The sequence below is a fragment of the Lissotriton helveticus genome, chromosome 8 (assembly GCF_964261635.1).
Source record: "Lissotriton helveticus chromosome 8, aLisHel1.1, whole genome shotgun sequence".
Classification (NCBI taxonomy): Eukaryota; Metazoa; Chordata; class Amphibia; order Caudata; family Salamandridae; genus Lissotriton; species Lissotriton helveticus.
The window spans coordinates 1,620,486,880-1,620,558,968 of NC_136069.1; the positions used below are offsets into that span (position 1 = coordinate 1,620,486,880).

Here is a 72,089-nt window from a genome sequence, read left to right on the forward strand (position 1 = left end):
ACATTTGCATTTGTTTGAGCTTCTTACTAGAGAGCTTGACATAATTGACTGGCAGTTGCTTACTTTATTCTTTGCCATAGAGAAGGAAAAGTGAGGTGAACGTTTTAGTTAAAATCTTAATATAAAATTGTCACATCTCTATCTGGCAGGGCCTGACTTTCCTAGGAGGTTATCAGTGGTCATTTTGCTGCCATTACTTTTAGCAAAAGAACCGCAATGGCCTCTAGCAGGTTAGAGGCCATTGACCTTGAAGTACATGAGTGGCAGAACTTCAATGGATTCAATATCTACCATGGACATTTTCTCAAGATATATACCTGCCTGTAGAAGTTTTAAGATGTTACCAATATTAAGAAAATAAAAGGCCATATTATCAAGAACGGCGACAACATTATTGCAGCTTTAGCGGCAGGAAACTGCTGCTAAAGTGGCAATAAGGGGCTTGATATTATGCCCCTGAGAATTCCCATGGAAACCCAGGTTTGATGTCCACACCAGTATCGCTGTTGGTGATAATATGGCCCTATGTCTCCCCCTGGACTTGTATTTTGGGTAAAAACTATTTAATTGTCATCAGCTGGAGGTCCAAGTGGTAGAAGAGTACTGTCTAAACCATGCCAGCAGGTCCCTCACCAGCTTGTTCTCAGGCCTAGAGAAGATCAGATGATCTTGTCAGGGTGCTTTTAGCAGCTAAGGTGTGCCACTGGACCAGCAGATTTTCATAGACCTTGGCGTTAGTCGTTCTTTGTGGTGGTGGTAGGAGAGCCTGGGCTGTGTTGATTGTGGAGGCTTTTTGACTTTCCCCGTTGTTAGGCATAGGTTCTGGGTGAAATCGAGCTTCCTCTTTTTGGCTCTTGCCCAGCAGAACTGGTTCCATGAGGGAGTGGGAGTCTGTGGTAACCAGAGTTCGAGCTGGAGTAGGAAAATCACACTCTTCAGGGGAAGTTGTATTTCAAGAGGGTTTTCCCGGCATTTTATCGAATAAGGGATAGGGCTTCCTTCTCTTTAACGGGCCCATACACTCTTGGCTTTGCACTTGTGTAGGCTTGTCATTAAACTCAATTATATTATCGACGGTATACTTGCGCTTGTACAGGGGATGACTGCTAGGCTGTTTTTCAGTTTGCTTCTGGCATTGCATTGTTTTTTACTCTGGAGGGGATGGTTGGGTGATGTAGAGGAAGCTCTCCCTACTTAGCGAGTTCACCTGCCTCCTCCTTTGACGTTGTGTGTTGGCAGTCACCCACTGTTCCTGTAGTTCCTGTGTTCCTGTTACTAGGGTCACAACTCCAACCATGTTTCAGTTAATTGTACTGGTGGAGTTGAGTCCATTTGTAACAGGGGACTCCAGATTTAATTTGAGCTCTTCTCTTAAGGTGTCAGAGCGTCCAGAATTGTTGCAAGTTTATTAATCAGTGATGCTCAGGTGCACTCTACATAGGTTCCTGTCATATGGTTTTGTGCTCGGAGTATCAAGTTGTTTCGTTCGGCCAGCTTCTGGTTGATTCCAGAAACTGATTTTGCCATGACATTAAGCAGGTAGACTTAAACATCGATTTTGTTTGACTGGTATGTCAAGGCATCTAGTGTCCATTGTGACATTCTGAATAGAATGTCCCATACAGCATCTGTTCCTAATGTGACTGGTGAGCCTTGATTTTGAAGTGATTTGGCATTGTTTTTACGGGGGCACTTGCTTACTGTATGTGTCGCTGCTTTGAGCCAAGAGTCTGCTTTGGAGTATATAATGTGAGGCTTAATGGTTAGGTTGGTAGTTAGTCAAGGGGTGTACAGTGGTAATTTTCCGATTCCTTGTATGGGTGTACATAGTTTGTCCTCTGATCTGACCTTGCTGAAGATGGACTATGCGGACATAAGTCATCTGTTGCTTGTCCAGTTTGTGAATTGGAGGTGGTTTGAGATGATCCCACAGCAAGTGTAGAGCTGCTGCTGTTCCAATTGTCCATTTGCTGTGTAGTATGATTGATTTTGAACAAGGGATGCATATGCATTTCCACCCTGTTTGACCCCTTGTTCATTTTTAAACTGACCTCACTTGGGAGTGGGGCACCATTTCTCAATAACGGTATGGGGGACGTTTGCCATGAAAGTTGACTAGGAGACATTTGTGGTAACAATGACCTCAGTGAGGGTAGCTCCAGTTCAGTTGTCAGTCCCCAAGGAGTTTCTTTGTTTTCTTCCATCTCTTGATTTGCTACTACATGCACAGTCTCCTTGCAGGGCCCAGTATTATGACTTAAATTGTGTAAGTTACTGTTGGTTGGTGAGATTGGGGCTGGGAGGATATTCGTGGTCCCTGAGATGGAGAAAATCGTCCCGACTGGGTCCTTTAAAAATTCAAACGTTTGGGGTTTTTGTTGATTTTTCAAAATTTGAGCGTGGAAAGCTTTGGGTTTTGGAGGGGTGAAATGCATTATTCCCACTCCAACTTAAATAACAGTAGTTAAAGTGTTGAATCTTGCAGAGGTCAGGTCTGCTTTTCCCAGTCCCACCAAAGCAGAAATAGTGGAAATATTTGAAAAGTGTATATTAATGTTAAACCACAGCATAAATATTTATATACAAGTATCAATTACAATACATAGAACTTAAAAACAAAGGTAACCAGGGTTGGTTTGTGCAGTAGACTAGATCAGTCAGGACAACAGTTCATGTTGCCTATTATCCTTTGTCACTGCAAGAAATAATAAAGAACAGAGCTCAGATTTATCATAGTATTGCATTTTCCTCACGTCACGCAAGGTGTTGCAAGAGCAACGCAATACTCAAGTCAGATTTACCAAGCAATGCAAGGCCACCTTGTGTGGCCCTGCATTGCTTGGTAAATCTGGAGTATCACAAAGCAGCGCAAATCTCTGCCTTGCATTAATCTGTCCTCAGAAGGCATTTCATGCATGGAGCGTGGGTGTTCCTCCACATCTACCCAGGAATTTCTCCAAATTCCCAGATTTACCAAGACTGATGAACTTGGAAATGCATTAAAATTATTCTCCTTCCCAGGGGAGGTGCAACAATAAGAAATATCTTAATTTCTCGTGTTTTTTTCGTCTTTCTAAGAGTACAGTTCCCAGACCCAGCTCTCCTTTGCGCTGCCAGCCCGTGCCACTGTTTCGCCAATTCTGCTGCCTAAGTCTTGTGATTTTTGTTCGCTATTCTCTTTGCCTAATTCTTGTGCCAATACTGCTGCTTAATTTGTGCTTTCTTTCTCACTGGGCTATTCTTTTTGCTTAATCCTTGTGCTAATTCTGCTACTTGATTATTGTGCCTTTACTTATGTTCTTATGCTTTTCTTGATGCCTGTTTTTCCCACCTCCTGCCAAACCCCTCTCCTGATCGCTGTACCTTTCTACCACCTCCAACATAGCCCTTCCCACCTCCAGCAAAAGCCCGTTCCTCCTCCCAGAACCTAATTATTGGAGACCACAGATCAGAAGCGTCGCTGGCATGTCTCAAAGGCAAGGCTCTCTGCACCAGTCTGCCCATGTACTGCACCCAGAGCCAGGACCTCTGGTTCCCAGCTCACCTGTAGGAATGACGCCACCATTCTCTGTGCCCTAAACACAAGACGACCCAGGTAGGACTCCTGCACCAGATGCACCTTGTCCTGCACCAGCACTACCACTTTCACGCCGCAAAACACTACGCTGACCTCTTGCCACACCACACCAGAAGCAACCCACTGCCTATTACTGAACATGTGCATTATGCACAATCACTCCACCAAGCTATGACACCTCATCGCCAACCTCACGCCCAACATCATCTTCCTCACCGTAACCTGGCCCAATCCCGCATCTGCCCCTGATATTGCCACAGCAATCCCCAATGGATATAAAATCACTCACTAGGACCACACCAACAAGCCTGGAGGGGGCACAGCCATCATCTAAAAGGAGATCATACAATGCACCACCACCAACAGTATCACCACTCCCATGGACACCTCAATTTCAAGCTAGACACTGATGACAAGACCACCATCAGAGGCACACTTGCATACCGACTCCTGGACCCAAGCTCCAGATTCTGCAACACCATTGCAATGCTTCATTGACCCCCTAGCCCTGGACTCCAAGGACTACGTCTTCCTCAGTGACCTCAACATCCACATCGATGACCCACAACAGCAACAATATCACATACCTCCTTGACAGTATGTGCAGCCTCAGACTGACCCAGATTATATGCGACCTCATGCAAACCCCAGGGCACACACTGGATATCTTTTTCTTTTCTTTTAGAAGTCTTTATTCGATTAGTTCATCATAAAAGACATAAAATACATATACATATAAAACAGTTAAAACAAGTATTAAATCATTGACAAGCTAATCAGCTTCTTGTACAAATATACAAAACTTTACATAGGGACTCGTGTAGAACCATACATCAACAGGTTACTGGAAACTAAGCAGTCACAATTTGGTTATTTTTAATGAGCCTACTTCTAAGCACCCAGGCCCACCCGAGAAATTTAGCAACCCCCACAACAATAAGGGGATCCAGGTTGGTTTTTAGCAATCTAGTTGCTTCCACAGCCAATCTGGTTCCTAGCTGCCTACATACTGGTCTTAGCCATTTGGCTCTGGGGGCAGAGTATAAAGGGCACACATACAAGAAATGGTTCAGGCTTTCCCCAATACCTTGGCAATTAGCACAAAAACCCGACCTTTCTGTTCCCCATTTTTTAGTGAACTCCCCTATGGGAAGTGACCCGCATCTAAATTGGAAAAATAGTTTGCGATCCAAGGGTTTAGTTATAGTGTCCCAGTACCCCTCTAACTTGGGTGTATCCTTATGTACAATGAACAGTCCAGTGAGACTGCTCGAATTCGTTTCCAAATACATATTGTTGGTCACCCTATCCCAATAACATTTTTTAAGATCCTTTTTGGAGGGGAAATTGGCTGACTCAGGCGAGGACCACAGATCGCCATAACCCAAAGCTAATAAGGTAGTCTTAAGGTCTCTAAACCATCCAATATTTGAGGCACCAGGGCTGTTCTTAACCTCCAAGCATGCTTCTGCATAATGGTGGAGTTCTGGCGTTGTCCACATACGGCGCCAGAATGTTAAAGGACGGAGTCTTGCTTGGTCCACCACCGAGTGACACCCTAGGTCGTAAAGAAGGGGGATTATTGGAGTCGACTGTGGCAGACCTGTGGACAATCTTAGGAATTTATTTTGGGCATGTTTTAATGGCTCCAAATTACTACCGCCCCATAGTTCCGCACCATACAGGATTGATGAAAGAACCTTACCACCATAGATCTTAATAAGCGGAGACATTGGCCTCGTAAATGACCCTTTATGTTCTTTAATCAGTGCTCCACCCAGCTGTTGATGTTTCATGGTCATGAGCTCGATCTGGTGGGTCCAACTCAAGGTGTCGCTAAAAGTGACGCCCAGGTAGGTGAAGTGCTTTGTTTGTTCCAGGGGGGTATCCCCCATGGAAACCCTGGCATTTATTTGTTTGCGTCCCCTTAAAACCATAAATTTGGTTTTGGAGACGTTCACCTCCAGCTCATGATCGCTGCAGAAACTCTCGAACCTTGACAGTGCGTTCTGCAACCCCTGTCTGGTTCGTGAAATCAGGAGAGTATCATCAGCGAACATGAGCAGGGGGATTCTCATGCCAGCCAAACTTGGGGCATCCGTGGGAAAGTTGTCATAGTACTTGGTAACTCTATTAATATATTGAGAAAACAAGGTGGGTGCCAGAACACAACCTTGCCTGACACCTTTGGCCACTGGAAAATTCGCTGTCACCTCACCCGGTTTACCCCATCGCACAAATGCAAATGTCTGTGCGTGAAGGTTCGCTATAAGACGCACCAAAATGGGAGGCATGCCCATATCTAATAGGCAATTCCATAACCCGGCCCTCGGGACAAGGTCGAACTCAGACCGAAGGTCCACGAAGGCCGCATATAGGTTGCCTTTGCCCAAGGTGACCATCTTCCAATACAGAAGTATGAAACGAAACGCCTGATCCAGGGTACTCACATGGGGTCTGAACCCAGCTTGGAGAGGAGTAAGAATGTTATATTCCTCTATCCAAGCCTGGACCCTTGACAGAACAAGACGGGTTATGATCTTCTGGACTGCGTCAATTAGACTGATCGGCCGGTAGTTCAAAGGAACCGACCGATCACCCTTCTTAAAGATAGGCAGTATTTCGGCGCCTGCCCAGGAGTCAGGAACCCTGGCGCCCATGACCAGCGCATTTACCAATCGCACCAGGTACGGTACCCATAAGTCTTGATCTTGTTGGAATAGGTCCGCTGGAATACAGTCCGGACCGGGCGCTTTACCCCTGGGGATGGCATTCAAGACTGATTCTACTTCTTTGGCCGAGAACACAAGTGTATCAGTAGTTATTGGCCAACTAATGGAATCTTGCGAAATGCCATGGCAACTAAATTGTTCCTCAAAGTAAGACACCCATTTCTGTTGTTCAATGGATGCAGGACTTGGGCGGTCATCCTGAGACTGACCCCACCTAAGGAGGTGCCAGAACTGTTGAAAGTTCCTAGAGCCACAGGCCTCAGCTAATAAGCTCCAGCGCTCGTCGTCCCATGCGGCTTTAGCCCGACGTTTTGCTACATTATACGCCTTCCTACTAGTTTTAATTAGGGCTGGGTTCTTTGATTTTAAGGCCTTAAACAAAGACGAATGGGACTCTCGACAGGCTTCGTTGAACCAGTTTACGGGTTTCTTAACCTTCCCCCTACCCTTGTTAACAACAAATTTAACAAACAGAGTTTTTAGGGATAGAAACAAGCTAGCGTGAATGTCTGTGATTTTTGAGATCGTCATTTCCTGGTTTTCACACTTATCAATTTCCATTAAGGAGTTTGATACCAGGGTTCTGATCTTTACGCGTGCTTCCACGTCTACAGAAACCTTTGGCCAGCGCACCCTCCTCATGTCATTTGTTAGAACCACGGCCTCTTGTACAGGATTAGGCTGACATTCAATCGGCCCTGCAAAACTAAAGTCCTTCAATTCCGCTATGAGTGGTTCGTGGTCGCTTTCTGGTCGTGGCTTCACTATCATGTCCTGAACTAAGTGCCACATTTTGATGTCAGCTAGAATATAATCAATGTACTGCAATGTCTGCCATTGAAAAAAGTGTAATTACCCATCCTGTCAGAGCTTACGCGTCCATTTAGGGCACGCAGCCCCCAGTTTAGGCAGAGACCTTTAATAAATGTGGCTGCTTGGGACCACTTAGTGATCGGGGGTAGCTCGAGTTGAGGAATCCCCCAGGTCAGATCCTCTGCCTCGGTTAACAACCCATCCTCATTACCTAAGGGTTCAAAACATGTATTGAAATCACCCATAACAACCACATGACCAGTTAATTTAGTGGAACCCAGAAAATCATCCAAGCACGTGAGGGTGGTCGACACTCTGCAACCCGCAATACCTCTTGCGTATACATTGATCAGCAGTATGTTCAGCCCACTATTTGTTTTCATACTAATTATCAATATATCGGGGCAGTCAATAGAAATTTCCTTAACAGAAACACCTGGAGCCTGTCGAACCCAAATAGTGAGACCACCCATGGCCCTACCTCTTTGGCCTCTAACTGCTAGTTTGTTAAAGTTCAGGAAGCCTGGAAAATAAACTGATTCGGTCGCCCAGGTCTCCTGAAACGACCAGACATCCACTTGTCGAATAAAATCAGCCCAATCAGGAATACATATACAAGAATCAATTCCTGCAACGTTCCAACATCCCATGGTGGTGCCCTTTTCACATTTTTGATCACACATTTTTGTTACAGCAATTGGGTAGGGTTCATTAGACTGAAGAGAGGATTCTACATGCCCCAATGCATCCGTAACCAGACCTTCCATTAGCAGACACATTGACCCAGCCTGGGTAGTTGACCCAGAGCTTGCGCCTACACTAATAGCTTCACCGGGAGACAGGGGGGTGGGTACCAAAGCTGGTATATCGGCTCTCCTCTATAAACAATACAGCCCTCCTCAAATTGAAGAAATTGGTCATCCGGACTTTCGGCAACATTTGAAAGGATACCCGGGACATCTCCCCCCCTCAAACACTCAGAGTTAGGTTCATCAGCCCTTGTCGAAAGTGCTGGTCAATCATTAGTCGACAACCATGATAGTGGATCATATAGATTTCTCAAAGGAATATTCCAAAGCTCTTTGGGCTGGGTAGACCTATTGGAATAGAGGTGTGCTGGGAAGAGACTTGGGGGCTGTTGTATCTGTGTAAAGGCAGGTGTTGTAGGAACCGGTGGATACATAGACTTATTGGGGAGTGGTAGATCCAGTATGACTGGGGGACCTCTGGGCTTGGTATTAATCTTAGCCCAACCCGGCGTCTGTACAGGACAATTATAGTTAGATTGAATATAGGAGCGATACTGCGCCTCAGGATTAAATTGGAAACCATGAAAATTAGGGGTAAAATTGGTCCATTTAAGGAGGCTGTTGTTGTTTTTATTATTATTAGCAGGAGGTTGATCTGATAGATTTATCAGGGTCTCGGGGTAAAAATAGGTGAGGTTCCTCGTAGAAATCCCTCCCTCATTACTTCCCACATACCAATCAGAGATATGGGATACTACTTTATGGTCCCTAAAGTTAATAATTACTATATCCCCCTCTATATCCTTGGGACGAACCCCTACCCACCGACATCTTCTGACTGTAACAATATCCCCATTAAGATGAGAGGGAAGGGGTCTATTTGTTTTCAGCCAAAAGATGACTTTGTTTTTTAAACTTTCATTATTTTCCCTATCCCCTTCCGCGGCTGGTGGCACACCCGTCATAACAATAACATAATTCGTAGAATCTGGGGGCAGATCTACATTTTTCTTGTGGGGAAGGGGTCTGTTGATTTTGCCAGGGGAGTTAGCGATTTTACCCATCCCATTCCTTGACTGTGGCACTACACCCTTTGCTGTTGATTTATTGGCTACCACCCTAGGATTTGCTTTGGTACTACTGGTCGCTGTAAGGGGTTTAGCAGCCATGGCCAAAGCTTTATTTGTTGTAGTGACAGTGACAGTGTTGGCTGCACTTTTAGTTTGTTTGCTAATAGAACTGGTTATATTGCCAACACCTTGGGATGAACCGGAAGGTTTGTTAGGTGGACCCTTGACTTTGTCCAAGCTAGAGGGGTGTGTTGGCTCAATGATCGCCAGCAGGCGATCCAATTTGTCACCCAATGTCCTAACACGCTCCAACACAGGTAGCATAAATGATTTAATAAGCTTCTCAATATTAGCATAGGACACCTCATTAACCCCTTCGCTAGCCAACTCAGGGGTTACCAAAACCTGTATATCTGGAAACAGTGGCGCTGCATTGGATGGAAACACCAACTCAGTGTTTGATTTGGATAGAGTTGGTGAAGGTGGCTGGCCACTGTGACCTTTCCTTTTTACCCCACCCTTCCTCCTTCTTTTCCTCGGTGGGGAATGCACAACCCTTTTGGCCTCATCAGGCTTAGATCTACTGTTACATATACTCTTTGGCGGTATACACTCGCCTGGATCTATACAAACCAGTGAAAGGTTGGGCAACATAAGACAAGGATCCGAATCAATAATATTGATAGAGGGGATGTTTGCTTCCACAAAACTAGAGTGATCAACCGGCGGGCAGACTAAGTGATCACCGCTGGTAGCACTGACACAGGGCGGGGAAATAACTGGAAACCTAAATATTCTAGGGGTTTGGTTAATGTCAGTAGTATCGACCTCAATAGAGCTCAACCCTTGGGCAGCCATCTCATGGGTAGAATTTAGAACTGTCTGTGATGGCAGTGAGATTTTCTTTAACTGCTCAATTGAACGTCGACGCTCTGCTCTTCTCTCTGCTAGGAGTAGGTCCATATCTACCTCTTTAGTAGATTTTAAAAAAATTTATCTAGTGGACCAAGAACAGAGATGCCTACACCAGGGGGGGCAGAATGACTCATGACTAAATCTGACACGTTAGACTTCCACAACCCAATAATACAAGCTTAAAAATCTACAAGTGAAACAAAAAAGTAAAAGTAAAAGAAAAAAATAAATACAATGAGGTGATCAGAGACACAGAGCGCCAGAACAAGATAAAAATGACCTGGCCCAGCCCGGCCTCCTTCGGCCACAGACGGTCCCGCCCTTGTCCCGGGCTTCTCCCGGTCGCTCCCGCTTAGCGGGTAATGGCCCTCCCTTAAATAGGTTGTCCGTAGGATTGCAGGTGGGGCGTGGTGGCCAGGGAGAGCAGCCAGGTGACGGGAGGCGCGGTCAGCAGAGGCTTCTGGTCAACGAAGTCCTGCCCCGCACGCTCGCAGCCCTGGACCTACCCACGCCGCACAGCAGGCACCCCTGTGGCTCCGGTGCGCAGCGGGACCCGCGGAGCGGGTTCCGCAAGCAGTAGCAGAAAGTAAGGGGTCCAACAGAGTCCTCGACCCTCACAAACGGACGGCAGTAAAAACAAAGGGTTCCAACGACGTGCAGTCCTCACGGTCTTTTTGAAGAAATCAGGCGGGGCGTGGTGGCCAGGGAGAGCAGCCAGGTGACGGGAGGCGCGGTCAGCAGAGGCTTCTGGTCAACGAAGTCTTGCCCCGCACGCTCGCAGCCCTGGACCTACCCACGCCGCACAGCAGGCACCCCTGTGGCTCCGGTGCGCAGCGGGACCCGCGGAGCGGGTTCCGCAAGCAGTAGCAGAAAGTAAGGGGTCCAACAGAGTCCTCGACCCTCACAAACGGACGGCAGTAAAAACAAAGGGTTCCAACGACGTGCAGTCCTCACGGTCTTTTTGAAGAAAGCAGGCGGGGCGTGGTGGCCAGGGAGAGCAGCCAGGTGACAGGAGGCGTGGTCAGCAGAGGCTTCTGGTCAATGAAGTCCTGCCCCGCACGCTCGCAGCCCTGGACCTACCCACGCCGCACAGCAGGCACCCCTGTGGCTCCGGTGCGCAGCGGGACCCGCGGAGCGGGTTCCGCAAGCAGCAGTAGAAAGTAAGGGGTCCAACAGAGTCCTCGACCCTCACAAACGGACGGCAGTAAAAACAAAGGGTTCACACTGGATATCATCTTCACCTCCAGCAACCTCATAAAATACAGCCACGTCACAGAACTCACATTTACTGATCACTCCATCATCCACCTCAGTATCTCCAGCCCCCACACAGCCACCTTAAGTTGGCTAGCACCCCGCATCACTTTCTGGAGCAAAATTTCAGAGGCCAACTGGACGGATTCCCTCAATACCTACAAGCCAGCTGCCACCAGTGACCTGGAACAGGGAATTGATATCTTCAATGCCTGGATCACCAACTGCGCTGAAATCATCACCCCTATCAAGAGCAACAATGAGAAAAGCTCCTTCAAAATGGCTATCTTATATACCCAGGAACTTAGAACAGTGAAACACGACAGCAAACATCTGGAGAGGAGATGGCATGCCAGAAAGGACACATCCAGCGAGGCACCCTTCAAGAACTTGGGGGATTTTTGCCACCAAATGCTGAGAGCAACAAAGAAGACAGCCCTATCTGCATGTATCCAAACCAATGGAAACAGCAGCAAATAACTTTTCAACATTGTTAAGGAATTCTCCAATCCCACTGCCAGCGAAAACATCATCACACCCTTCTAAGAGCTTTGCAACAACCTCACAACTTCCTCCATGATAAGATCATAACCATATAAAGAAACTTCAAATCCCAACCCGTGCCTACGGACCTCCTCAACAGATATGCCTCCAGCGCAACCGACATGAACCATAGACTGACCCCCTGCAACCCAGTACACCACTTCCATCATGAAATACATCCAATCGGGAGCTTCCACATAACCATGCCCACACCGCATCTTCAACTTCAGAAACAAATGGATTGGCCAGGAACTCGCACCTCAAACACCACTGCAACATTTCCCGATGCCTGGAAACACGCGAATTGATACCACTTCTCAGAAACCCTCCTTCGACCCCAGTGATCTCAAAAACGACTGGAAAATCTCCTTACTCCCATTCCTAGCCAAGGTATTGGAAAAGACTATCAACAAGAAACTGACGACACACCTGGAGCAGAAACAACTACTTGATACCACCCAATTTGACTTCTGCAGAAATCACAGCACCAAGACCGCCCTAATCACAGCTACTGACGACATCCAAATCCTTATGAACAAAGGAGAAACAACAGCTCTGATCCTCCTCGAGCCCCCAGCTGCCTTCTACCCAATATCCCACCACACTCTGATTGAATGACTCCACCACATCGGCACTCAGATGGATCCCCCTCCTTCCTCACTGGAAACACAGGGTCCGCCTACAACCTTTCACCTCTAAAATAAAAGATACTGTCTGCGGTGTCCCTCAGGGCTCATCCCTCACCCTACACTCTTGAATGCAAATAGGACCCCACTGGCCAACATCATCCGATATCATGGTGTCGCAGGGATTCCGTTCTCCTAGAGAACTGTGCATAGAGACTTGGAACCTCAATGAGTTAGGGTTTGCCAAAACTCACCTTAGTACCCAAAATCCCCTACCAGACTAGCTACAGTGTCTCATTGGTCATTACAAACTCCCAATGTTTAGACAAACCAGAACATGGACTTAGAATACCTCAGGTAACGTGGAACACATGAACACTCTTTCGTTATACAATCGGTTAAATCCAGAACAAGGAGTAAAAGAGGACGCGTGCACATTTGAAATGTTTATTTACTAATGCAGTGTTCTCAAACGCAGTATCTTAGCTAATACAAGCAAACATATTATAAGCAACAAAGTAATCAGCATAGTTACTAGTCCATAGTGTGCAAAAGGTGAAAGCATGTTAAAATGCTAAATTGAATAGGGCTTAACAACACCTAATTCTCACCCTCCCTAGATAGTATATTATATTATATCCAAGAAGGTCTCTTTGGGTTTTAGCAGGGCGGGCCCATACCTCAGATCCTAGTGGTAAGGGATCACATCATCTTCCACCAGCTCTCTGCATGCGAAGCACCATCAAGTGTGGGTGTATGCTCTGTGCAAAGCAATATAAAACGCTCCTAAAGCCTTAATTTGGCCGCAGCTGCATGTATGTTATGTCTTGGAAGGTGCGAAGATCAGACATCACAACAACTGTGTCGAGATATCCTTGAAGGCTTCAGCACTCCCTGTACAGACACAGCTCACTAAGCAAAGCTGATATCAGAGTAACAACATATTATTCGTGTGTGAATCAAAAACACTCTACTAGGCTCAAAGCTACAATAACAGTTATGTGTCGTGTGCAGAAGCAGCAGAAAGTTAAAATGGCATTTAAACTCCTAATAAGCTCATGCTAACTTAACACAGCATATAGGTACAACATATCTATATGACAATGGTCTCAACATAATATCCTTTGCAGACGACACACAGCTCATCCTCTCGCTCACGTATGACCCTACCATCACCAGGACCAACTTAAACAGATACATGGCAAGCATCGCCGACTAGATGAAGGACAACTGCTGCAGCTGAACACGGATCTTTGGCAACTACAGCAACCCATGGAACGACGCCTGGTGGTCAGCAGACCTAGGACCCATACCAGCTGACCACAGCAGAAACCTTGGAATCATTATTGATAACTAGCGCACCATAAAATCACAGATCAACGCAGTCTCCTCCACCTGCTTCCTTATTCTGCATTTGCTAGGTAAGATCTTCAAGTGGCAATGCCTTCACATGGGGTGCACCATGAGACAGGCTCTTATCATCAGCCAACTGGACTATTACAACCATCTCTACGTAGGAATCACCGTATACTTGGTTGAGAGACTTTAAACCATACAAGATGCTGCAGTGAGACTCATCCTTGACTTTCCCCAATGAACCCACATCACACCCCACCTCAGGCAACTCCATTGGCTCCCCATACATAAGAGATACCAATTCAAGCTGCTAACCCATGCACACAAGGCTCTACCCAGCCAAGGACCAGCTTACATTAACCACCACCTGAACATCCACCAACCTTCTAGAACAATACTCTCAGCCTCCCATTCACTCGTCCACACTCCCGCATCGACCAAAGCAGAAGTGGAGGATGCTCTTCTCCAACATTGCAACAAAGACCTGGATCAGTATCCCCACATAGCTCAGCCATCAGCTTATTTCTAGAATTCCGAAGGGCCCTCAAGATCTGGCTGTTTGAATTAGCCTCTTGGGACCTGCAAGCAAATGGATAGCCTATCGGGTGATTAGCAGTGCTTTGTAAATCTTGATTGATTGATTGCTGCATTGGCCAGAATAAAGAGGAGTGATATACAGCCAGGTTAGGAACCTACCATTACAACAGAAAATTAATGAGCCAACAAGTATGCTGAGTAATAAAGATAAAAGAAGAAGACCCCTTTTCAGAAGAGGAGGACAATATTTTGAAAAAAGAAACCTACATGAGTCCTAGAGGAAACATATCTGCAAAGTTAATAAGGATGATATAAATGTGATCACAGTCATAATGTCAAACTCAAAAGATCTCTTTGTAAAATGTACCACCTGGTGACAGTGCCTTCCCAAGGCAATGAGACTGTCACTTTTGCGCGACATACCTATGTGCTGGACCAAAGTCAACTATTTCTAAATTCAAGCTGTGTGTACTGACACTGGAGCTTGGAGTTTACAGCAGCATGTCTGAGGTTTGAGATTCACTAGAGAGTGGCCAAAATTACTGATTGGTTGCACCTGCATGTTATACCTGTCTGTCAGTCTTAGGATGGTCTTCCAAAGCGATACAAAAGGGGATGATGGACGGAGGGTTCGAGTAAATCAAACACTCACCCCCAGTCAACTGATCAGGGTTTAATCCATCACCATTCTTTAGCTCACTCAGCCACCCCAGTTCAGCCATGGCCATATGCAAATCAGTCTGACCCTGTGCCTCATGGGAACAGTCCAGCCTGAACTGCAAAGCCATGTCTTTCCTGGACCGGAAACTAGCATCCTGGGACCGGTTTCGGATTCATAATCCTCATCAGCCAGGCTATCTTGAATCCAGTGGCTTAGTGAGCAAGGGACTCACGTCTGAACATACCCTGCCAACTTAGGGCGAACAAAGCGATACAAAAGGGGATGATGGACGGAGCGTTTGAGTAAATCAAACACTCACCCCCAGTCAACTGATCTGGGTTTAATCCATCACCATTCTTTAGCTCATTTATCCACCCCAGTTCAGACATGGCCATATGCCATTCAGTCTGACCCTGTGCCTTATGGGAACAGTCCAGCCCGAACTGCCAAGCCATGTCTTTCCTGGACCAGAAACAAGCATCCTGGGACCGGTTTCGGATTCATAATCCTCATCAGAAAGGCTATCTTGAATCCAGTGGCCAAGTGAGCAAGGGACTCACGTCTGAGCATACCCTCCCAACTTAGGGCGAACAAAGCGATACAAAAGGGGATGATGGACGGAGCGTTCGAGTAAATCAAACACTCACCCCCAGTCAACTGATCTGGGTTTAATTCATCACCATTCTTTAGCTCACTCAGCCACCCCAGTTCAGACATGGCCATCACCTTTGGTATTTCTTTGTTCGCTCTAAGTTGGCAGGGTATGCTCAGATGTGAGTCCCTTGCTCACTTTGCCACTGAAGTCAAGCAAGCCCGGCTGAAGACGGCAGTAATGCCAGAAACTGGTAATGGGAAGCTTTATTTAGGTCCAGGGAAGACATGGCTTGGCAGTTCGGGCTGGACTGTTCCCATGAGGCACAGGGTCAGGCTGATTTGCATATGGCCATGTCTGAACTGGGGTGGCGGAGTGAGCTAAAGAACGGTGATGGATTAAACCCAGATCAGTTGACTGGGGGTGAGTGTTTGTATTGTCAACGCTCCATCCATCATCACCTTTGGTTTTTCTTTGTTCGCCCTAAGTTGGAAGGGTATGCTCAGACGTGAGTCCCTTGCTCACTTTGCCACAGGTGTCAAGAAAGCCCGAAGAAGATGGCTGTAATACCAGAAACCGGTCCTGGGAAGCTTGATTCCGGTCCAGGGAAGACATGGCTTGGCAGTTCGGGCTGGACTGTTCCCATGAGGCACAGGGTCAGACTGATTTGCATATGGCCATGTCTGAACTGGGGTGGCGGAGTGAGCTAAAGAACGGTGATGGATTAAACCCAGATCAGTTGAATGGGGGTGAGTGTTTGTATTGTCAACGCTCCATCCATCATCACCTTTGGTTTTTCTTAGGATGGTTTTTCCCCAAACATTTTGCCAGCTCACATCCAATTTTTCTGATCTTGTGTTTGTTGACCTTCGGACTCTGGGCACCTTACCTCTACTAACCAGTAGTGAAGTGCACTCTCCCTAAACATGGTTTGATTGACATCCACAACTGGTATAATTAATTTAATTTACTTACAAGACTCTAGTACACTACCTGTGTCCAGTGCCTGTAAATTAAATGCTACTATTGGGCCTGGAGCTCTGATTGTGCTACCCACTTATGTACCCTTGTAAACATGTGTCAGGCCTGGCGGATCACTGAAAGAATATCGATTGCAAAAATATAGACCTACAAAAATATCGAGTAAACAATATAGAATGCCAAACTATCGACTTCCTATCTTCAAACAGGTAAGTACAAAAATATCAAATCAAAAATATAGACCTACAAAAATATAGATAGTCAAAATATCGAATTTTTTAAATAGTTAAAAGTAATTTTAAATCAATAAAATAATAAATAAAGCTAACTTAAACATACTTAAAATACTTTGATAACATTAAAATAAATAAATAATTATTATAAATAAAAAAAAATGTTTTAAATACACACATATATATATATATCTATATATGTATATATATATAGATATATGTATATATTTAAACATAGTATTAATAAAAAATATACAATATATTTACCATACGATAGCGAGAGTGTTAAATTTACTATTCCCACTCCAGTGAGTGCAACAGTAGGGAAAGCGTTGGATAGCGGGAGGGTAAAAATTACTATTCCCACTCCAGAGAGTGCAACAGTAGGGAAAGCGTTGGATAGTGTAGGGGTAAAAATTACTATTCCCATTCCAATGAGTGCAACAGTAGGGAAAGCGTTGGATAGCGGGAGGGTAAAAATTACTATTCCCACTCCAGAGAGTGCAACAGTAGGGAAAGCGTTGGATAGCATAGGGGTAAAAATGACTATTCCCACTCCAGTGAGTGCAACAGTAAGAAAAGCGTTGGATAGCATAGGGGTAAAGTTACTATTCCCACTCCAGAGAGTGCAACAGTAGGGAAAGCGTTGGATAGCGTAGGGGTAAAAATTACTATTCCCACTCCAATGAGTGCAACAGTAGGGAAAGCGTTGGATAGCGTAGGGGTAAAAATTACTATTCCCACTCCAGAGAGTGCAACAGTAGGGAAAGCGTTGGATAGCGTATGGGTAAAAATTACTATTCCCACTCCAGAAAGTGCAACAGCAGGGAAAGCGTTGGATAGCGGAGGGGTAAAAATTACTATTCCAACTCCAGTGAGTGCAACAGTAGGGAAAACGTTGGATAGCGTAGGCATAACATTTACTATTCCCACTCCAGTGAGTGCAACAGTAGGGAAAGCATTGGATACCGGGAAGGTAAAAATTACTATTCCCACTCCAAAGAGTGCAACAGTATGGAAAGCGTTTTCCCACTCCAGTGAGTGCAACAGTAGGGAAAGCGTTGGATAGCAGGAAGGTAAAAATTACTATTCCCACTCAACAGTAGGGTAAGTAAATACTTCATATATAATTAAAAATAAATTAAATATTAATACCAATTACAAATTATTTAAAATTAATTCCCAATTTAAGATATTATAATAACTATTCAATTAAAAATAATAAAATTAATTTAATTACAAAAAATAATTACCTAATACAAAATATTTACCAAGAACAATAAATTATTTAAAACATTAAAATAATTAACAATTAATTCAAAATTATTTAAAACATTAAAATAATTAACAATTAATTCAAAATAAATACCAATTACAATTAAATGACTTCACACCCAATCCCCCTATAAACCCACAACCCACTACAAAAATTAAATAAATAAAATTCACTGAATTATCAATAAATCAATTAATAAACATTAATTACCAATTATATATTAATTAAATACCAATTAAAAAATTAAATAACAATTAATTGTAAATAAGCAGCAATAAATAATTTAACATATTTAATTAATTATAATTAAATTACTTCCCACCCTATTCTCCTATAAACCCACAACCCGCTTCAGAAAATAAATAAATACAATTAACATAATTATCAATTAAAAAAATGTAATTACCAATTATAATTTAATTAATTACCAATTAAAAATTAATTAACAATTATTTTTAATAAATACCAATAAAAACATTAACATATTTAATTAATTATAATTAAATCACTTCCCACCCTATTCCCCTATAAACCCACAACCCGCTCTAGAAAATAAATACTTAAAATTACCATAATTATCAATTAATCAATAAAAAAAAATACCAATCATAATTTAATTAATTACCAATTAAAAATTAATTAACAATTATGTTTAAATAAATACCAATAAAAAAATTAAATGATATAATTAATTATAATTAAATTACTTCCCACCCTATTCCCCTATAAACCCACAAGGCGCTCCAGAATTATATTACGCAAAAATTAAATAACAAAAATTTACTTACTTACTTACCTAAAATTCTATATTTTTGCTGTCTATATTCTGTCCCTCGATATTTTTGTTGTCTTTATTCTGTCCATTTGATATTCTGTCCATTTTATATTTTTGATTCGATATTATTGTCATTCTATTCGATATTTTTGTAGTCTATATTCTGTCTTATCTATATTCTGTCTACTCGATTTTTTAAACTCGATATTTAGCTACCTCGATTTTTTTGTGGTTGATATTATGTCTGTATACCAGGCCTACCAATGCAGAGCTTGTGTGCAGATTTCACTGTCATGTTGACTTGGCATTTAAAACCCCTTGCCAAGCCATAAACTCCTCTTTTATTACATATAGGTCATCCGAAAGGCAGGCCTTAGGTAGCTCATAGGGCAAGGTCCGTGAAATTAAATTGTATGATGTACTTTTATGTTTTACATGTCCTGGTAGTGAAAAATTCCCAAATTTAGTTTCCAGTACTCTGAGGCCTTCTCCTCCAATAGGTTATAATTGAGGATTATTTGCTTCATCTAATAAACTGTAATTCCCAATTGGAAGGAGGCAGAACTGTCATGTTTAGTACCTCTGGAATTGTAATGATACATTCACTTTAATGGTAAAGTCAAATTTATCATAACAGTTTTTAAAAAAGCCACTTTTAGAAGGAATACAAAAGAAACAATTGATGGACGGAATGCTGGACAATACAAACATTCACCCCCAGTCACAAGGATGTGGGTTTAATCCATCATTCTTTTGCTCACCACACCACCCCAGTTTGGACCCAGCCATATGCAAATCTGTCTTGACCCTGTTCCTTATGGGAACAGTCCAGCCAAAACTGCCAAGCCAGGTCTTCCCTGGACCAGAAGCAAGCATCCTGGGACCGGTTTCAGGACATCACCCTTCATCCGCCAGGATAGCTTGAATCCAGTAGTGTATTGAGCACGGGACCCACGTCTGGGCATACCCTTCCCACTTAGATGGCGAAGTGAGCTAAAGAACGATGATAGATTCAACCCAGATCTGTCACTGCGGGTGAGTGTCTAAAAAGTTCAGCGCTCGGTCCACCATCTCCTTCTGTTTGCTTTGTTTGCCCTATGATGGCAGGGTTTGCCTAGATGTGGTCCCTTGCTCACTTTGCCGCTGGATTCAAGCTATCGGGGCTGATGACAGGTGTTACCCCTAAACCGGTCCCCGGATGCTTGTTTCTGGTCTGGGAAGACCTGGCTTGGCAGTTCAGGCTGGATGCAACTAAAGTGCTTTGCAGCGAGCAAAGGCTGGTCCCTGTGTCCGACTCATGCTCCATTGTGAACTGCCTGAACGTTTGGATTTGATCCGGCGTAGCGCGACCAGATAGCCTCGTTTGGTGCTTTATGCTGTTAAGCACTATATTTCAGTTTATTCTTTAAAAATCATTACTCAAGTTCTATTTACTAGAATTTTATTATTTTGGTCTTGTTTGGTTCACTAAATTAGGCCCTATACTTCTAATCCATTGTGGTATCTTTTTGTGTTGTATTTCTGCTATTTTACTGTTTGAAATGCTGTACTTTATACATTGCCCCTTAAGTTAAGCCTGATTGTTCTGTGGCGAGCTACCAAAGGGTGAGCATAGTTTAATTTAGAATGTGTTTGTGACTTACCCTGACTAGGATTGTGGTTCCTCCTTGGACAGTTTGCATACCTCTGGCACCCAAAAAACTATTTCTAACACTCTGTAATCAAAAATGACCCAAAATCTGCTTTTTGTGAAAGAAAATCTTGGACCAGTGGGAGTGTAATGCTTACCAGCAGGCTGAAAAGTTTCTTCTTCATGAGGCACAGGGTCAATAGCTGGGTCTGAACTGAGGTGGCAAAGTGAGCTAAAGAACGATGATGGATTCAACCCAGATCTGTGACTGGGGGTGAGTGTCTGGAAAGTTTCAGCACTCTGTCCATCATCTCCTTGTGTTCACTTTTTCAAGGAAGGCATTTTCCTTCTCTTCTGGTGACTGCCATTGAGACTGCTGTTACTTTCTGCTCCTGTTTGCTGCGCGTGGAGGCAGAGCCCTCGCTGGACGAAAGGACGTTGCTGGAAAATCATCGCGCTACTTTTCAAAAGCGCTATTGTGCAGCGTTTCATCTCCACTGTGCAGAGTTTGAAGTTTACTGCTCGTGTTTCCCGCTTCGCGGGAAACACTTGTGCTTGCTGGCTGGTCAGCGGATTGGGAGATAAGAAATACTCAAAGAACCACAAGTCATCTGGCCCAGGAGCACCTCCCCGCCACGCCCCTCTCACCTGGCGATAATTGGGCAGTAGGAGCGCTGGAGAGAGGTGACTGCCATTGAGACTGCTGTTACTTTCTGCTCCTGTTTGCTGCGCGTGGAGGCAGAGCCCTCGCTGGACGAAAGGACGTTGCTGGAAAATCATCGCGCTACTTTTCAAAAGCGCTATTGTGCAGCGTTTCATCTCCACTGTGCAGCGTTTGAAGTTTACTGCTCGTGTTTCCCGCTTCGCGGGAAACACTCGTGCTTGCTGGCTGGTCGGCGGTTTGGGAGATAAGAAATACTCAAAGAACCACAAGTCATCTGGCCCAGGAGCACCTCCCCGCCACGCCTCCCTCACCTGGCGAAAATTGGGCAGTAGGAGCGCTGGAGAGAAGTGACTGCCATTGAGACTGCTGTTACTTTCTGCTCCTGTTTGCTGCGCGTGGAGGCAGAGCCCTCGCTGGACGAAAGGACGTTGCTGGAAAATCATCGCGCTACTTTTCAAAAGCGCTATTGTGCAGCGTTTCATCTCCACTGTGCAGCGTTTGAAGTTTACTGCTCGTGTTTCCCGCTTCGCGGGAAACACTCGTGCTTGCTGGCTGGTCGGCAGATTGGGAGATAAGAAATACTCAAAGAACCACAAGTCATCTGGCCCAGGAGCACCTCCCCGCCACGCCCCTCTCACCTGGCGATAATTGGGCAGTAGGAGCGCTGGAGAGAGGTGACTGCCATTGAGACTGCTGTTACTTTCTGCTCCTGTTTGCTGCGCGTGGAGGCAGAGCCCTCGATGGACGAAAGGATGTTGCTGGAAAATCATCGCGCTACTTTTCAAAAGCGCTATTGTGCAGCGTTTCATCTCCACTGTGCAGCGTTTGAAGTTTACTGCTCGTGTTTCCCGCATCGCGGGAAACACTCTTGCTTGCTGGCTGGTCGGCGGATTGGGAGATAAGAAATACTCAAAGAACCACAAGTCATCTGGCCCAGGAGCACCTCCCCGCCACGCCCCCCTCACCTGGCGATAATTGGGCAGTAGGAGCGCGCATCGTGGGACGCGCGCGGGCGACGCCGGGCTAAGCCCGGGCAAAGGGCGGGCCCTCTGTGGCCCTCAGTGGCCGAGGTAGGCCGGGCTGGGCCCTGGTATTTTCATTTTTAGTGTAAATCTCAATCTGGTTTGTGTTTGTTTAGTAGACGCTTGAATGAAAACATGCAGATTGATTTTTCTGCCTGAAATACGCTATCTGCTTGTATTAGCGTAATCCTCTCTCCCCATGGATATACATTTGGTTTTTAATTGTGTGTTTATATTCGGGACTGTGAACCCTGCTGAAGGGCTAGTGTATTCCCAGGCATTATGTCGACAAAGAAACTACGCTCTGGGAAAGTCCTAGGGGAGAAGTCGGGTATTACATCTGGATCCATTCCCCCGAGGAAAAAGCTTGAAAATAGCGCACTATTGAAAGGTCAGATGCAGTTGGTACAAATTTGGGAAAAATCTGTGAATAAATCTATAGAACTCCCAACAATGCTTGATGTTGCTACATTACCACAAGTGCAACTGCAATCTAATGTGGGGAAAGTTTCAAACTCTGATCTGGAAATAAATAAGCCTCCACAGCCTCAGTTAAATGAAGTAACTCTTTCAACACATACATTACATGGAGATGATTCTGACCCCATGTTAATAAATCCGCAAGTATTTCATCATAACACTTCTAATGGAAGAGAAAATGCGGAGGAAGATATGGGTGATGCATCTATTTCGACGAGTATTGATCTTGAACTCTGTGGTCGTTATATGGACAAGAGATCTTTGTCCCAGCTTGCGGACAGTAAAACACCAATTAGAGCAACGCCATCAGGACTGCTGCTATATAGCAGCACTCCTTCAATCAAATCCAATGACAATCTTTCAATACAGAGTGATTTGAAATCTCCACAATTTAATCTATTGGGGATCTGCTCTTTTGCTCCATCTAGCTATCCAAAAAATGAGAAACCAATTTCTGAATCTCTGATAGCTCTTGAACAAATTCTGTCCTCTATTTTACTTTTACTTGGTAAATTTGCTGTGAGTTCGGATTGTATTCTGACTTCTGTTACTGAGATATTGAAGGAATTGTTGGCTAAAAAAGTTGCGAATGTGACTATTTCTCCTAATGAACCTGTTGCTCAAAAGGTCGTAGATAATGTTAACCTTCTGGAGGTTAATACACCGTTGAGAGTGTCCATAAAGGCTGACATACATAAGCCTCTTGAGAGCCCTACCCCATCTTCCTTTATACAGAGAAAAGAGTTAGAGCCTACTGTAAAGGAAGATAGTTTGGTAGAGGTAGTACAAACGGTTGGAAATGAACTCTTTCCCATCTTTGTTCAGGAAAAAAAAGAACCAGAAGGAACTCTGACGGCTAATAAAATTACAAAAGTAAAATCTAAAGGAAAAAACAGGAAGTTGCTACGCAAATATAAAAAGAAAAGACCAAGGCAAATCATTTTCCAGAAATATATAATGCCTGAAGTACATGAGGTTATAGAAAGTGGAGACAATTCACTATCGGATATCTCCGTTAAAGAGGTAGTGGAGTGTATCACTAACAATGTATTGGAGGGCACCTCCGTTGAGGTTACTATGAATGAGGTGATTCCATGTCCTGTGATAAATGTGCTGGAACCCCTAGCATTGACTGTTGACGATACAGGAAACATGCCGATAGTAACAAAGGTACTTAATCCATCTGCACCTACTTTCCGGCCTCAACCTGATATAGCTAGGAGTTCATTTATTCAGCCAGTAAATAGTCCTATGACATACGTGGACACGTTGACATTGGACTTTTTCCCTCTGTTTGATCTAGACTTAAAACTGAACAGGTCTTGGCTGCTTAACTGCTTTAAGGAGATTGAAAGTTTAAAACTAATTTTATCAAATGACATCGATTTAGTCTTACCAATAAGATCAGTAAATGGGCAACGAACAAGGGTAACATTTTATTCTAAAATAATTACTAATCTTGTTCTGCAACAGGCGGAAGCTTTCCAATGTAGAGGAATTGACGTGTTACCTTATGTTAATAATGCTTTATGTACTTCCTCTAGAGAAAGAAATACAAAGCTGGTTCCTAAGCAGGATGATTACTCTACCTGCAATAAAGACCTAAAAATCTGGGTTTCTAGAGGCAAACGAATGGTCTCTCAGGTTCTTCCATTACCTGATAACATAGATATTCCTCTAACAGAAGACAATCAGATGTGGAATTGGTTACCAGGGGTCTTATCAAACAATACTACGAATAACCCACGACTATTCCAACATCTTTAACATTCATTTAAAAATTGTCTCTTGGAATGCTGCTGGCCTGTATAACTGTCCAGAGAAATTTGACTTTTTACTCTCCTTAAATGCAGATGTGTTGTGTCTCCAGGAAACATGGTGTAAAAATCTCCCTTATGGAGGTAAAGATTATTTTGTTCTAGAGGCCCCCGCAACTCCTTCTAAAAAAGGTCATGCAAAAGGTGGAATTGCCTGCCTGCTATCCAACTCTTTACAATGGCAATTCTCCCATTACACGGACACTAGTAATCTTTTCCAATCTATAACTATCACTAATCTAGCCACAGTGGGTAGTCGGTCTTCGTTTGTAATTTTAAATGCATATATTCCTCCTGAAGATATTTTTAACTCAGTTCTAAAGCGAATGTTTTCCTATGTCAAACAACTTCTAGAGGTAGATCAACCCCCCTATATATTATTGGTTGGTGACTTAAATAGTAAAGTGTCCAATTTTACTTTAGACATGTTTAGAAATAAATCTAAGGAAGAAGCATATAATATACCCCAAGCGCTCCTGCCTACTAAAATAAAAACTAACAAAAGAGGTAAGATTCTCATGGAGGATCTCAGTCATTTTGAGGGGCTCATTGTAAATGGCAGGATGCCCTCAGATACGCCTGCTAATTATACACATGGATCATATGGGGTGAGTCCATCTTGGATTACGTAATTAGGAATTATGATACGTTCTCTTTTATTAAAGATATGGTGATCTCGCACTCTCCCTTGAGTGATCATAAAATGATTAACATAACTGTATCATTAATTCCCCCAGAAACTAATTCCTGGTCCTTAAAGAATAGAGGTCTTTCTATTGATTGTAGGTCAGGTAGATGTTTTTGGGGAGCTACTAATATGAAGGATGTACAAATCCTCCTTGCCCAAACTTTACTTGAACTTGATCAGTGGAAAGGTATGGAATTTCTACAACTTGAAAATTTCATTAAAAAAATTACCGGGATAGCTAAGAGAATGGGAAATCCTAAGAGATTACATTTTTCTCCTAGTTCATTATTATTACTGAATAAGGAGATAAATAAACTTATTAGGAAACAGTACCTTAATAGATCTGGGGAAAATGAGCGTCAGTTACTGTTATTAAAACGAAGGAGAGTTAGATTGAGATCAATGCTAAAAAGAGAAAAAGAAGATTCTCTCTGGATTAAGTTAAGAGAGGCTTCGACTCATAATAAATCTAGAGAATTCTGGTCCTTAATAAGGAAAGGATGTGGTTCAACAACAACTCCCACCCCAATTTTTATTGCGGAAGATGTCTGGATATCATTTGTGACTATTTTATATGCTCCTAATGATGCAACGGGAGATACATGGAATCTAGCCCCAAATAGTGAGCATAAAACAGTACTCCCTACCGAGAAATCCATAGCTACCGTGATAAAGAGTATGCGCTCTTCCGGAGCTATGGGTCCAGATGAACTGCCCATGTCAATAATTAAGCAGGATGTTACTACTTGGAGCAGGATTCTTCTTCCAGTATTTCAAGCATGTTTTATATCAAGAATAGTCCCGGAATCTTGGAGGGGAAGTATATTAATCCCGATATTCAAAAATGGTGATCGGGAGAAGCCATCTAATTATCGTCTAATAGCTTTATTAGACTCAATAGGAAAATTTTTCGCTAAATGCCTTTTAATGTTAATAATGGAATGGGCAGAATTAAATAAGATTTTACCCATGAAACAAACAGGATTCCGTAAAGAGCATGGAACTCTAGACAACCTGACATTATTGCAGGTGATTACTGACAAATATGTTCGTGTTCGAGGTGGCGGCATATACGCAGCATTTATAGATTTCTCCACGGCGTTCGATAAGGTGGATCGTCCAACGCTCTGGAGAAAGCTGGCTGCTTTGGGTATGCCAGGATATCTACTTGAATTAGTTAGGTCTCTACACTCGAACACATGGTGTAAGGTGCTACAAGGTGGAGAAAGGGGTCTCACTCAATCTATCCCCTCTCAGAATGGGCTAAAACAAGGGTGCATATTGGCGCCTATATTGTTTTCTTTATATACGGCCGACCTACCATCCTCTATTACAGCTTGTGAGGGACTAGCTCCGACAATTGGAGGGTCAACTATATCGGTCCTAATGTATGCGGATGATATACTCGTTTTAGATTTGACCCCGAAGGGTTTATCTAATCATCTACATGCATTGAACCAATTTGCGGAAGCACATTATATGAAAATTAATACATCGAAAAGTAAAATCATGTGCATTTCGGGCAAGAAAAAATGTAGGTCTGGAAGTTACAATTGGTCTATTGGCGGACAAAAACTCGAGGTGGTTAAAACCTATACCTTTTTAGGTAAAATAATATCAGCTAATCTTAGTGAGAACCCCCATATCGAACATAACTCTCGTAAAGCACTGGCCCATGGTATGGGGTTATGTTCTTTGTAAAATGCTACCGGGAAGAGACACTTCTCTCTCTTTCTGGATGTATTTAGAGCAAAAATTCCCGCAACTCTACTATATGGAATTGAACTAGTGGAGTTGAAACAATGGGGATTTTTGCAAAAAATGGAAGGAAAGGTTCTGAGAAAAATTTCTTCTTTTAACAATGCATGTTCTATATCCTCATGCAGGTTAGAATTCGGACTCCGAAGTTGTTGGGCACAGGGGTTGGTTGCGCTCGTAAGATGGGTAGCCAGTTTGGCCAGAGGTAAATCGGGTACCCTAAGAGAAATCATTAAAAAGGAACTTCTGGGCAACTTTAACGAGTTCTCATCATTAGTAAAAAACTTTAGAAAAGCAGTAGCTCTGCTAGAGCTGGATGAAAGGACTTTATTTTTACTATCACCCTCAGAACTAAAGTCTAAACTAAAATGTACATCGTGGGAACTCTGTTATAAGTTGGATATACTTGCCCAACCTAGACCAAAAGAAAGGGAATCCCTGGTAAAAACATATATCCCACAGTAGACCCAACAATATCTTATTTGGAATATTCCCCATGGAATCCGTAGATTATGGTACCTTTTACGACATGATTTGCTTCCACTCAATATTCTTTTAGCAAAATGGTATGGGGTATCTCCAATATGTAATTTCTGTAATAATGATATACAGGATCAAAACCACGTCTTGTTTATTTGTCCTGCACTGCGCCCATTGCGCCATAAATGGTTAAAACCAATCTGTTTACAATTGGGAATTGTAAATGTAAAAATGTTCTTCCATGCACTTTACTGCCCCCCTAATGAAATGTTCTGTTCCAGAATTTTTAAATTTTTTCAAGGGTTTTTAGATATTTATTAATGATGTACGGGGAGATGTTGATGATTGCTTTACTCGCCGATAAGTAGTGTTTTCCTTTTGTTGTATGTCTTTATTTATTTACTATTTCTTTTGTATAACGGTGTGTATAATTTTATGTGGCCCTCATTTGAGAGCCAAAACATAATAGACTTTGACTTTGACTTTGACTTTGACTCTCTTAGCCTTGCATGACTGCTGCCAGTCACAAATACACGCCTGGGTTGGGTGACAGTGAACTTTGTACATTCCTTCTAGAAAGCCACACACAGTGGGGGCTTAGGTGTGACTTGATGGGCCATCCACATACTAATGCATGGGCCATCCTGGGCAGGATGGGAGAGTGGAGCTGGGCATAGCCTCACGCTTACAGCTGAATAGTGTGTGTCCGGTCCCCACACAAAGGACTGCTTACCCCCTGCACTACCACTTCAGTACACCGCTAGATCCTGTGGATACTCTCCCAAGAAGAAAGACTGCTGGACTGTTGCTCTGGAAGCATGGCTCTCTTGTTGTGCTGGTCTGCTGCCTGCTGCCCCTTTACCTGAGTGAGAAAGACTGACCACTTGAACCCATAGCCAAAGTGAATCCAAGGGCTTGCCTCCTGTGTTGATGTCTCAGGGACATCAAACTCTTTCAACCACCTTGCTTTCGCACCTGGACTCTGATGTCTGTAAGTTTCCCCTGCCAAGTATTGCCAATCCGGTGCTGGACCCTTGGAAATTGATTTAAAGTGCTTCTCCAGCAGTATTCACACATTGCTCTAGCAGTCTCCACAAATAGCCATTGATGCAGCAGGTCAGAACTGGGATATCTCTACAACTGCAGAAACATTGCTGCTATTGCGAGGATCGACTCTGACACGTTGCCCACTATGCAGCACAATGATACCAGTTCTGACACATCATCAAGTTTGCGCTGCTCGGTGAGGATGCCTTATCTTCACTGGATTGTCGATGACTCATCTCCCTCTCTGCACTGCACATTTTGACTTCAACAATGATGCAACCAAAGTGCTTTGCAGCGAGTTAAGGCTGGTCCCTGTGTCCGACTCGTACACCTTTGTGAACTCCCTGAACGTTTGGATTTGATCCGGTTTAGTGCGACCATATAGCCTCGTTTGGCGCCTTATGCTGTTAAGCACTATATTTGAATTTATTCTTTAAAAATCATGACTCAAGTTTTATTTATTTGATTTTGTCATTTTGGTCTCATTTTGTTCATTAAATTAAGCTCTATATTTCTAACCCATTGTGGTATCTTTTTGTGTTGTATTTTTACTATATTACTATTGGAAAAGCTGTTCTTTATGCATTGCTCCCTAAGTTAAGCCTGATTGTTCTGTGCCGAGCTACCAGAGGGTTAGCACAGGTTAATTTAGGATGTGTTTGTGACTTACCCTGACTAGTATTGTAGTTCCTGCTTAGACAGGGTGTATACCTCTGGTACAAAACACAATTTCTGACACTCTGTAATCAAAAAAGGAACAGCAATCTGCTTTTTGTGGAAGAAAATCTTAGACCAGTGAGAGAATCATGCTTACCAGCAGGCTGAAAAGTTTCTTCTCCAAACACAGACAGGCCTTTTTGACACTCCAGTTGCATTGACTCGCAACATGAAACCATGTCAATTTCTTGCACATCATATATAATTACTAACCTCACCCCTCCCCCTCCGATATGCCGGATCTGGTAGACTTGCAAGTTGCAAATAGTGCAGACATGGGCAGAGTTCTTCACTCTTGCAAAAGCTATGCTGATATGTGTTAATTTATTGGTGAAAAAATGAAGATTATTGGATACATGATTGAAAAAGATGTCACGTTTAGTGTTCTTGTGGAGGAGTGTACCACTGTAAAGAATAACTTTGTTATGGCTGCGTGCATCAGGGCAATGTTTTGGGAGGAGTCCGAGACATTGTGCATTTTCTTCCAGTTGCTTGAATTGCAGAAAAGGACAATTGATGGTGCTTCTGCAACCATGAACAGGGCTCCCGGAGTCGTGGCCATTCTAAATATGAGCAAATGTTATCCAACTCCTGTTACATGGCACTGCTGTAAACACAGGTTTGAGATCACTGTTGCCTAGGTATTGTAAGAGATGACAGAATCTGTCAAGTTCTCACTACGTCGTCCCTTACCTTATCTTGAGGATGACGTAGTAGATTTCGCAGAGACGCAAGTGACCAACTTCCCAAGAAACTAACTATAAACTTGGCTGACTCAAAATCACAGCTAAGGTTAAAACTAGAAAATTGGGAGGAAGGCCGGTACTGGACGTTGATGCGAGGTTTGAGGGGCCTGCTGTCGACCTGCGAAACAACAAGTGAGGATGATTTTAGTTTACTGGTTCCTGAAAACCTATTTATTGAGTTTTCTCCTTCTTAAAGTTTTAGCGCAGATTATCACAAGAATGACTCCTACCTGCGATCAGGGCTGCTCTATCATAGTCCAGTATTTCTTTGTCTTGTGATGTCGGGAAGTCTCCAGATATTCGGATCAGAAGTTCAGGGGTTTGTGAAATATAAGACCTCAATACTTATCTATAAAACAAGGAAAAAATACCTTTAAAATTACTTCTAACAGAGTTGTTTAATTTCCCCCTTGGCGCCTGAACTTACTTGCAAATGTTTTCATTTGGCGCACGTTAGGGTTTCCCGAGAAGACTCATGTGATCCCGGAGAACCTGTGGTAAATGTAAGAATGGGAAAGAAAACAAGGCTCTTCCCTACTATGTTATCTTTACAAAACCCCCGAGACCCAAGACAGTTTGATTAAACTAAAGAATAACACATTCCAATTACAATACTTCTTGTAATGAATTTCACTAAAAAAATAAGACAAGTTTTTTCCAGCAAACAGTCTTTTTGTCAGTTCTCATTAAATGTTCTGAAGACTTGTTTTCCTTTTGCCTTCTCTATTTTAAAGCGTTACTGCTTCTTGAGAATAAAAGAATGTTTCCAAAGCAGACTTTACTTTCTTGCGTTGGGCGCCTGAAATGTCAAAATCTTTAAAGCACTTAACTCAGTTTCTTATCTTGTTTTCAGCAGGGCCTCCGTGAAGATTCCAGGTCCCAAGGCTGTTCTCTGGATCAGGATTCCTTCTTACAGGTAGGATCGCCGAGTTTCCTTCACACGCGACCTCACTCCTAGCTGGCAGGAAGGCAAAGCAACTTCTGGAAGCCTGGGTGCGGTTTCAATAGCCGACCGCACCCAGGAGATAACGTGCGCACGTCACGTTTGAAGCCGCTGCGAGAGAGATGCTCTCAAGCGGCTTAAATGTGCAGATTACCCGCAAGCTGCCCTGTTAAACGTGCAACTCTAGGAATCTTTCCCAAAACAACTCGTAACTCTTGGCTCACTTTCTGAACCCATAATGGCATTTCCTAATAAGCAAAAACAAACCAATGCACAATCAAATGAATTCTGAAACCGCAATACTGTAAGCACACAAAATTGCCATACATACATTTTAACACATACTGGAGTGCTGGTGCACGGGAAAGGGGTGGGTTTTTCTCAGAAACTAATCGGAAGGCTTCTGCCTTCTCAGAAACTAATCGGAAGGCTTCTGCCTATGATGAGGGGATCATGACAGAAGCTCACAGCTTCAAGACGTTTATTGACATGGTTGAATGTCTTTACCAGATCTCATCAAAAATCCAATGGGAGTTACACACCTGCACTGAATAATTTGGTGTCCTTCTGAAAGCCACAAACATAGGGCTTCCTACAAGGATGGTTGCATCAAGCTGTTGGGCTGTCCATGCAGTTTCAAAAAGTATCCAGCCCTTATGTTTTCACTTGAAAATGGCGGTTGCAGGCCTAAAACGTTCAAATATAGAAAAAGCTCATTACGAATCCGTAGCAGAAAGGCTTATAAGTGTTGGATTTGTGAAAAATGTGGGAATAAAAAGGGATGCACTGAAGATGCCGTGTGAACCCTGTTTGAGACTCCATCACCTATTTTAATTTGTCAACAGCTTCAAGTGTTCATGTTATTGGCTGGAGAAACAAGGCTGAATTTCCAGAAACATCTATGGAATCCACAACAAATGTAAAATTTAATAGTGGTGTCTTTAACTTTGAGCCACATTTGAAGTGGAAATTATCAAGGAAAGCGTTTTCCAAGGTCTGACAAATTGCCTCCAGAGCCTGTTCACATCATTCTCAGCAGGGGCTGCCAGCTCTCCTGAGGAGGTCTCTTCTGAGTGTTTCCCACATCAAGGCACTCTGTCCACAGTACTGGCCAGAGGATGCAGCTTTTCAGTATGGGGAGAATGGAGGGCTCCCACTTTGCAGAAGGTTTTAATGCCTGCGCAACAAATTGTTCAAGTGTTTCAGGAGCACAAGGCTAGTGGTGGGTGGCAAATATCAAAACAAATACACCCCACTACTTATGGCTTTGAAGACCACTGCCATCACCTCATTTAGAGTGCACCCATGTGTTCACTGATATAAACAATGCTATCACATTGGTGAGAAGTTCACTTCAAATCAGCAGAGTCAGCAATCCTTTGTTCCTGCAGTGCAACAGACCCCATCTGGCCCAGTTCCAGCCTGTAAGTTAAGCAGTGGCATGGCTTGCTCAAGGACAACCCAGTGCCTGTTACCTGGCTTTTGGGAGTAGGTTTCAAAAGATGAAGTGACTGATGATGAGAAAAGATACCTGAGGTCTTTTTACAATGATATAACAATAGAATGCACTCCGTAATTACAACCCTGCCCAAAACGTGCGAATGAAAACCAAATATCAGTACATGGAAACCAGGTGGTAAACCAGAACCAGGGTGCGAAACCTTCAGTCTCACAGGCTTCCAAATTGAACAAAATAAATAAAATCAGTGCAATTAGTCTGAGCAAGACAGGAATGTCCAAAAGTTCAATTACGTTATTGAAGTCATCCAGGATGCTGCTCTAAACTTGTATCTACAGCATGTTTCAATTCAAAGTTCATAATAATTGTCTTTTTCATTATAGACCAAATGCATTGCGGAAAAAGCCTTCATCAGGGATAACTGAAATGTAAAAATGTTAAAAGGTCCTGTCAGCACATTTCAGAGGAAAAACTGTCACAGATTAGTGCTTGGCAATTGGTCACCATAAATCAACCGTTGTGAGCACCGCATGCAAGAAACAAAACTATAAAGATGCTGATGCGAAGACAAAGGGCTCTATTGAACTATACAAATGAACAAAATAGTTGGTCAAGTGAATAAACTAAAAGTCATTTGAGAACTCCACCTGTGAAAAAGTGAAAAAAGTGAAGATGCGCTGCATTTGTATCACACTGATTGCATGTTAAATTGATCATGCAGGAAAATACCGATCTACATAATTACACTCCATGACACACAATCCCTCTCAATACCACATGATTACTAATCAAATAATTTCATTTCACTCCATGACACATAATTCCACTACACAAATCCACTCCACACCACACTATTTTATGCCACAGAATTCCACAAATAACAATTTCAATCCAACACAAAAGCTCTAACTTTCACAAATGCAAGACCAATTGCATTGCAAAGGCTTGTTGAGCTTGCCCTTGCATTGTGTAAAGTATGGAGTAAAAGTTTTATCTGTCATTGTTCTCATTTTGTACTTTTTTGGCATGATCTACATCTACCATTTATTGTTAGACATCGCAAATATGAGTGTATTTGCACTAATTGTTTTCCATTTTCGTGCATGAACCCAATCAGCACGTGTAAGTAGTACGATATGCATGTCGCACGTCTTTACTTTTTTCACTTTTTCACTTGTGGAGTTTTGACAGACTTTTTGTTTAATCACTCAGCAACTGTTTTGTTCATTTATATGATTCACTAGAGCCCTCTCTCTTCGTTTCAGCACCTTTATAGCTTTGTTTCTTGCATGCGGTACTCACATTGGTTAATCTTTAGTGACCAATTGTCAAGCACCAATCTGTGACAGTTTTTCCTGTGACATGTCTGACAGGACCTTTTTAAATTTCACATTAGCCATTAGCATTTGTCATTCTAAAAGTGCCATGTTCTTGATGTTGTAGTCTGCATACACTACAGTCTTAACTACTATTCTCGTAAAAGTTTATAAGTTTTAACAACATGTTTCCTTTCCACCCAATGTAAGTGAATGTAAGGGAACCTAAATAAAAAATACACCAATTTCTATAAACGAGCAAATACTCTGCAGATTTAACAAAACAAAGACATTTTTAAAAAGTGACTCATTAATAAAAATAATCACAAATGTAAAATAGTAGTTATCAATTAAAAATACTCAGCATAGTAAAACACTTTGCATCCTACTATACTACAACCTCAAAAACTGCAAACATATTTTGAAACAACACAAAAAATTAATAAATCACAGCAAATATTTGTTTTAAATACTAGATATTAAAAACCGTATTTATTAAATTATAGTCAGTCCATTAAATCCATCAAATCGCTCTACTAAATGAGTTACATTATTAATAATGTAATTATCCAATTAAAATAAAAGATTAGAAAATTACGAACGTCATTAAATAATGTATAAATTAAACAAATTACATATCTAATTGAAAAGTTCAATACAAGTTAAGAAATAATTTACAATTATTAATATACATAATCAATAATCTACTTAATTAAATGTAAAACATTCCCAAAAAGTACAATAAATGTAAATATATGTTAAGCTAAATTCTCCCACTGCTCCTCTGCAAAGCCAACGATATTCCATGTTATAAAAGAAGCAACACTTTAAAAATATTAACAAAATAAAAATAAGTACAAAAAAATTGCAGCCACCATCAATGACATATTAATAGATTGAAACATACAACATCATAAAACATTACAAAAAATATTTTAACAGTGCTTTGTTTTCAACTATATATTTAAAAAAAGGATATTAAACACTTAATAGCACAAAATACTTACCTGGAATATTTTGTCCCGTGCGTTTCTTATTCTTAACACCATTTGAGTCAGATGATATATATGACTCAATTATCGTTTTGCACTCTATTATGATCTAAGAGCATGCCTAATAAAGGGGATGCTAGATCAAATATTCACAAGTGTAATAATAACTCAGCAATCTGCAAGCTCTTTAACTTGATGAATGTTGAATGTTTTATTTCTTTGTTGCTTTCTAGGGAGGAAATGATGGGAAGTAGTCAAGATGTTCCACATGTATCACCCTTTAACACCACCAAGATGCATCCCTCTTCATTCATCCTCATTGGCATTCCAGGACTAGAATCTGTCCAGTGCTGGATCTCCATTCCTGTCTGTGCCATGTATATTCTGGCACTCTTAGGGAACAGCCTTCATGAGCCTATGTTTTTGTTTCTTTCCATGCTTTCAATCACTGACCTGATTCTGTCAACCTCTGCAGTGCCCAAAATGTTGAGTATCTTCTGGTTCAATTCTCGAGACATCAGCTTCAATTCCTGCCTTGCCCAGATGTTCTTCATCCATTCCTTCACAGCTATGGAATCGGGCTTCTTCTTGGCCATGGCATTCGACCGTTATGTGGCAATCTGCAATCCTCTCAGGCACTCAGCTATCCTCACCAATCCAACAGTAGGCAAAATTGGTATTGTGGTAATGTTAAGGGGGATTATTCTTTTCTCCCCACATGCATTCCTTGTAAAAAGCTTACCCTACTGTCACACCAATGTAATCCCCCACACCTATTGTGAGTTCATGGCCATCATAAAGTTAGCTTGTGCAGACCCATACACAAGCAAAGCGTACAGTCTCACTGTGGCTTTACTGATAGCAGCTTTTGATTTGCTATCAACAGTCCTGTCGTACATTTTTATCCTACGGTCGGTGCTGAGCCTGCCTTCAAAAGAAGCGAGCCATAAGGCATTCAGCACCTGTGGGTCACACATCTGTGTCATTTTAGTATTTTATACAACTGCAATTTTCACCTTTTTAACACATCGGTTTGGTCACAATATATCTCCAGAGATTCACATCACAGTTGCCAATATCTACCTCTTGGTGCCACCAACTTTGAATCCTATTATTTATGGGGTAAGGACAAAGAAGATTCGTCAGCGGGTGGTGATGATTTTTTTATCTCAAAAGAAACTGCAGATGATTGACATACATTCCATCAATAAAGAATAACTATAACATACAAACAGCTGATTGAGTATATATTGTAATCTCGTTTAGTAACATGTTCATAAATAAAGAACTAAATATTAAATATATATTCATATTTAAATAGAAGTTAAACACATATTCTGGAAGGATTCTCTGTCTAACCATGCTAGCTGCCCGGGATGTGCAAACCCCACCGAGTCCTTAGCACACTTTTTGTTTGCTTGTAGAGCATATAGTGGACCTAGGAGAAGATGGTTAAAACCAGTTTGCAGAGAACTGGGAGTCAGGCACCATGCGAGGTCACTCCGTATATTGGTAACGGACACAACATCTATGATGGTCATCTGCGGAGTCGCAAAGTTCCTGGGGAAGGCCTGGCAGATACGTTCAGGGCTGATAAAATTGAGAACGGTGTAGGAAACTGTGTATGATAATTAATTTAACCACCCAAAGAATCAAAATATCTGCGGTTCTCTGTCTTAAGGATTTACTTATATCTTACTTTTTAACTGTACATTTGTCTCTATTTGCTCAGTAATGATTTTTTTAAAGATTTTATATTGTTTTTTTAATGATGAAATTGTATGTACTTTTTTTATCGAATAAAGTTTTACAACAACAACATATTCTGCACATACATTTGAATTTATGTTCTGAGGTAGCAGAATATTAGCCTCACCTTTCTGAAATGATGAATAATACACTTTATGAAGAGGCACAAAGAAGGGTCCTACATTTTAATAACGTGTATGAGTTAAAGGCGTAATGTGAAAAAAGTGAATGTGGTAAGTTGGTGCGGTTTAGTGCACTGATGGACATGTCAGGTAGGTCATTTGATATTACTGTGAATCGGACGCAGAAGGCAAATTTGATGACCAGTAAGAAGTCAAGGGTCATAGGCACACCACCCATCATGCCTGTGAAAGAGTGCTAGTATGTTCATCTACACGTATTTTGGTGTTGGAGAAATGTAATGTTTGGTCTTGTTCATTTGTCATTAAACATCAGTAATGTGCAATACAGTGAAGGCATCAATTAATTGTTGTTTAGTATTTGGTACAGTGAAAAGAAATTAGCTTTTAGGCATGAAGTAATTTACTCCTATTTTGTGTGGACAGAACAAATTGACTCATGTTCTTCGCACTATCTCAATAGCTTGAAATATCTGTGCCTATATCAGAGCTCTGTTGAAATGAGCTATCTTAGAATACAAAATCACAAATACAAAGTCTGCAAATTTTCATAGTGAAATTAAATGAGAAGTAAGGTAATCTAATTGAATGATATCCCATGACTCTTCTGAGGTTTGCCAGATTGACCGTCATTTTCACAGTTTATCTTTGGTTACTAAGAGTCTCATAGAGAGTTTGACCAAAAAATGGCCATAGGTTTGTCTGCCAATATTGTAACAACCCAGCTGTAAAAACTTCATTGGCTGTGATTTCATTGTGCGTTTTACTGTTTGGGACCACCAGAGAAAGTCTGGTGGTCTTAAACAGAAACCAAAAGAATAATCACAACTCACTGGGAGCTTGCCAGAGACGTTTCTTTTTCATTTTCGAAATCAAAATCCTGCCTTTGGACATATTTTTGAAAAACAAAAAGATTTCTAAGTGAGCAAATTAAATATAGCTCCACTCAGCAAAGCTTCAGTGTCTTCAGCAGAACCAGGGTGAATACGTTTTTGCTGAAGGCACAGAGATCTCTGCTCAGAGATCTCTTCCTGCCCGGCAGGGAAATCTAGGTATGATGAATTTTGGCCTTCTACCATTTCAGAGAAGAATTGCCATACATTGACCAGGAGGGCCAGCTGACCCTGTGACAGACTCCTAATGAGCTCCTTAGTTTGTGCAGGTTCCTATGTTTTTCTCTGCATAAAAGATGAAAAAAACTAGTGAGTGATCAATTAAGTTGAATTTGACTTCGAAGAAGAGTGACACTCAAACATTCATGTCACCACTTCAATCATTCTGTTGTCATTTCTTTAGTAGGTACTCAAAGTTGTGCATCCTTTCAAAACTTTCCTAAAATAGATTCAGAACTGATCTTGTCATCATGCTACTGATTTCAGAAACCAGACAGAAGAATGTTGAAAAATTAAACATTGAAAAGAACATTCATCTTTATTACCTTTAAATTGTCATTCTTTATGTATTCTAGGTACTTATGATAATTTTTGCCAACAATATTTTAATGTCAATAACTCTTTTATGTGGTGTGCGTGGCTATCATACAGTCCCTGGAAAGGGGATTATCCTCCACCTGAGTGGGTGTGATTTGGTTGCCTTTCACAGCAAGATTTTAGAGAGCTGAAGTATTGGGGTTAATGCTCTGAGTCACCCTGCCTTCCTTGTAGTCCATGTGGTACACAAATTGGAGCATAGCCAGGAATTTTGCGGCTGAGGTGAAAAAGAAACAAAAGGCATGCCATATAAAGTACCATTTACTGAAGGCACAGCATATGGTAAAGAGCTGATTCAACCATTAGCTTAGAAATATGTGAATTATCTAAAAAGTGACGCAAAATCAATTTGTGTTCCAGTCATTGGAGGTTTAGTGGTCCTGGATGGGTGGTTTCCTCAACGTTGGCAAAGGTTTTTAATTTGGAGACAGCAAACTGTGAGTGAAGTTTTTATATTTGGAAAAAGCAAAAACTGGGATGGGCAGGTAGTGAGTGGCAAGTATCATTCAATTGCTTTGCCTACGTTTTTAGCTCTTTCCCTAAGAATCATGAAAAAGGCACACCAAATTAGACATGTGGCTGATTCCCAAAAGAAACTTGCACTTACAATTTTCAGTCATTTGCTATTTTGAGTGTTTACTACTTTTTGGCTATCCACAAAATCCCAGTGTAAACTTACTTCAAAAGTGTACCATATCTCAGTAATAGTTGATGTGGCAATTGAGCCAACAACAAACTGGGCACACCAGTATTTCCTTAGGAATCTGGGTACATACAATTCAAACACCAATAGATTATACATGTTTAACTACTTTATAATGAGCTTGACCTAGGACTGGATTAACTGGTAATACAGAACATTCATCAACAGAGTTACATCATAAGAATGCATAACGGAGAACAATATGCATTCTATGTAGTATTTTAGACTATATGAAAATATTCATAAGCAAAATATATTTTATTCCAGAGGTGCAAATAGTAATGTAACAGAGAGTGCTTACTACCAGCAGCAGTGAATAATATATTCACAGAAAGTACCAAGTGTCTGAAGGAATCAGATGATGTTATAACTCAAAATTCTATGAGCAGTAGCTTGGACAAAAGGGTTTGTATATGGGGTAAGTATGTCTGCCAACAGAAAGAATATCCCCTTACACTGCTATGAATTTTATGGAAAAGGCAAGGGGGTAAAGCATATAATGGTAAGCAATTTGTAGTTATTATTACAAGTGCACAGACTAAGAACACTTTAGTGGTTATTGTTCTTAGTAAAAGCATGTGTTAGGACATTTAAATGAAGCATGAGGCAATTTTAAACTATCAATGAATTAAAGCGCTAGAAAAGTCTTTACAGAGATAATCAGACCTTTGGAGTTCTTCTACAAATGACATTGAAATATTTTTCTTTCTCGAATAATGAAACCGTAATATTGCATTGAGCCAGTGACAAATTCTAGGCATTAATTACTCCACATTAAGTAGTCTATTAGGATGGCGGTCGGAAGATCAGCCCGACCGTCATGGTAGCGGGAAAAGACCGCCCGCAGGAGCCACGGCTTAAACGCCGGTCTGATTAGCATGCTCCGCAGTCGAAATCCAACCGCGGTGGGACAATCGCAGGCATTAACATTGCAGCGGTTGCTTCTGCCAGCTGCACCGCTGTGATGTGAAAAGAAGCATGTCATGCATATAACTGCCCTGCGTGGCAGGCACTGCATAGTGCCTGCCACCTGGTACAAGGATGTGTAGGGGGTATGGTACAACCCGAGTGCACCCACACTCCCCCCCAACACATTGGGGGCCTGCAAATGGCCCCCGGAGACATTCTCTGCATGCCTTTCCATGGCGGTCCCACTGCCGCAGAAAGGCTGGCTGCCGCAAGCATCATAATCAAGCCGGCGGAGCCTGGCCCTGCACCAGCACCATTGTGGCGTTCCAGTTCCGCCTGCTAGGCAGTCGTGCGGACTTGTACCGGGCCGAAAATCTTACCGCGGCGGTTGTCACCGCCATGCTATTGTGATTGGTGGTTTTTCTGGTCCGGCGGTTGCCACTGCCGGCCCGAAGGCGGCCATCGGTACGCCATTCTAATAGACCCCTAAGTAACATATGGATACATCACGTCACCAGGTCTTATTGTGTGATATCAGAAAATACCTAAGCCAAAACCCTCTAAACACACCAAAAATTGGTTTTATTTATTTGTTTAATTTGTTTAACAGCCCAATCAATGTCTATGTGCTCTGCGTGGTTTAGAAAAACAGCGGTTCACTAAAAGGCCAATAGGTCTCAGGAGTGTTTTAGAGAAAACACATTAGGTCCTACATAATTTTGAGGACCCAACAGTACACAGTATATCAAAGGCCTTAGCATTGTAATGTAATTCATGTATTCATTGCAGAGTATCATATAATTTATTTAATTTCTATACACATAAATCTAGCGCTCACAGATAAGTGGAAAAATGTGCTGTGGTGAGTGATTAAACATGCATCTACTTTAACAACAATAAGCTAAACTCCTTTAGGCATTTTTGTTTATATAATAAAATAAGGAGTCAGGATGTTCTGGGGTTACGTTTCAATCTCAGGTAGTTGAGATCATCATGAGGACAGGTATGTGAGCAACTAATATTTAATACACGGTGGGACCAGCCATGAGGCAGAATTTGCAATGGAGGGAAAGACATGTGAAACTCAATTCATTTAGGGTTTCCATGAGGGCTAGCAATCCTGGAATTTGGTACGCGGTCGATGTCGCCATGAATCTAAACTTGGAACCGATAATGGTCACTTCCTGTTCAATTATTGCAGTCCTTGTCAAAGATATAGCAGGGTTTTGAGGGTGATCGTTCATGCAAGGAGTTAATACAGATGCCGAATGGAAGCTCAGGTGTGTGTGGAAAGCTGCCAGAGTTCCATATTGGCAAAGAACTGTCAGACTTCACTTAGAGGCAATGTATAAGGTATTAATGCCACACTGTAACACAGTGAAAATACACCACAAATGAAGACCACCACAGAGTTAGAAACATGGAGCATATTTCAATAAATAAAACACTACTACAATTACAAAAATCCAATTGGTAGAACCGGGGATATTGAATTTTAAAGTTTTTATGTCAAAATAGCACCAAAAGGCATCAAGTGCCAATTGTGGATTTCTGGTTACACCAGTCCGAGTGAAAGTCACAAGTTCAGACCAACCACAATGGAGTGCGGTCCTGCTATAAGTATCCAGTTAGACCAGATGAACAAAAGTACCTTGAGTCCTGGTTTTTGGAGCGTTGCATGGATACACAACAGAAATGCGTCACACAGCCCAAGTGATGTATCGGTTCTGGGATGCGGCGAGATTGAGATACACAGACCTGTTGCATCAACGTTAGAGATCTTGTGATGCATAGTTCGGATTCGGGGATGCAGTGCACAGTTGGGGCAATGAGTAGGCTCTGAAGAGTAGCAAGGCTGCGATGTGGAGTCTGGAGTCGTTATCAATGCTGCGGTTGACAAGGGATGCGAGGGCCAGCACTAAGTATACGACACTCAGTGGCGGTTCTGAAGACAATACAGGCTGCGATGTGGGTCTTTGCGACAGGTTCAATCCTTGCAGCACCTGAGATGCGTCAGTTCTGCTCACAGGGTTGCACTGTACAGCAGTGGAGATGCATCAGTTCTACTGAATCCACAGAGGCTGGCAAACTATCTTAAGCCAACTTCCAAGGGCCCTGGTCTGGGGTAGCACCACTTGGAAGGATAGACTCATATATAGCAGAGACCAGGTACAGATGCAGGGTTGTTGGAAGCCTGTGATGCCCCTGAGGTTTCACATCAGGAGGCCAACTAACTAGCCCTTGAAGTCACTACGGGTTCTGGGCACTAGAGATGCAGGTCTAGTCTTGCTCACCAAGGCAAGAGGGCAGCAGGTCAACACAACAAAGTAGGAGTCCAACAGAGTGCAGTCTAGCAGTGTCAGTCCTTCAGCAGCACAGCGGTCCAGAAGTATACTGAAGTGGTGGCATCGTAGGTCCTTCTTTTACACGCTAGAGCCCTCTTTATGAAAGGTGGGAAAACATCTAGACAGTGTATTTGAAATGCATGGAATTCCCTTCCTCCTGTGCCCTGCCTTCATGCTGGCTGAGGTGACGATGCAGGGTTGTTAGGCCCTTTTGTGAAGACAGGAAACCGCCCATCCAAATATAAGTGGGGCTCTGCCCCGCTCCTCCCTCTCAGTGATGGCACATCCAGTCACGCCGAAGCTTCCATTGTGTGTGACTGTCTAGGAGTAATACACAAAGCCCCACTGCCAACTACATGCAGCCAAGTGACCCAGGCAGGATGCAAACACCAAATGGATAATGCAAGAAAATACCAACTTTCTAAAAGTGGCATTTTCAGAATGGTAATTTAGAATACAAAGTCACCATAAATTAGATTTTTTGATTGCGGTTCTATAAATACCAAACATGAACCAATATCTCTTCCCATTAAAAAATGACACTTATAAAATGTACTAAGGTAACTCCAATGTTATTCTAAGGGAAAGAAGGGCCTTGCAGTAGTGAAAAATGAGTTGTTCACTACCAGGACATGTCAAACCTAATATTACTTGTCCTCCATTTTAAATACATTGTTCCTTGCCCTCTGGGGTGTCCAGGGCCTACCCTAGGGGTGATGCATATGTATTAAAAAAAGGAAGGTTTGGACCTGGCAAGTATTTATTTCCTAGTCATTGGGTTGCACAGGGATGTAGTTAGCAAGCCCAATGATGAAGCAAGCCACATATTGTGAGTGAGGGCAATTTGCAATTTTTAAAAAGCAACACATGTGACACACTCTCCTTATGCTGCATACTTCTCTTTTCTCCTACATCTCTTTGTGTTTTGGATGATTGTTGCGGAAGTTGATGTAGGGGCAACACTTCTTTCACCTTTGTTTTGTGACTGAAAAGATTTATTTTACCACGTTGAAATGGAAGTTTAAACTGCACACTCAGGGTCTGCAAGGCAGGTCTGGGGCAGTTTTAAAGCGCTACTGGGTGGCACAGTCAGTGCTGCGGGCCCTGGACACAAGTACTTTAGCACTGGTTAGTGCTCAGTATCCTACTACCATCAAAAACGACGTCAGAATAAATGGAGGAGGAAGGCAAATATTTGGGTAGAAGACCACCCCAAGCTGACAGGTCTAAAAATATGCAATCCTGGCAGGATGACTGGGGAGAGGCTGTACCTAGACCCACATACATCAAATGGCATTGCCTCCTGGGTGACAACACAAAAGAGCTTGACAACAGGTGTGCCTGCCTTTTGTCACCCCCAGACAGTTTTCTGCTTGGCAGGAGAAGGGGAAGAGCTTTCTAGAACCAGGTGTGGGGTAGGACTGGATGTCCCGCCACACAAAGGCTGCAACCAGGTATAAGTATTGGATCTTTCAGAGATAATCAAGGGAATATACATGGACCTGAGGAGCTTACAGGAAAAGAGCTGTCCTGCTGCCTGATGGATTGCCCTACTGTCTGAGAAAAAAGATTGGACCTGCTTTCTTTCATCTCAGGCTACTCTTAGTGACACCAAGGGTCAGTTGGTTGGATTCCCGTGTGAGCTATAGGTACGCAGCAAGCTTCAGTGGCCTCCCTGTAACTGCCCAATTGACCAGATGCAACTAGACCTGCCTGGACCTGCATCCATCTGGATATGGTTGAATGCTGCAGCTTGCCTCTGCTGAAGTAAGTCCTGACCACCAAGAGGTGCCCTCCAGGCCCTGAGGCCCTGGCTGGCACCAGAATGTACTACTCCTGAAGTAAATATGAAAATCCCTAAGTTTGGATTCCTTGTGATTGTGAATGAGCCGTGTGCACCACAACTCTGCAGTCCGCGATGACCAACACTGTGTACCGCTATGGTAAAACATGCTGTTTCTGTCAACAAAGCTCATCCACGGTGACTGGCAACGCAAGTCCTGTACTTCGCACTACATCAACAGCATACACAAACACTGCAGATACAAAGCTTCAGCAATGACCGTCTATGACACACATCAGCTTTTTGTGCTACAGCGAAGATCATCCATGATACATGACCAACTCTTCGCCTTTTGGTGATGAGTGTCTATTATGCTCTGCCCCCTACTCCCGGCCTTCTCTAACTTGAATTGATTCTTTTGCGCAGGACTTAGCGGGGTAACTTTTCAATGGGACTAACTTTGTCTCTGTATCCAACCCACGCTTCATGGTGGTGGACATGAACATGTGACTTTTCCGGTCTAGTGCGGCCAGAAGACCACGAGTGGCGTTTTGTACTTTTAGATTCTATTTTCCCTCAAAACTTCAGAATTTAATATTTTCAGTTCTACTGATTGGATGTTTGTCATTCCATTAATATTTTATCTATTAAAATGTACACTATTTTTCTAAATTAGTTTGGATTTTTTCTTGTGGTGTGTTCCCACTTTATTACTGTTTGTGTGATACATAAAGCCACATTTAGATATAGGGGTCTTTAGTTGGCAGTGGTAGTTACCATGTCCAAGGAGAGACCCTTCATTTTAGTCAGGGTAAGGGGATCACAGAACTAAGATAACCCCTGCTGTCCCCCTTAGTAGCTTGACACGAGCTGTCATGCCTATCTCAGAGGCAATGTGGAAAGTATTTGTACATAACACACACAATAATACAGTGAAAATTCTACAGATGGGCACCACAACAGATTAGAAAAATAAAGTACCTTTATCTAAAGCAAACAAGACAAAACCAACCAAAAATTAACATACAGAACTCAAAATATGACTTTATAAGGGTATCAAGAATCACTGTTAATAGAACTCTATGGATGCAATGTTTTTACACAAAGTACCTTAGATGCGTCATAATCCACAAAGAAAACCAGCCACAGAGGAGGGGGGCATAGGGACAACATAGCAATGTGTTTCCTCCTGACTCCCTGGGGAGGCAATGAGTCAGTTCTCCTGCACACAGGAGAAGTGTTGCGTCGAATCCGGACTGTAAGGGGAAGCAATGCATCAAAATCCAAGTATTTTCAGGTCGGCAGGTGATGTGTTGAAAAATCTGACTCATAGATACCATGCGTGTTAATCTGTACATGCTGAAGGTTGATGCGGTGACAGAACACAATCGCTGCATCGATTTCTTCAGCCGAGGTCCCACAAAGCGTTGATTCTTTCAGCCGCACAGTAGGGGCTGCGTCAGAGTCAGTGCGGTGGTCTCAGATTTTTAAGTCTTTTGCAGCTTTTTGTAGCAGGAACAATCTCCAAGGGCCCAGAAGTGGAATTGGCACCCATTGACAGGTAAAAACACACAACATTGGAGTTTTGGGATGCTGCTGGTGAAATCTTTGATGGCCCTGAGACTTCTTAACAGGTGGCAAGCACACTCAAAGCCTTGGCGAAAGTTCAGAATTAGGATACACAGCAAAGTCTAGTCATTTTCCTCCCCAAGCAGAGGCAACAACTGCAGGCCAATCCAAAAAAAAAACACACAGCAAAGGGGTGGTACTCCTTCTTACAGCTCCTTGGCAGAGTATCCTTTTGATCCAGAAGTGTGCCAAAAATCTGGGTGTATAGGTCCAATACGTGTACCCCTTTTGGCCTTTGAAGTAGTATGCGACAACTCCTCCCACCACTTTAGGTCAGCTCAGCCTGGTGATGGGCAATCGGGATATGCATGACTCACCTCCCCTCCCTTTGTGTGACTGTCTTAAGTGAATGCACAAAAATACAAGCTGTCAGTCTAAACGAAACATTGATTCCACAGGCAGGCAGAGGCACAGGATGGTTAAATAAGAAAATGTCCACTTTCTAAAAGTGGCATTCTCAAACACACAATTTGAAAGCCACCTTTGCTAAAAGGTGTGTTTTTAATTGCTCAGGTCAGGAAGCTCAAACTCCAAATATTTAGCGTTTCCCGATTGGAAGTTGCACCGTTACAATGAAGCTCCAAATTTAGCCTATGGGAGAGCTAGTCCTAGCAATAGTAAAACATGAAATTACCAGTATTTCACTATCAAGACATGTAAAACACACTAGTAAATGTTGTATCTTTCACATACAATGCACCCTGCCCATGGGGGTACTTTGGCTCTACTTTAGGGGCTCCTTACATGTAGCAAAGGGTAAGGTTAGGGCCTGGCCAGTGGGTACACTTGCCAGGTCAACATAGCAGCTTACAACTACACTCACAGACACTGTAGTGGTAGACCTGAGACATGTTTACAGGGCTACACATGTGGGTGACATAAACAGTGCTGCAGGCCACTAGTAGTATTTGATGTACAGGCCCTGGGCACACCAAGTGTACTTTACTAGTGACTCATGGAGAACCAATTTACACAGGTAGCACTTGCACTTTAGCACTGATTAACAGTGGTAAATGCCCAGAGTACATAAACCAGCAAAAACGAAGTCCAGGATAACATCAAAAATACAACAGTTACAGACAAAAAGACAGGGGAAACCATGCCAAAGGATGCTAGGTCTAACAGACACTAAATAAACCTTTGATTAACTCTCTGGTGACTTGACAGAAAAGCGGTTAAACCTAATTTAGAGTCATTGTGTACAGTATTTATGCTGTAAATTAAATGACAAATGCAAAAATAACAGTTGATGGACAGAATGCAGATCAATGTCATACATTCACCCCAGTACAGAGATCTGGGCCTAAATCCATCATTTTTTTGCACTCCACACCATCGCAGTTCAGACATGGCCATATGCAAATCAGCCTTGACCCTGTGCCTCATGCGAACAGTCCAGCCCGAACTGCCAAGCCATGTCTTCCCTGGACCGGAATCAAGCATCCTAGGACCGGTTTCTGGATATCAGCCGTCTTCAGCCAGGATAGCTTGACTCCAGTGGTGTGGAGAGCATGGGACTCACGTCTGAGCATACCCATCCCACTCGGGGTGACAAATGCAAAAATAACAGTTGATGGACAATCAAATGACAACACAACAGAATAAAACTCCCAAACCAATTTAGAAAAGCAGAGTAAAGTTTCATGGCTAAATGACAACAAAGTTTTGTCGCGTAGCCCTGATCCAAAATCATTTTTGGCAGTTACACAGCAACAACTGCACAACTGATGGATATTTCCAGACCTCGCTTACAAGTTAGACCGCCGAAATCCGCCTGACGCACTTGCCATGTCCCATGCACAAGGGACCACAAATGCATACCAGATAATTCTTACCCATTTTTTGATTCCATACTTTTTTAAATCTTTTTCCAATTCCGTAAATCATTGTTATTTTTCCATCAACCTTGTCTTCCCCAGAATAAAACCCCTCCAGTCGAACCCAAAGTGGACGTACTTTGGGAACTCTGTCATCTCCTTACAGAACTACAAACTTTGAGTGCCCTTCGGTAAGTCTAATCACCCGATACCAAAGGTGAAGACCGCACTAATAAAAACACAACTTTAGAAAAGGCTATCAAACCAACCTAATACGGCTTCACCACAACACTGCGTGGCTAAAAACTTACTCACATGGACAGAACTCCCATGTAGTAGACCATATTAAACGCCAAGGACCTGTTCAACATCATACAGCAGTTCGCCAAACCTACCTGTGAATCCACGGACGTCACACTCTCCCAGGAACTCTGAGACGAGCTCAGCTGCTACTTCCATCTGAAGATCAAGGCCCTCTACGACAACTTCAGCGAGCCAACGAACACCAACCCCCTACACACCGCCAATGACAAACCTACCATCACATCCTGAGATCCTGCTACCATCGAACTCTTCACAGCAACCATGAAGAAAACCCACTCAGGATTCCCAATGGACCCCTGTCCGCTACACATATTCCTACTGGGTCGCTGCCGCCATCGCACCCAAACTAGGATGATCCATCAACGCCTCCATCAGGTCAGGCATCTGCCCAGGTGACTGGAAATGGGCAGAGATAAAACCCCTCCTCTAGAAACCAACAGCCGACCCTTCGGACCTGAAAACCACCGGCCCATCTCTCTCTTCCACTTTGCTGCCAAAGTCACCGAGAGCATCATAAACAGCCAGCTGACTGCCTTCATAGAAGCGAACTCCATCCTGGACGCCTCCCAGTCTGGATTCCGCAGCAACCACAGAACCGAGACCGCCCTCCTCGCCGCCACCAACGACATCCATATGCTACTGGATTAAGGACACACCATGGCCCTCATCCTTCTAGACCTCTCTGCATCTTTTAACACCATCTCACATCGCACTCTCGCTGCCAGACTTCACGATGCAGGAATACAGGGAGCCGCCTTCGACTGAATCCGATCCTTCCTCTCTGACAGAACCCAGAGGATCTGACTCCCTCCCTTTCTCTCCAACCCCATGAAAATCAGCTGCGGAGTACCCCAGGGGTCATCTCTCAGCCCCACGCTCTTCCACATCTACATGGCCCCCCTCTGGGCCATCGTCAGACAGCATGGGCTCAACATCGTATCCTATGCCGACGACCCCCAACACATCCTTTCATTCACAAAGAATTCCGAAGACACCGGACTCTGCTTCCAGGAAGGAATGAAGAATGTGGAAGCCTGGATGAAGGACAGCTGCCTGAAGCTAAACTCAGAGAAAACTGAAATCCTCAGACCCTGCTCCACTGCCTGGGACAACACCTGGTGGCCCACCGCCCTTTGGAGCCCACCCACCCCACAGACCGACCACCCTCGGAACCTCGGCATCATCCATGACTCCTCCCTCTCCGTGAACCACCAGATCAATGTCGTCGCCTCCGCCAGTTTCAACTGCCTTCGCATCCTCTGTAAGACCATCAAATGGATCTCCCAGACCGCAGAAGGACCATCATCCACGCACTCATAACCAGCAGACTGGACTACAGAAACACTCTCCATGCTGAAATCAACAAAACTCTTCTACACAAACTCCAGACCATCCTGAATGCCGCAGTCAGACTTGTCCTCGGGACTCCGCACCATGAGCACATTTCCCAACACCTACAAGGCCTCCACTGGCTCCCCGTCGAAAAGCGAGTCTCCTTCAAATTCCTCACCCACGCCTACAAATCCCTCAACAACATTGGACCCAATTACCTCAACGAGAGACTCTCCTTCCACATTCCAAAGAGGAACCTCCGCTCCGTCGACCTTGCCCTGTCAGAGGTTCCCCGCATCCGCAAAAAAAGAACCGGTGGGAGAACTTTCTCCTACATCGCAATTAGATTTTTTGATTGCGGTTCTATAAATACCAAACATGAACCAATATCTCTTCCCATTAAAAAATTGACACTTATAAAATGTACTAAGGTAACTCCAATGTTATTCTAAGGGAAAGAAGGGCCTTGCAGTAGTGAGAAATGAGTTGTTCACTACCAGGACATGTCAAACCTAATATTACTTGTCCTCCATTTTAAATACATTGTTCCTTGCCCTCTGGGGTGTCCAGGGCCTACCCTAGGGGTGATGCATATGTATTAAAAAAAGGAAGGTTTGGACCTGGCAAGTATTTATTTCCTAGTCATTGGGTTGCACAGGGATGTAGTTAGCAAGCCCAATGATGAAGCAAGCCACATATTGTGAGTGAGGGCAATTTGCAATTTTTAAAAAGCAACACATGTGACACACTCTCCTTATGCTGCATACTTCTCTTTTCTCCTACATCTCTTTGTGTTTTGGATGATTGTTGCGGAAGTTGATGTAGGGGCAACACTTCTTTCACCTTTGTTTTGTGACTGAAAAGATTTATTTTACCACGTTGAAATGGAAGTTTAAACTGCACACTCAGGGTCTGCAAGGCAGGTCTGGGGCAGTTTTAAAGCGCTACTGGGTGGCACAGTCAGTGCTGCGGGCCCTGGACACAAGTACTTTAGCACTGGTTAGTGCTCAGTATCCTACTACCATCAAAAACGACGTCAGAATAAATGGAGGAGGAAGGCAAATATTTGGGTAGAAGACCACCCCAAGCTGACAGGTCTAAAAATATGCAATCCTGGCAGGATGACTGGGGAGAGGCTGTACCTAGACCCACATACATCAAATGGCATTGCCTCCTGGGTGACAACACAAAAGAGCTTGACAACAGGTGTGCCTGCCTTTTGTCACCCCCAGACAGTTTTCTGCTTGGCAGGAGAAGGGGAAAAGCTTTCTAGAACCAGGTGTGGGGTAGGACTGGATGTCCCGCCACACAAAGGCTGCAACCAGGTATAAGTATTGGATCTTTCAGAGATAATCAAGGGAATATACATGGACCTGAGGAGCTTACAGGAAAAGAGCTGTCCTGCTGCCTGATGGATTGCCCTACTGTCTGAGAAAAAAGATTGGACCTGCTTTCTTTCATCTCAGGCTACTCTTAGTGACACCAAGGGTCAGTTGGTTGGATTCCCGTGTGAGCTATAGGTACGCAGCAAGCTTCAGTGGCCTCCCTGTAACTGCCCAATTGACCAGATGCAACTAGACCTGCCTGGACCTGCATCCATCTGGATATGGTTGAATGCTGCTGCTTGCCTCTGCTGAAGTAAGTCCTGACCACCAAGAGGTGCCCTCCAGGCCCTGAGGCCCTGGCTGGCACCAGAATGTACTACTCCTGAAGTAAATATGAAAATCCCTAAGTTTGGATTCCTTGTGATTGTGAATGAGCCGTGTGCACCACAACTCTGCAGTCCGCGATGACCAACACTGTGTACCGCTATGGTAAAACATGCTGTTTCTGTCAACAAAGCTCATCCACGGTGACTGGCAACGCAAGTCCTGTACTTCGCACTACATCAACAGCATACACAAACACTGCAGATACAAAGCTTCAGCAATGACCGTCTATGACACACATCAGCTTTTTGTGCTACAGCGAAGATCATCCATGATACATGACCAACTCTTCGCCTTTTGGTGATGAGTGTCTATTATGCTCTGCCCCCTACTCCCGGCCTTCTCTAACTTGAATTGATTCTTTTGCGCAGGACTTAGCGGGGTAACTTTTCAATGGGACTAACTTTGTCTCTGTATCCAACCCACGCTTCATGGTGGTGGACATGAACATGTGACTTTTCCGGTCTAGTGCGGCCAGAAGACCACGAGTGGCGTTTTGTACTTTTAGATTCTATTTTCCCTCAAAACTTCAGAATTTAATATTTTCAGTTCTACTGATTGGATGTTTGTCATTCCATTAATATTTTATCTATTAAAATGTACACTATTTTTCTAAATTAGTTTGGATTTTTTCTTGTGGTGTGTTCCCACTTTATTACTGTTTGTGTGATACATAAAGCCACATTTAGATATAGGGGTCTTTAGTTGGCAGTGGTAGTTACCATGTCCAAGGAGAGACCCTTCATTTTAGTCAGGGTAAGGGGATCACAGAACTAAGATAACCCCTGCTGTCCCCCTTAGTAGCTTGACACGAGCTGTCATGCCTATCTCAGAGGCAATGTGGAAAGTATTTGTACATAACACACACAATAATACAGTGAAAATTCTACAGATGGGCACCACAACAGATTAGAAAAATAAAGTACCTTTATCTAAAGCAAACAAGACAAAACCAACCAAAAATTAACATACAGAACTCAAAATATGACTTTATAAGGGTATCAAGAATCACTGTTAATAGAACTCTATGGATGCAATGTTTTTACACAAAGTACCTTAGATGCGTCAAAATCCACAAAGAAAACCAGCCACAGAGGAGGGGGGCATAGGGACAACATAGCAATGTGTTTCCTCCTGACTCCCTGGGGAGGCAATGAGTCAGTTCTCCTGCACACAGGAGAAGTGTTGCGTCGAATCCGGACTGTAAGGGGAAGCAATGCATCAAAATCCAAGTATTTTCAGGTCGGCAGGTGATGTGTTGAAAAATCTGACTCATAGATACCATGCGTGTTAATCTGTACATGCTGAAGGTTGATGCGGTGACAGAACACAATCGCTGCATCGATTTCTTCAGCCGAGGTCCCACAAAGCGTTGATTCTTTCAGCCGCACAGTAGGGGCTGCGTCAGAGTCAGTGCGGTGGTCTCAGATTTTTAAGTCTTTTGCAGCTTTTTGTAGCAGGAACAATCTCCAAGGGCCCAGAAGTGGAATTGGCACCCATTGACAGGTAAAAACACACAACATTGGAGTTTTGTGATGCTGCTGGTGAAATCTTTGATGGCCCTGAGACTTCTTAACAGGTGGCAAGCACACTCAAAGCCTTGGCGAAAGTTCAGAATTAGGATACACAGCAAAGTCTAGTCATTTTCCTCCCCAAGCAGAGGCAACAACTGCAGGCCAATCCAAAAAAAAAACACACAGCAAAGGGGTGGTACTCCTTCTTACAGCTCCTTGGCAGAGTATCCTTTTGATCCAGAAGTGTGCCAAAAATCTGGGTGTATAGGTCCAATACGTGTACCCCTTTTGGCCTTTGAAGTAGTATGCGACAACTCCTCCCACCACTTTAGGTCAGCTCAGCCTGGTGATGGGCAATCGGGATATGACTGTCTTAAGTGAATGCACAAAAATACAAGCTGTCAGTCTAAACGAAACATTGATTCCACAGGCAGGCAGAGGCACAGGATGGTTAAATAAGAAAATGTCCACTTTCTAAAAGTGGCATTCTCAAACACACAATTTGAAAGCCACCTTTGCTAAAAGGTGTGTTTTTAATTGCTCAGGTCAGGAAGCTCAAACTCCAAATATTTAGCGTTTCCCGATTGGAAGTTGCACCGTTACAATGAAGCTCCAAATTTAGCCTATGGGAGAGCTAGTCCTAGCAATAGTAAAACATGAAATTACCAGTATTTCACTATCAAGACATGTAAAACACACTAGTAAATGTTGTATCTTTCACATACAATGCACCCTGCCCATGGGGGTACTTTGGCTCTACTTTAGGGGCTCCTTACATGTAGCAAAGGGTAAGGTTAGGGCCTGGCCAGTGGGTACACTTGCCAGGTCAACATAGCAGCTTACAACTACACTCACAGACACTGTAGTGGTAGACCTGAGACATGTTTACAGGGCTACACATGTGGGTGACATAAACAGTGCTGCAGGCCACTAGTAGTATTTGATGTACAGGCCCTGGGCACACCAAGTGTACTTTACTAGTGACTCATGGAGAACCAATTTACACAGGTAGCACTTGCACTTTAGCACTGATTAACAGTGGTAAATGCCCAGAGTACATAAACCAGCAAAAACGAAGTCCAGGATAACATCAAAAATACAACAGTTACAGACAAAAAGACAGGGGAAACCATGCCAAAGGATGCTAGGTCTAACAGACACTAAATAAACCTTTGATTAACTCTCTGGTGACTTGACAGAAAAGCGGTTAAACCTAATTTAGAGTCATTGTGTACAGTATTTATGCTGTAAATTAAATGACAAATGCAAAAATAACAGTTGATGGACAGAATGCAGATCAATGTCATACATTCACCCCAGTACAGAGATCTGGGCCTAAATCCATCATTTTTTTTGCACTCCACACCATCGCAGTTCAGACATGGCCATATGCAAATCAGCCTTGACCCTGTGCCTCATGCGAACAGTCCAGCCCGAACTGCCAAGCCATGTCTTCCCTGGACCGGAATCAAGCATCCTAGGACCGGTTTCTGGATATCAGCCGTCTTCAGCCAGGATAGCTTGACTCCAGTGGTGTGGAGAGCATGGGACTCACGTCTGAGCATACCCATCCCACTCGGGGTGACAAATGCAAAAATAACAGTTGATGGACAATCAAATGACAACACAACAGAATAAAACTCCCAAACCAATTTAGAAAAGCAGAGTAAAGTTTCATGGCTAAATGACAACAAAGTTTTGTCGCGTAGCCCTGATCCAAAATCATTTTTGGCAGTTACACAGCAACAACTGCACAACTGATGGATATTTCCAGACCTCGCTTACAAGTTAGACCGCCGAAATCCGCCTGACGCACTTGCCATGTCCCATGCACAAGGGACCACAAATGCATACCAGATAATTCTTACCCATTTTTTGATTCCATACTTTTTTAAATCTTTTTCCAATTCCGTAAATCATTGTTATTTTTCCATCAACCTTGTCTTCCCCAGAATAAAACCCCTCCAGTCGAACCCAAAGTGGACGTACTTTGGGAACTCTGTCATCTCCTTACAGAACTACAAACTTTGAGTGCCCTTCGGTAAGTCTAATCACCCGATACCAAAGGTGAAGACCGCACTAATAAAAACACAACTTTAGAAAAGGCTATCAAACCAACCTAATACGGCTTCACCACAACACTGCGTGGCTAAAAACGTACTCACATGGACAGAACTCCCATGTAGTAGACCATATTAAACGCCAAGGACCTGTTCAACATCATACAGCAGTTCGCCAAACCTACCTGTGAATCCACGGACGTCACACTCTCCCAGGAACTCTGAGACGAGCTCAGCTGCTACTTCCATCTGAAGATCAAGGCCCTCTACGACAACTTCAGCGAGCCAACGAACACCAACCCCCTACACACCGCCAATGACAAACCTACCATCACATCCTGAGATCCTGCTACCATCGAACTCTTCACAGCAACCATGAAGAAAACCCACTCAGGATTCCCAATGGACCCCTGTCCGCTACACATATTCCTACTGGGTCGCTGCCGCCATCGCACCCAAACTAGGATGATCCATCAACGCCTCCATCAGGTCAGGCATCTGCCCAGGTGACTGGAAATGGGCAGAGATAAAACCCCTCCTCTAGAAACCAACAGCCGACCCTTCGGACCTGAAAACCACCGGCCCATCTCTCTCTTCCACTTTGCTGCCAAAGTCACCGAGAGCATCATAAACAGCCAGCTGACTGCCTTCATAGAAGCGAACTCCATCCTGGACGCCTCCCAGTCTGGATTCCGCAGCAACCACAGAACCGAGACCGCCCTCCTCGCCGCCACCAACGACATCCATATGCTACTGGATTAAGGACACACCATGGCCCTCATCCTTCTAGACCTCTCTGCATCTTTTAACACCATCTCACATCGCACTCTCGCTGCCAGACTTCACGATGCAGGAATACAGGGAGCCGCCTTCGACTGAATCCGATCCTTCCTCTCTGACAGAACCCAGAGGATCTGACTCCCTCCCTTTCTCTCCAACCCCATGAAAATCAGCTGCGGAGTACCCCAGGGGTCATCTCTCAGCCCCACGCTCTTCCACATCTACATGGCCCCCCTCTGGGCCATCGTCAGACAGCATGGGCTCAACATCGTATCCTATGCCGACGACCCCCAACACATCCTTTCATTCACAAAGAATTCCGAAGACACCGGACTCTGCTTCCAGGAAGGAATGAAGAATGTGGAAGCCTGGATGAAGGACAGCTGCCTGAAGCTAAACTCAGAGAAAACTGAAATCCTCAGACCCTGCTCCACTGCCTGGGACAACACCTGGTGGCCCACCGCCCTTTGGAGCCCACCCACCCCACAGACCGACCACCCTCGGAACCTCGGACTCATCCATGACTCCTCCCTCTCCGTGAACCACCAGATCAATGTCGTCGCCTCCGCCAGTTTCAACTGCCTTCGCATCCTCTGTAAGACCATCAAATGGATCTCCCAGACCGCAGAAGGACCATCATCCACGCACTCATAACCAGCAGACTGGACTACAGAAACACTCTCCATGCTGAAATCAACAAAACTCTTCTACACAAACTCCAGACCATCCTGAATGCCGCAGTCAGACTTGTCCTCGGGACTCCGCACCATGAGCACATTTCCCAACACCTACAAGGCCTCCACTGGCTCCCCGTCGAAAAGCAAGTCTCCTTCAAATTCCTCACCCACGCCTACAAATCCCTCAACAACATTGGACCCAATTACCTCAACGAGAGACTCTCCTTCCACATTCCAAAGAGGAACCTCCGCTCCGTCGACCTTGCCCTGTCAGAGGTTCCCCGCATCCGCAAAAAAAGAACCGGTGGGAGAACTTTCTCCTACATCGCAATTAGATTTTTTGATTGCGGTTCTATAAATACCAAACATGAACCAATATCTCTTCCCATTAAAAAATGACACTTATAAAATGTACTAAGGTAACTCCAATGTTATTCTAAGGGAAAGAAGGGCCTTGCAGTAGTGAAAAATGAGTTGTTCACTACCAGGACATGTCAAACCTAATATTACTTGTCCTCCATTTTAAATACATTGTTCCTTGCCCTCTGGGGTGTCCAGGGCCTACCCTAGGGGTGATGCATATGTATTAAAAAAAGGAAGGTTTGGACCTGGCAAGTATTTATTTCCTAGTCATTGGGTTGCACAGGGATGTAGTTAGCAAGCCCAATGATGAAGCAAGCCACATATTGTGAGTGAGGGCAATTTGCAATTTTTAAAAAGCAACACATGTGACACACTCTCCTTATGCTGCATACTTCTCTTTTCTCCTACATCTCTTTGTGTTTTGGATGATTGTTGCAGAAGTTGATGTAGGGGCAACACTTCTTTCACCTTTGTTTTGTGACTGAAAAGATTTATTTTACCACGTTGAAATGGAAGTTTAAACTGCACACTCAGGGTCTGCAAGGCAGGTCTGGGGCAGTTTTAAAGCGCTACTGGGTGGCACAGTCAGTGCTGCGGGCCCTGGACACAAGTACTTTAGCACTGGTTAGTGCTCAGTATCCTACTACCATCAAAAACGACGTCAGAATAAATGGAGGAGGAAGGCAAATATTTGGGTAGAAGACCACCCCAAGCTGACAGGTCTAAAAATATGCAATCCTGGCAGGATGACTGGGGAGAGGCTGTACCTAGACCCACATACATCAAATGGCATTGCCTCCTGGGTGACAACACAAAAGAGCTTGACAACAGGTGTGCCTGCCTTTTGTCACCCCCAGACAGTTTTCTGCTTGGCAGGAGAAGGGGAAGAGCTTTCTAGAACCAGGTGTGGGGTAGGACTGGATGTCCCGCCACACAAAGGCTGCAACCAGGTATAAGTATTGGATCTTTCAGAGATAATCAAGGGAATATACATGGACCTGAGGAGCTTACAGGAAAAGAGCTGTCCTGCTGCCTGATGGATTGCCCTACTGTCTGAGAAAAAAGATTGGACCTGCTTTCTTTCATCTCAGGCTACTCTTAGTGACACCAAGGGTCAGTTGGTTGGATTCCCGTGTGAGCTATAGGTACGCAGCAAGCTTCAGTGGCCTCCCTGTAACTGCCCAATTGACCAGATGCAACTAGACCTGCCTGGACCTGCATCCATCTGGATATGGTTGAATGCTGCTGCTTGCCTCTGCTGAAGTAAGTCCTGACCACCAAGAGGTGCCCTCCAGGCCCTGAGGCCCTGGCTGGCACCAGAATGTACTACTCCTGAAGTAAATATGAAAATCCCTAAGTTTGGATTCCTTGTGATTGTGAATGAGCCGTGTGCACCACAACTCTGCAGTCCGCGATGACCAACACTGTGTACCGCTATGGTAAAACATGCTGTTTCTGTCAACAAAGCTCATCCACGGTGACTGGCAACGCAAGTCCTGTACTTCGCACTACATCAACAGCATACACAAACACTGCAGATACAAAGCTTCAGCAATGACCGTCTATGACACACATCAGCTTTTTGTGCTACAGCGAAGATCATCCATGATACTTGACCAACTCTTCGCCTTTTGGTGATGAGTGTCTATTATGCTCTGCCCCCTACTCCCGGCCTTCTCTAACTTGAATTGATTCTTTTGCGCAGGACTTAGCGGGGTAACTTTTCAATGGGACTAACTTTGTCTCTGTATCCAACCCACGCTTCATGGTGGTGGACATGAACATGTGACTTTTCCGGTCTAGTGCGGCCAGAAGACCACGAGTGGCGTTTTGTACTTTTAGATTCTATTTTCCCTCAAAACTTCAGAATTTAATATTTTCAGTTCTACTGATTGGATGTTTGTCATTCCATTAATATTTTATCTATTAAAATGTACACTATTTTTCTAAATTAGTTTGGATTTTTTCTTGTGGTGTGTTCCCACTTTATTACTGTTTGTGTGATACATAAAGCCACATTTAGATATAGGGGTCTTTAGTTGGCAGTGGTAGTTACCATGTCCAAGGAGAGACCCTTCATTTTAGTCAGGGTAAGGGGATCACAGAACTAAGATAACCCCTGCTGTCCCCCTTAGTAGCTTGACACGAGCTGTCATGCCTATCTCAGAGGCAATGTGGAAAGTATTTGTACATAACACACACAATAATACAGTGAAAATTCTACAGATGGGCACCACAACAGATTAGAAAAATAAAGTACCTTTATCTAAAGCAAACAAGACAAAACCAACCAAAAATTAACATACAGAACTCAAAATATGACTTTATAAGGGTATCAAGAATCACTGTTAATAGAACTCTATGGATGCAATGTTTTTACACAAAGTACCTTAGATGCGTCAAAATCCACAAAGAAAACCAGCCACAGAGGAGGGGGGCATAGGGACAACATAGCAATGTGTTTCCTCCTGACTCCCTGGGGAGGCAATGAGTCAGTTCTCCTGCACACAGGAGAAGTGTTGCGTCGAATCCGGACTGTAAGGGGAAGCAATGCATCAAAATCCAAGTATTTTCAGGTCGGCAGGTGATGTGTTGAAAAATCTGACTCATAGATACCATGCGTGTTAATCTGTACATGCTGAAGGTTGATGCGGTGACAGAACACAATCGCTGCATCGATTTCTTCAGCCGAGGTCCCACAAAGCGTTGATTCTTTCAGCCGCACAGTAGGGGCTGCGTCAGAGTCAGTGCGGTGGTCTCAGATTTTTAAGTCTTTTGCAGCTTTTTGTAGCAGGAACAATCTCCAAGGGCCCAGAAGTGGAATTGGCACCCATTGACAGGTAAAAACACACAACATTGGAGTTTTGGGATGCTGCTGGTGAAATATTTGATGGCCCTGAGACTTCTTAACAGGTGGCAAGCACACTCAAAGCCTTGGCGAAAGTTCAGAATTAGGATACACAGCAAAGTCTAGTCATTTTCCTCCCCAAGCAGAGGCAACAACTGCAGGCCAATCCCAAAAAAAAACACACAGCAAAGGGGTGGTACTCCTTCTTACAGCTCCTTGGCAGAGTATCCTTTTGATCCAGAAGTGTGCCAAAAATCTGGGTGTATAGGTCCAATACGTGTACCCCTTTTGGCCTTTGAAGTAGTATGCGACAACTCCTCCCACCACTTTAGGTCAGCTCAGCCTGGTGATGGGCAATCGGGATATGCATGACTCACCTCCCCTCCCTTTGTGTGACTGTCTTAAGTGAATGCACAAAAATACAAGCTGTCAGTCTAAACGAAACATTGATTCCACAGGCAGGCAGAGGCACAGGATGGTTAAATAAGAAAATGTCCACTTTCTAAAAGTGGCATTCTCAAACACACAATTTGAAAGCCACCTTTGCTAAAAGGTGTGTTTTTAATTGCTCAGGTCAGGAAGCTCAAACTCCAAATATTTAGCGTTTCCCGTTGGAAGTTGCACCGTTACAATGAAGCTCCAAATTTAGCCTATGGGAGAGCTAGTCCTAGCAATAGTAAAACATGAAATTACCAGTATTTCACTATCAAGACATGTAAAACACACTAGTAAATGTTGTATCTTTCACATACAATGCACCCTGCCCATGGGGGTACTTTGGCTCTACTTTAGGGGCTCCTTACATGTAGCAAAGGGTAAGGATAGGGCCTGGCCAGTGGGTACACTTGCCAGGTCAACATAGCAGCTTACAACTACACTCACAGACACTGTAGTGGTAGACCTGAGACATGTTTACAGGGCTACACATGTGGGTGACATAAACAGTGCTGCAGGCCACTAGTAGTATTTGATGTACAGGCCCTGGGCACAACAAGTGTACTTTACTAGTGACTCATGGAGAACCAATTTACACAGGTAGCACTTGCACTTTAGCACTGATTAACAGTGGTAAATGCCCAGAGTACATAAACCAGCAAAAACGAAGTCCAGGATAACATCAAAAATACAACAGTTACAGACAAAAAGACAGGGGAAACCATGCCAAAGGATGCTAGGTCTAACAGACACTAAATAAACCTTTGATTAACTCTCTGGTGACTTGACAGAAAAGCGGTTAAACCTAATTTAGAGTCATTGTGTACAGTATTTATGCTGTAAATTAAATGACAAATGCAAAAATAACAGTTGATGGACAGAATGCAGATCAATGTCATACATTCACCCCAGTACAGAGATCTGGGCCTAAATCCATCATTTTTTTGCACTCCACACCATCGCAGTTCAGACATGGCCATATGCAAATCAGCCTTGACCCTGTGCCTCATGCGAACAGTCCAGCCCGAACTGCCAAGCCATGTCTTCCCTGGACCGGAATCAAGCATCCTAGGACCGGTTTCTGGATATCAGCCGTCTTCAGCCAGGATAGCTTGACTCCAGTGGTGTGGAGAGCATGGGACTCACGTCTGAGCATACCCATCCCACTCGGGGTGACAAATGCAAAAATAACAGTTGATGGACAATCAAATGACAACACAACAGAATAAAACTCCCAAACCAATTTAGAAAAGCAGAGTAAAGTTTCATGGCTAAATGACAACAAAGTTTTGTCGCGTAGCCCTGATCCAAAATCATTTTTGGCAGTTACACAGCAACAACTGCACAACTGATGGATATTTCCAGACCTCGCTTACAAGTTAGACCGCCGAAATCCGCCTGACGCACTTGCCATGTCCCATGCACAAGGGACCACAAATGCATACCAGATAATTCTTACCCATTTTTTGATTCCATACTTTTTTAAATCTTTTTCCAATTCCGTAAATCATTGTTATTTTTCCATCAACCTTGTCTTCCCCAGAATAAAACCCCTCCAGTCGAACCCAAAGTGGACGTACTTTGGGAACTCTGTCATCTCCTTACAGAACTACAAACTTTGAGTGCCCTTCGGTAAGTCTAATCACCCGATACCAAAGGTGAAGACCGCACTAATAAAAACACAACTTTAGAAAAGGCTATCAAACCAACCTAATACGGCTTCACCACAACACTGCGTGGCTAAAAACTTACTCACATGGACAGAACTCCCATGTAGTAGACCATATTAAACGCCAAGGACCTGTTCAACATCATACAGCAGTTCGCCAAACCTACCTGTGAATCCACGGACGTCACACTCTCCCAGGAACTCTGAGACGAGCTCAGCTGCTACTTCCATCTGAAGATCAAGGCCCTCTACGACAACTTCAGCGAGCCAACGAACACCAACCCCCTACACACCGCCAATGACAAACCTACCATCACATCCTGAGATCCTGCTACCATCGAACTCTTCACAGCAACCATGAAGAAAACCCACTCAGGATTCCCAATGGACCCCTGTCCGCTACACATATTCCTACTGGGTCGCTGCCGCCATCGCACCCAAACTAGGATGATCCATCAACGCCTCCATCAGGTCAGGCATCCGCCCAGGTGACTGGAAATGGGCAGAGATAAAACCCCTCCTCTAGAAACCAACAGCCGACCCTTCGGACCTGAAAACCACCGGCCCATCTCTCTCTTCCACTTTGCTGCCAAAGTCACCGAGAGCATCATAAACAGCCAGCTGACTGCCTTCATAGAAGCGAACTCCATCCTGGACGCCTCCCAGTCTGGATTCCGCAGCAACCACAGAACCGAGACCGCCCTCCTCGCCGCCACCAACGACATCCATATGCTACTGGATTAAGGACACACCATGGCCCTCATCCTTCTAGACCTCTCTGCATCTTTTAACACCATCTCACATCGCACTCTCGCTGCCAGACTTCACGATGCAGGAATACAGGGAGCCGCCTTCGACTGAATCCGATCCTTCCTCTCTGACAGAACCCAGAGGATCTGACTCCCTCCCTTTCTCTCCAACCCAATGAAAATCAGCTGCGGAGTACCCCAGGGGTCATCTCTCAGCCCCACGCTCTTCCACATCTACATGGCCCCCCTCTGGGCCATCGTCAGACAGCATGGGCTCAACATCGTATCCTATGCCGACGACCCCCAACACATCCTTTCATTCACAAAGAATTCCGAAGACACCGGACTCTGCTTCCAGGAAGGAATGAAGAATGTGGAAGCCTGGATGAAGGACAGCTGCCTGAAGCTAAACTCAGAGAAAACTGAAATCCTCAGACCCTGCTCCACTGCCTGGGACAACACCTGGTGGCCCACCGCCCTTTGGAGCCCACCCACCCCACAGACCGACCACCCTCGGAACCTCGGCATCATCCATGACTCCTCCCTCTCCGTGAACCACCAGATCAATGTCGTCGCCTCCGCCAGTTTCAACTGCCTTCGCATCCTCTGTAAGACCATCAAATGGATCTCCCAGACCGCAGAAGGACCATCATCCACGCACTCATAACCAGCAGACTGGACTACAGAAACACTCTCCATGCTGAAATCAACAAAACTCTTCTACACAAACTCCAGACCATCCTGAATGCCGCAGTCAGACTTGTCCTCGGGACTCCGCACCATGAGCACATTTCCCAACACCTACAAGGCCTCCACTGGCTCCCCGTCGAAAAGCGAGTCTCCTTCAAATTCCTCACCCACGCCTACAAATCCCTCAACAACATTGGACCCAATTACCTCAACGAGAGACTCTCCTTCCACATTCCAAAGAGGAACCTCCGCTCCGTCGACCTTGCCCTGTCAGAGGTTCCCCGCATCCGCAAAAAAAGAACCGGTGGGAGAACTTTCTCCTACATCGCAGCGAAGACCTGGAATGAGCTCCCTCTAAACATCAAACACTCCCCCACCCTGAACACATTCAGGAAGGACCTCAAGACCTGGCTCTTCGACTGACCCGGAGGCGCTGCCCTCCCCCCAGCGCCTTGAGACCCTACCGGGTGAATAGCACACTATGCAAACCCCTGATTGATTCATTGATTGATAAGTCCCCCTATCTATATATATACTATTTTTTTAATTGATATTACTTTTCCACCAAAATAGAGTGGCCTTCTTCACACCACTCATGAGCACCCATTTTCCTCATATTTAATGGAATGTATTTATTTTTCTACGAGTTATATGCTAATGTTGTGGCACCTTTTGCATGTCTTTTGTACTTGTATATGGACTCATGTCAAGTCTGCACAACAATACGACACAACTGTATGTGCATGCTTCACTTACTTTAATGTTACCTGTATGTGTCTTATCTTTTTCTACATTATGATACCTACAATGACTTCCACATATATTTAGTTTTCCTTTCTTTTACTTCAACATTTAAATGATCTTATATTCTACCATGTATTAACTTGACTTTGAAAGCTCAACTTTATCACTGTGATGAAAAAATACTCCTCTCTCCCTATATATATATTTTGTCACTGATGCGCTACATGATTATGTTTTATTTATGTATGCAAATTGTGTTTACTTATTGAACTCAGAAGCACTGAGGAAGCCCCAGGCTAAAAGGCCATTGTTCGGAGGTGGAACAAGTGTTGGCTTTCTACTTTTCCTTTGTTTTGAAAGACTCTGAAGTTCCAAAGAGTCCTGGCTATATAAAAAATACTGGATGCAATAAATGGATCTGATTCCTTTAGACTATGAAGTGTCTCACTTGTCCTGGCACATCTATAAGATTTACACAGCAATGCAAAGCCACTTTGAATGGCTTTGTGTGATTTAATAAATACAAAGTAATGCAACACACCGCATAGCCATGCTTTAATTTCCATCTGGTAGACGTTACATGGGTGGAGCATGAGAGATCCCTTGCATCCACCCATGTGTTTTGACACAAATCCAGTTTTACAATGCCTTTTAATCCTAGGTTTGTGCCAAAATGGTGCGCCTACCCAACTTAGGTGTAACAAGGAGAAATATGTTTATTTCTGTGTGTTACTTCTCTTTTCTATGAAGCACACATAAGAAGAGGAATGTGCCTTTTTGGATTGTTTTTGTGCAAGAAGGCATCCCTTCCTCACAGGAGCGACCCTGTCCATAGACAGCACACAGTTTGCCTGTGTACTGAGAGAGCAGAAATTCTCCATATCTTTGTAAATTTGAGAATTTCTGCTCTCTCCTTAAACAGAACGCAGTGCAACAAGTTCACTTGTTGCACTGTGTGTCGTAACTTTAAATGTGCCCCTTATCTCTGGAATGGCATTCAAAAACTATGAGCGTTTTTGAAGTACCGTTCACCATGCCTTTTAGTGTCCACTTTACGTGTGACTTATAAGCATTAAAAAGAAAGAATTCGCTCTTACAAAAGGTGTATTTTGACAGGTCAAAATAGCACACACAGGCTTCAGGGGTAAGCTTGGAAACATGTTTTACTGTTCTACTGTAGTGGGTGGCAGAATGAGTGCTGCAGTCCAATGTTTGCATTTAGTTTGCATGCCAATAGGTATATGTAGTGCCATATACTAGGGACGTGTAAGTAAATTCAGTCTACCTATCAGGTGTTATCCAATTTGCCTATGTCTAGAAGGGGCACAAGCACTTTACCTTTACTTGCAGTTAGAAAGTGCACAGCGTCCTAGGGCCAGCAAACACTGATTCAGCATAGGAAGGTACACATCTGTGGGAATACAACACAAAAGGTGAGCATCTCCAACAGTCCTGGAAGTACACAATGTCTGACATGCATGCTGTTTTAGACGTTGTTTAAGTATTCCTGAAAAAGTGTTTTTGTTACTTACAACAAGACATTGAATCAGAGCAACGTTCACTATGGGAGAGGAGGAGAATAAAGTCATGATGAGGAGTATTCGAATGAGTAGCTGGTTAAGGAGGAGAGCGTGGGAGGTTTTGTGGCGGAATGCACATCATCTTTGTTTCAAGGTGGTGGGTACATAATATGGTTTAAGGCAAATCCTATTTATTCCCAGGCAGCCGCAGTCGGTAGTGGGATGACCCGCAGGGCGATGACGTGGGGAGGGGAGGGGCAGGGTAGTAATGTATGGATTACGGAGTTTTACAGGTAAGTAAACAAATAAATAAATAAATAAAACGAATTTCGTTGCACGCACTGCATCGCAGTTGGTGATGCAGTGCACGCCACAAAAATTGTTTTATTTATTTATATGTTTACTTACCTGTAAAACTCCATAATCCTTACATTACTACCCCCCACCCTGCCCCTCCCCCTCCCCACGTCCCCGCCGTGCAGGTCATCCCACTACCGACCGCGGCTGATCCCAGGTTCGAAATGTAGCCAAGAATGTGAACAATCATATTGTGGGTGTTTCATTGAAGACTTGGCCCCGTGAGGAATCGTAACTGCCGGGGTAATTGCTGTGGCTGCATTTCTCTGCATTTTTTCCTGCCGACCTAGCCGCACCCGCTCTGCGGGTGCCGCTGCGTGATCTTGGGCAAAGGTACTTTGGATGGCTAGAAGGAGCCGTGATCCGTGGGCTTCCTCAGGAAGGTTGCATCAGGGCTGCGAGCGAAGCAGGGACTCCATCTCCCAAGAGTCCCTGCCTGACCTAGAGACACCACCTGGTCCGCTCTCCCTGTTGCTCCGCCCCTTGCCCACCTGAGGGGATTTCAACCGCCAGCCTGCACTCTCTGTGTGGGTGTTTCATTGAAGACTTGGCCCCGTGAGGAATCGTAACTGCCGGGGTAATTGCTGAGGCTGCATTTCTCAGCATTTTTTCCTGCCGACCGCGCCGCACCCGCTCCACGGGTGCTGCTGCGTGATCTGGGGCAGAGGTACTTTGGACGGCTAGAAGGAGCCGTGATCCGTGGGCTTCCTCAGGAAGGTTGCATCAGGGCTGCGAGCGTAGCAGGGACTCCATCTCCCAGGAGTCCCTGCCTGACCTAGAGACACCACCTTGTCCGCTCTCCCTGTTGCTCCGCCCACTGCCCTCCTGAGGGGATTTAAACCGCCAGCCTGCACTCTCTGTGTGGGTGTTTCATTGAAGACTTGGCCCCGTGAGGAATCGTAACTGCCGGGGTAATTGCTGTGGCTGCATTTCTCTGCATTTTTTCCTGCCGACCGCGCTACACGCGCTCCGCGGGTGCCGCTGCGTGATCTGGGGCAGAGGGACTTTGGACGGCTAGAAGGAGCCGTGATCCGTGGGCTTCCTTAGGAAGGTTGCATCAGGGCTGCGAGCGTAGCAGGGACTCCATCTCCCAGGAGTCCCTGCCTGACCTAGAGACACCACCTGGTCCGCTCTTCCTGTTGCTCCGCCCACTGCCCACCTGAGGGGTTTTCAACCGCCAGCCTGCACTCTCTGTGTGGGTGTTTCATTGAAGACTTGGCCCCGTGAGGAATCGTAACTGCCGGGGTAATTGCTGTGGCTGCATTTCTCTGCATTTTTTCCTGCCGACCTCGCCGCACCCGCTCCGCGGGTGCCGCTGCGTGATATGGGGCAGAGGTACTTTGGACGGCTAGAAGGAGCCGTGATCCGTGGGCTTCCTCAGGAAGGTTGCATCAGGGCTGCGAGCGTAGCAGGGACTCCATCTCCCAGGAGTCCCTGCCTGACCTAGAGACACCACCTGGTCCGCTCTCCCTGTTGCTCCGCCCACTGCCCACCTGAGGGGATTTCAACCGCCAGCCTGCACTCTCTGTGTGGGTGTTTCATTGAAGACTTGGCCCCGTGAGGAATCGTAACTGCCGGGGTAATTGCTGTGGCTGCATTTCTCTGCATTTTTTCCTGCTTTACCCGCTCCGCGGGTGCCACTGCGTGATCTGGGGCAGAGGTACTTTGGATGGCTAGAAGGAGCCGTGATCCGTGGGCTTCCTCAGGAATGTTGCATCAGGGCTGCAAGCGTAGCAGGGACTCCATCTCCCAGGAGTCCCTGCCTGACCTAGAGACACCACCTGGTCCGCTCTCCCTGTTGCTCCGCCCACACTCCGTAACACTCCCTATTTATTGGATACAGCATCCCGCTGCGCGGGAGCGCGCGGGAGCATCGCCGGGTGAAGCCCGGGCCAAGGGCGGGCCCGTTTAAGCCCGTTAATGACCGGGTAAGACTGGACTGGGCCACCCTATTGACATTTGCACATCTGTATATTTGTTTTGTTATACTATTATTGTAGTACCGTTGTCATCCAGTAATCTCCACATTGGATCCCATTATTCTAAGCATGTCACCTAGAGGGACCAGGAGTAACAAGGCACTTCGTGTCGCTCAAGCAACCGGTCCAATCGATCAGTTTATTGCTAGGGCAAACGACGCTATTAATCAAGGCGTACTCCTGTTGGAAAGGAGGGTTTCACAGGAATTGACTGCGGCCAAACGCTCCTCACTGGGCTTATTGGCTGCAGCCAAAACTCCCTTGCGCCCCCAAGAATCCGGCGCACTACTGAACGAAGACACTGACTCCCATACTGTCCCAGGGACTGTGGACTTGTCAGTTACTTTAGAATTATCAGCCTTACAGACATCACAGTTATCCTTGTCTCTGGAGAGAACTCCAGCTCTCTTTATTAGTCCGAGTAGGGTCGACTCTATCACAACTACAATTCGGGTTTTAAGGGAGGGAGCAATACCAAAGAACAAAAAGAAACCTCAGCAAAAACAATCTCGCAAACAGACCCGAACAACGATACAATCCAACCCTCACTATCTACCTACTACCCAGTCCCCCAGTCAAGCTGCTCCCCCTCAGCAAGTGCTTAATCCCATACCCGCAGAAACAATTAACCTTTCCACCTCCACGGCCAACCTCAGTGTCAATAGTAACGTGGGAAGAGGGAGTGAAACCTGCGGCTTAACTAACCAACTATTGACCAGATTAGAGGTATTAATTAAATCTCACATGCAACCCATTGAATTCACCCTGTTAAAAATCGAAAAACAGATAGAAGAGCTGACACTAGCCCTAAAAACGAATAAGGGTCCTGTCCCCGGTCATACCGTGGCCCAAAAACCCAAACTCAAAAACATCAACGAAGGGGCGATAGTAACAAAACCGGCCACCATAGCAGTGGCCGTACAACAAAAACCTACACCTAAAGCGGTGAAGAATGGCCCTGCTTCAACTAAAGCTCCAGTCCCTCCATCCTCCCAGGCCACTCTGGCCCCTATTCATACAAAGACAATAGGGAGCCGAAATACCACCTATAAGACCAGGAGGAAGGGTGGTCATCCTATCCATCTACCTCCAGAAGCCACTCCTTATGTTGTCATTATGACCGGGGTCCCTGAGCTGAATGCAAATTCGGAGGAACCGGGCTGGTCCCTTAGAAATAAGGTACTTCATTGGCTATCTACTAATAGGCCCCTTCCTCCCTATTCAGATAACAGAGTCACAATGGTCCGCAGGTCCCCTGGATAGGTAAAGAGCCAAAAACTATCCAAGGTGACTGTGTTATCGTCAATTTTGAGGATCCCCACACTGTGGAACACATCTGCTCTTGGGGTTCACAACTTACATCTGACGGGATAGGCACTAAAAGACTCTCGTTCTTCTACCCTCCAGTACACCACTATAATACTGGTCCAGAATGGAACTGGACACAGGTCGGAAATTGGAATAGAAGACGCGACTGGGCTGACTGGCCGGGATATGGGGGTAGAGACGCTGCTCCAACCTTTGGATGGAGAGGGGTCCCTCTGACAAACAGATACGACTGCCTGGAAATGGTTGATTGACCATCACCCGACAGTAATCAAGAATGCATACATTTCCCTTCCCCCGGGTTCAAAACACCGAAACAACTCCATCGCTCCCCGACCCCACTCCCTTTGGACGGTACTTTACTTACAGCGGAAGCACCAACCATAATATCCACAATAGCACAAACCTCTTTTTCTAAGAAAGATGATCGTACTGCAACCCCATTAACACACACCTCTCCTCACCCAGGAACTTCATCCACTGACGTTTTGACGAACATCAGAAATTCTATCTCCTCCATCCAGACGCTTTCTGTACTATTCTGGAATGTAGCGGGTCTCCGCTCAAAATTAAATCTTAAACCATGGCTGGACATAGTGAACACTCATCAAATAGTCTGTTTACAGGAAACCTGGGCCCATACATATTCAGGGCTATAAAACATTTCATACCCCAGCTAGTATTACCACGCATGGCAGATCAAAGGGAGGTTTAGTCGTGTATATTTCAAACAATGTACCATCAAAGAAAACAACTGTTTTATATACCACTACGAACTTTCAAATTATAATGGTTGTATTTAGCAATCGTATGTTGCACCTTTTTATTAACTTTTATAACAACCTCCTCCCCGCTGAATGTGTAAAGTCTGTAATTGAAATCTCCACTGTTATAAACGAACAACATAATAAGCACTCATCATATGTATGCTATGTGATTTGGGGGGGGGATTTCAATGTTTCTCTGTGCACCAATCATAAGAAAGGTATTTGTGGTCTTCTAGATGAAAATGACTGCCTCCTGATTCATTTCACGCACACGGTATTGGGCAACACCCTGAATGATAGTCTTTTCTCTCTGGAATTAGATTATGCAAATGACCTAGTGGATCCACCAGTCGAATTTAAATCTACATTCCACGGTAGGGGCTTGTCAAGCACCATCGATTACATTTTATGCTCACAAATACTAAAGGGCAAACTCCAACAGTTTAATACAGGTACCGATATTTCAAGTGATCATTTTCCTAATAGCATCACTCTGTCAATTGACACTGATGATTTCCATCCTGCTAGGCCTAGCCTATTAACCCAGCAATCATTGGCCATGGATAAAGTCAATGGCTTTTCCGTGAAATGGTCTAAAATTGATCCTGTAGTAATCACTGGCAACGTCATATCTAAAGCCCTTCCTTGGATAAATAACTGTCTGGCAGAGGACTCCCCACCTCATTTGATTTTATCTAGCTTCTTGGAGATTTTAAAAGTTATGCGGGCTGAATTACTCCGCCATCATAAACCTGGTAACCAGGAATCCTTACGGTGGTTTAATTCAACCTGTCGTAAAGCGTTATCCGCCCTAAAAAAGGCGTTACATAATCCTAATAGAAACACAGTTGAGGTAGCCAAACTTAGAAAGGACTACAAAATGGCACAACAAAATTGCAAAAAGGAATTAAAGAAAAACGTATGGGCCCAACTACATGAGAGCTGCCTAAGTAAAGACAGCTCTCAGTTTTGGCGTGTAGTTAAATCCCCTTTTTTTGTAGACGCCAAAACGCCCCAGCACCTAGATGTGGCCGTTACAGCTGACGAGTGGGTGACCCATTTCTCAAAAAATTTCAGTGGCCTCCCAGTTGATACCGCAAAAACGGTCAAGCTAGTAAAAGATTCTACCAAGGCACAAGTATATCCCATCAAACTTTATTTTAGCTTAAGTGAGGTCATTTTCACCCTAATGTCCTCCAAAACCGGTAAGGCACCTGGTCCTGACGGAGTTCCACTTGATATCTTTATAAATAACATGGAATTATGGTCCCCCATCGTCACCCAGGTGATGGCGGCAGTCTCTAAAATTGGCCTAATAGACTCCTGGTCCTCTTCCATCTTGCTCCCTATTTACAAAAAGGGGGATCGCAACAATCCAGCCTGCTACAGGCCCATTTCTCTCCTGGACTCCTTGGGGAAAGTTGCAGGACCGTTGATCCTGGAACGTCTCCAAGACTGGGCGTCAAGGGAACAACATCTTGACCGACCTCCAGTATGGATTCCAGGAGGGACTTGGCACTGTTGAACAGGCACTAAATTTAACCCTATTAATAGGCAAGTATGTTGGGGCTAAAGGAGGCAATTTATACCTAGTGTATGTCGACCTCAGCGCAGTGTTCGACTGCGTGATACACTCCAGGCTGTGGTCCATTCTCAATGAACTGGGGGTTGATCCTCCTCTCATTAAATTCCTTCGTGAGCTTTATTCCGACGCCACAGCGTGCGTGAGATACGGGATCGGCGGTGAATTAACGCCCTCATTCTCAGTAAACAAGGGAGTCAGACAGGGCTGTGTCCTGGCCCCTTTCTTGTTTAACCTTTATACCAACGGGCTGGAATCAGCCATGTTAGAAAGGAGCCAGGACCTTCCATCCATCAATCATCGCCCCATTCCCGCTTTACTTTACGCGGATGACTCCGTCATCTTAGCTAGGACATTAATCCAGCTACAAAAGCAATTAGACAAATATTGCCAGTTCATGCTCTCTTTGGGGTTAAAAGTTAACAAAACTAAGACCTTTGTCATGCACATTGGTCCTAAGGCAAAGAACCCCAAGCCCATTTTTATAGAACAAGTTAGATTGGAAGGTGCCAGGGAATATCCTTATTTAGGCATCTTAATGGACGATCAGTTATCATGGAAACAAGCAGTGGCAAGCAAAAAATTGCTCTATCAGAGAGCAACTTCATCTCTTGTTTCCTTTTCAAGAAAACTGGGTAAACCCGCCCCAAATGAGTTGCTTAAAATTTATCATGCTAAATGTCACAGCGTAGCAACCTATGGAGCTGGCGTCTGGGGCTATGCTCCCGTAGATGATCTACAAAAGGTCCAAAACGGGTTTTAAAAATACATTCTGCCACTTCCCCAAAGTGCCCCAATACGGTTCCCACATCGAGCTAGGAATCGATTATATAACTGACAATATCAGATGCCAGACGATTCTCTTATGGCACCGTATTTGGAACAAACCCCAATGCCACTTAACTCGTTCCTTATTACTAGACTGTTTATCCTTGGCGAGTTGGAAAAAATACCCTGGTTATTGTACGTTTCCAACTTCCTAAAGGATTTGAACTGCACATCTTACTTCATCGAGCCTTCTTCAACATCTGACATCAGTAGAAGTGCGTTGAAAAATCTCTGCCTAAACCATAAGAGAGATTTAAGCCTTTCTCATGAAGTATTAAAGCCAACAAATGTGCAGATCTTAATGGTCCAAACTTCCCCTGGTATCCAGCCTATTTAACATTCTTTCTATCTAACCACGAAAAATTTGTTCTAACCAGGTTCCGTTTTAATTTTTTTTTCCGCCTCGTTACCTTCCCCAAAGAGCTAAATTGGTCTCACGACCTGGCCATGGATATTGGTGAATGACAGCGATTTCACAAGTGAACATAGTGGTGGTAGGTTTCAGGAACCTGCCAGTTCACTGGATAGAAGAGGCGAGTCTCTGTTAAGAAAAGGAGATGAGACAATGAGCTTAGCACAAGTCACAAGGGAAGCAAGGATGAGAAGGCCGACAGACTATTTTGGTGAATATATCTGTGAGTAAACCACTTCTTTCATTTAGTCATATGCTAGTAATTATTTGTTTTGTGGTCAAAGCATTTTCCTTCATTTCTGGAGAAATGTTGGTACATATGTGTTAGATGTTGTGTGTGTGTTATGTATGTGATGCAGTTGTGATATTTAACATGCAGGTTATGTTTGAGATTTGTGCTATGTTTATAT

General features: G+C 44.0%; 1 protein-coding gene and 1 pseudogene across 1 annotated transcript; both read left to right on the forward strand.

Moving 5' to 3' along the window:
* The first annotated feature begins 22,288 nt into the window (after positions 1-22,288).
* LOC144774014 (uncharacterized) lies at positions 22,289-32,258 on the forward strand (annotated as a pseudogene).
* A 2,467-nt stretch (positions 32,259-34,725) lies between these two features.
* LOC144774015 (olfactory receptor 52N4-like) lies at positions 34,726-35,667 on the forward strand. Its single transcript, XM_078659054.1, has one exon. It carries the CDS (start codon positions 34,744-34,746, stop codon positions 35,665-35,667), a length of 924 nt encoding a protein of 307 aa, XP_078515180.1. The 5' UTR covers positions 34,726-34,743.
* The last annotated feature ends 36,422 nt before the right edge of the window (positions 35,668-72,089 follow it).

What these genes read in the sequence shown, in the direction of transcription:
- LOC144774015 (XM_078659054.1), top strand. Translation starts at nt 34,744, where the DNA reads ATGCATCCCTCTTCATTCATCCTCATTGGCATTCCAGGACTAGAATCT.